This window comes from Xyrauchen texanus, chromosome 29 (assembly GCF_025860055.1).
Source record: "Xyrauchen texanus isolate HMW12.3.18 chromosome 29, RBS_HiC_50CHRs, whole genome shotgun sequence".
NCBI lineage: Eukaryota > Metazoa > Chordata > Actinopteri > Cypriniformes > Catostomidae > Xyrauchen > Xyrauchen texanus.
In genome coordinates this window covers 30,337,282-30,403,885 of record NC_068304.1, presented here as the reverse complement: position 1 = coordinate 30,403,885, position 66,604 = coordinate 30,337,282, and the positions used below count along the sequence as shown (strand labels likewise).

Genomic DNA, 66,604 nt, shown 5'->3' with positions numbered 1-66,604 from the left:
GTGTAAGGTCTCAGAAAACAGCTGGCCATTACAAAATACTGCATTTAGCACCCCAAAATCAACAGTCATTACTCAAAGAAACTATACTTCATTCTGGAGTGGCCAGGTGGCCCTCCAGCTTTATCAAAACTGTGACAAATATTGTCATGGGGATGCGATGGGGAATTCAAACATGGTAAATATGGTTTGCGGTCTGATAAGGGAGGGAGAGAGAGAGAGAGCATGACGTGTAGGGGCTCTAGGGATGGGTGGGGTGAAGAGGTGCACAGAGGGAGTCAGTTCTCTACCCCAGAACAGTGAACACAGAGGGTCTTTATTTCCTCTCAATCAAGGGTTAGACAGGTTTAACCTTGTGTGATGGAAGACACACTCACAAACTCTCTCTAGCACACCCATATGACTGTGAGTGCACACACACACAGTAGGAATTTCTAAACTCACGTCAGGTTTAGATATATTAATGTCCTTTCTCTCTTTCTACTTGTGTTTGTTATTCTCTTGTTTGGAATTCTCTTTCACTTTATTATTATTAGCTAACTCTTGATCTTGATTTTGACAGTCACAGTGGTGGTTTCAAAGCTGATAGAGGACAGAAATTAGAAAAAGTAAAGAGGAACTCTGAAACTAAAACAAACATCTGAGGGGCTTCTGATTCATTTTTACATGAAAAAAGTTAAACTAAGACAACTGCTAGACATTTCACAAAAAAATATTTAAATTGATAAAACAATATATTGATATAAAAAATTTATTGGACATTTTCCGGTTGTCAAACTTAAGCAAACAGGCTCACACTTTACAGTTTTGGCCACAATTTTGTAGTTGGAGAACATTTTTGGGGATCATGTTCACCAACGGCCAATTGCCTTCATGATGAATCTTAGTGTTCTTAATACATCAAAGTTTTGTCAGTGTCAGAAATTCTGCGTCGCAGTCCTGCAGTTTGACGGCTCTTACGACAACCAGATGAGATAAACCACCCAATCAAAGCTGTCAATCGGGGCGACTGGGACCAAAGTCTTGGCTAAAATGCTTATCGCACAGTGTGACTAAATGTTGCATGGTGTGCCATGGCTTTTATCCAAGGTCTCACTGGGATCATATAAACAGTCTGACAAGAAAGAAACAATCAGTGTGCACCTAGTCTCGCATAGCCAGACCTTTGACTCAAACAGCAAAGGTCTGGGATCTACCGCAGCTAACATTGGCAAAGAACCGGTCACTTAGGAAGGAAAAGGCATCTAACTGATTTGGAAAGTGACCAGTCATTATTGTCATTATGTGCTGTTAGGGGTGGTGTTATCGGATATGGCTCATAACATTATATAAGACCATTTGGCAATTCTGTTGCCAAAACATGATTTCGATTACAACTAAGGGGTGTGTCGATAAACAAATACATCTGTTAGCTCTATGCTTTACAAACCAAACAGATTGTTCTTTTTAATGTTAAGTTACATCCGCTGTTGTTTGCCTAATATTTTATATTTGTTTATTTAACCTCATGTGGGGTTAAAAAAGTATTGTTAAAGTTTTGTTCCATCACAAGCACATGGGAAATCGACATGCAGCTTCTGAAAGTTCATATACCCTGAAATCAACCTCAATGCCAAATTACCAAAGTGCCATCACCCATGAGACATTTGTTCATAAATTCATATAAACTCAACAAAAAAATAAACATCCCCTTTTCAGGACACTGTAATTTAAAGAAAATTTTGTAAAAATCCAAATAACATTACAGATACTTATTGAAAAGGGTTTAAACAATGTCCATGCTTGTTCAATGAACCATAAACAATTAATAGACATGCATCTGTGGAACGGTCGTTAAGACACTAACAGCTTACAGATGGTAGGCAAATAAGGTCACAGGTGTGAATTTGCCTTAGGCATGCTGCATGGAGGTATGATGACTGCAGATGTGGCCAGGGCAATAAATTGCTATGTCCATACTGTGAGATGCCTAAGACAGCACTACAGGAGACATGAAGGGCAGATGATCATCCTCGCAGTGGCAGAACAGGTGTAACAACACCTGTACAGGATCGGTACATCCGAATATCACACCTTCGGGACAGGCACAGGATGGCAACAACAACTGCCCGAGTTACACCAGGAACACACAATCCCTCCATCAGTGCTCAAACTGTCCGCAACAAGCTGAGAGAGGCTGGACTGAGGACTTGTAGGCCTGTTGTAAGGCAGGTCCTTACCAGACATCACTGGCAACAATGTGGCCTATGGGCACAAACCCAGACAGGACTGGCAAAAATGTATCTTTACTGAAGAGTCGCGGTTTTGTCTAACCGGGGACTCACGTTTATTGTCAAAGGAATGAGCGTTACACCAAGGCCTGTACTCTGTAGCGGGATCAAATTGGAGGTGGAGGGTCCGTCATGGTCTGGTCTGTCACAGCGTCATCGGACTGAGCTTGTTGTCATTGCAGGCAATCTCAACTCTCTGATTTACAGGGAATACATACTCCTCCATCATGTGGTACCCTTACTGACATGACTCTCCAGCATGACAATGCCACTAGCCATACTGCTCATCTGTGTGTGATTTCCTGTAAGACAGAAATGTTGGTGTTCTGCCATGGCCAGCTAAGAGCCCAGATCTCAATCCCATTGAGCACGTCTGGGACATGTTGGATCAGAGGGTGAGGGCTAGGGCCATTTCCCCCAGAAATGTCTGGAAATTGCAAGTGCCTTGGTGGAAGAGTGGGGTAACATCTCACAGCAAAAACAGCAGTCCATGAGGAGAAGATGCACTGAAGTATTTAATGCAGCTGGTAGCCACATTAGATACTGACTTTTACCCCTTTGTTCTTGGTTGTTGAATCTGTGGGCAGCTGTTGCTCAGTTGGCAGAGCGGGTCAGCCACTAATCGCAGAATTGGTGGTTCGAATCCTGCCCCACATGACTCCACATGCCGAAGTGTCCTTGGGCAAGACACTGAACCCCAAGTTGCTCCCAATGGCAGGCTAGTGCATTGCATGATTGGTGTATGAATGTGTCACTTTGAAAAGGTGCTATATAAGTGCAGACCATTTACCAATCTTTTTATGTTCATACAAATATTTACACATGTTAAGTTTTTTGAAAATAAAAGCATTTGATAAAGATAGAGATTTGAATAGCACGAGTTTATGTTCACCTTTACATGTGGCACTACTGATGGCAGGTTGTGCGGGCGACCTCCAAAACAACGGTTCTGATCCAATGGAAACCAGGAAGTAATCAGGTACACATAAATAATGATGAGCACGATTCAGAGTTAATAAAATATGCATTCCTGTTTATTGTATTACATCATTTGCAAATAAAACAACAGCGTTCTCAACTCTTCCAGCTTCGGCCACTGGGGGCAGCAGTTTGAATTTCAGTAATCACAGAAGAACTTCAACAGTAGAACCTTTTAACTATTGTTGCTGACAGTGTGGATGACTTTTAAACCATATAATCAAGTTGATTTGTATTAGTAGTAGTAGTAGTATTATAACTACTTCTCATAAGATTAGGAAAATTATCCACTTGATATTTCAAAGTTAACAGGTCTATGTTTTTGTGAACTATTAAAAGGGCCTTGGATTTTTTTTTTTTTTACCAAATGAAAAAAGAGTTTAACTATGGCTATAATATTTGTTGAGCTTCATTTTTATATCCATGGACATTTGAATATTTGTCCTAGTCCTGGCTTAACATCCGAACACAAAGTCACTTCCTGTACCAGTTCAATTAATATTAAATTGCCTCACACCCTGGTAAAGATCCTACAAATTGTTGGCCATGATTGCACTCCTTGATTAAGTAGGTTGACACTGGAAACTGTCCATCGGTGCTAATGTGTGTCTTGATGTCATCAATGTTTTAGAGCCTATAGTGCCACATCAGCGCCTGCAGATTTAAAACCCTTGTCTCATCAGGACTAAGAAGGTACCGATTAAGAGCCTGTAAAATAAGCAAGTAAGCTTTCCCTTTCTACCTGTCCCTTTCCCAGTCATTTGTTCTAATTGTCTGAGAGTCTATAAACAAAGCATTTACCTGCTACAATTTTGCCCTCTCTCAGTGGCATCTCTGTAATGAGAATTTATTCCACCATTGTTCACTCTGTATGGCCTTTTGCATGCAACTGAAAACTGAGGAGGATCACAAGTGTGGAAAGCAGAGACTGCGAAAATGTTCTTCACCAAGGACACGGAGAACAGGACAGATGTCGCTCAAAGGGGACTCCCTACGATTAAAATATCAGGCAGTGCAGTATGAGAGTGCTGTGAGGCAGACTGCACAGACAACTCACCCTCTTTATTCCAACATATTCAGATCTAATGGCACATAGAAAAAAAGCGTGTTGAGGAGTTCATTAGTTCAGCTGAACGAGCTCTACGCTGCATGAGATACATTTGCAGCCAACCATCATTATTAAAGTAAACAAGCCGGCCGCTGAGGTTTGAAGTGAGATATAATCACACTTTTGTTTTTCACCACTAGTGATAGTTAAATTATTTACCACAGCGCTCCACAGTCTTCCCTCTTTCCGTCTCATGCTCTCTCTGTCTCGATCTCCTTCTTCACATCAGAACAGTTAAATAATATATCCCATTGAGTGCAAGTTGTTAATTATTTGATTTAATGGTGGAGAACGACACAAGTCGCTAGATAAATCATGGTGACATCAAGACCATAGTGTCGTGTTGCTGTGTCTCAGAGCAGAACAAGCATACTTATGTTGCTTTCACATCTCAGGTCTATTGCTTGCTGTCATATTTTCTCTTAAACTCCAAATCTCCCAATCCATCAACTGTTTTTAATGAGAAAATAAGCTCATCAACTATTTGTAATGGTCTTGGTTGAAATGTAGTATCCTTGTCAGCTTAGGTTGTTTCAGCTGATTTAACTGGTCTCCCAGCCAAGGCAAGCTGGTTTTCAGTAGGTCTAGCTTGCCTTTAAGCTTGGCCAGCTGGCAAATAACCAAAGCCCCTTTAAATTCAACAAACTAGACTACAGATTGCTTGAGCCAACATAATCACATTGGAAGTTAGCATGTTGTTTCCAAGAGTTCCGGTACCCTCTAATCAGCCACATTATGTCAACACACCAATAAGCTCCATCTCCTATTAGACATTTTTGCATCTGCTCCAGTGTATTTACCTTCAGTTGTGGCATGACTGGAAGTGCAATCCTTCAGCAGTGTGGGAGACCCAGGTTTTGATCCTGTGTTGAAACCAGGAAGAAGGGATGTGCCCGAAGCAGAATACCGTTTTCGGATAGCGAATTCATTTTAATAATATAAAACAATTATTAGTTTGACTACTTATCCATGATTTTGGAGCTTCAAAATTTTGGCACCCATTCACTTGCATTGTATGGAAATTATTATAAAAATTTTCATTTGAGTTCAGCAGATGAAAGAAAGTCACACATCTGGGATTGCATAAGGGTGAGTAAATGATGAGAGAATGTTCATTTTTGGGTGAAATATTCCTTTAACTATTATACTGCATCATATTAATTTTCCACTTCTTGAAATGATAATGTATCACACGATTCATGCATAATGATTCCCATGTATTCATTTATAAACCTCAAATGCTCCATAAAGGTTTAAATGCTTGAGTGTACATCTGTTCAGAATATTTCTGGTCATGTGATATTAAAAAACTGAAACATGCTGTTTTTGAAGATAAAAAAAATAAAAAAAAATATTTGAAGAGAGAAAAAAAAAGTTTTTTTTTTGAAGAGAGAGAAAAAAAATTTTTTGAAGAGAGAAAAATGTTTAAGACTTAGGCTCAGGAAGGAACTGAGACAATTTATTTATTTTTTTTCACCTTTATTTTTTTTTCCCACAATGCGGCTCAGGGATTCCGTAGTTTTTAAACTGTACTTAATTTGAAACTGTTAAGTGTACTTGAGCTCTAGAAAGACACTAGTTTAATATTTAAGAGAGGATACCCAAAGGAATGACGTTGAGCCATATGAAGAATGCGCTGTCTGTCTCGTTATTAAACCAATCAGGTAGGAGTAAACTGGTCAAGGAAACCTCATTTGATTGGTTACTAGAAGCTTTTACCTTCATAAAACTTTCCCTAAAATATGCAGGTGAGTGTGTGCTAACTTGTAAGAAATTTGTATATTTCTCAATTGTTTTAAATAATTTTAGATCTAGGGTCTTTAACATTTTAGGGCCAGGGACCCCTTGGTGTAGAGAGACAGAGTATTTTAAGTCTGCCCTGTAAAACATGCATATAATATAGTGCCATATAATGTATTACATACTTTGTTATAATGCTTTCTGCTCAAAGCCATTACATTTATTTGTACATTACATTTAACTTAATACATTGGTGGGAGAGACAATAAAAACACTTGCTGATCACAGAACGAGGTTTTCTGTTGCTCCAAATTACATAAAACGTATTGTAGGGTCACTTATTTTTCCATTTCTAATAATAATACAATGCATTACAAATATTCGGGCTTCACACATTCCATGTTTTTAATGCTTCAAGAGTCTGTTGTCTGTGCTTTCAGTTGGTTCCAAATTTCTGTGTAAACTTATTGACAAATTCATGATTTATTTGTGAAGACATTCACACACAGGTTTGATTCACAAATGCATGCATGCACTCAGTTAGTAAATGTGGCACTTTTTTATTTAGCGTATATTTTAACAAAAAGGACTATTTAACAATAAATGACATTTAAATAGCACTTCTACTAGAAATGTTGATATACACTTTAGTATTTATTCTGATTCAGTCTGGAGTACAAAAAACAACCAACAACAACAATGATAACAACAAAACAAAGAGTTGTGTGGTCTGATGTGTGCACCTGTCATGAACCACAAAACAAGATATTATCCAAACACAGATTTACTGTCTATATATTTTCAAACAATAATAACATTAATTATTTATACACGATATAAAGGGATACAATAAAACAGAAAGTCTGTTCTGCATTTAATCTGGATCTTGTTAATGGAAACCACTATATCTTATCTTCAAAAACCAGGTGGAGTGGATTACAGAATTGCTCACTAGAGTAAGGAATCAATTTAGCTTTGTTTGAAGAGCATCATGCAAAGACATAAAAAATACACATTCCATTCACATTGATTATCTCATGACAACAATAATATTACCCCACAGAACGCTTGTTAGAACACCTGCAGCTTGGTTTTCATATATAGTTTAACTTGTCATAGTTTATAGCAGATGATTCTAGACTCTAGCATTTCTAACATTTATTAGCATATAATGTGGATTTGCAGATGTTGTAAGTTTGTCATATAGGCCCCTACTGTAGTGTACTAGGGAATATTTATTTTTACAGCAAATGCTAATTTCTCTTTCCGAGGTAGGTATGGATGGTATTAAGATTGTCAGCAACATCAAGTTATGCAATGTTAGCTTTGCAACAGTAGTATCATCTAAGTTGTACCATGCCACAGCTTGGCTGTTTATCAAACATAGACATACATCTGGATTTCTGATAAAAAGAAATATGAATTCCTGGAATGTAACACAGCAAATATTTTCTCCCACACAGTACATATGAACAGACTATGAATAAAAACAGATCAAATAAATTCATTTCTTACCTAGCTATTGGCATGCATCATTGGGTTAACTGTATAATAAAGGAAATGGTGGCCGGTGGCATCTGACCAGTATTGTCAGTCTAAAGGAATAGTTCACACACAAAATATTAATAAATATAATAATAATAATAATAATAATAAACAAATTTGTCAGTCATGTCATTTATTTTTGTCTGTGGAACACAAAATGGGAATTTTGAAAAATCTTTACACAGCTCCATTCCATACAACTACAGATCATAGTAACCATAGACCGGTGAGCTGAAAAAATAAAACAAAAGGACACAAATTCCAAAAGTTTTTAAGTTCATCGACATCTTTGGAACTATATGATGGTGATTGGAAAATTACTGCATTTTCATTTTTGGGTGAACTATTCCTTTAAGAAATAATAATGTAGATTCCACATTCCACAGTACAAAACGCATCCAAAACAAAAAGGTTTACAAGCTTCAATCATCAGCTCTTAATTTAGGTCATCTCTAACTCAGCTTGGATTGTCAGTGGACTGACATAAAGGCAACATTACAACCAAATTAAAACTGCAGCAGGTTAAGTTAAAGACTATAAGTCTCCAAGATACAAAAAGTACACTATGATAAACTCAGTGCTGCTGTCAGCTTTTGGACACAAGGTTTTTTATGCAAAGTGCCCCTGTTGGCTCATCGGCAGGCGAGTGGAGAGATGCTATATGGCAAGGCGTTTTAACACTTAATTGAGAACCCCACAACATTTGCATTTAGTTACATAAAATAACAAAATATGGCCTGAAAACATTTGTGTCTCAAATTGGCCCCACCTAGAGGTTACGTTGTAGAAATGATTCAAATGAATAGACAAGTCATGTATCAAATGATAGCCCTCATTCTCATATATATATATATATTTTGTTGCCCTAGTTTTTCTGAAATTATTTGTGGGCCATACAATTGCTTGCAATTTCTGATTGTGGGTTAAAATGATTGTACGCTTCTCGCTACGTGCTGATGCACCAAGAAAAAACACTGAAAGGTCTGTCTATTATACATTATTTAGCATTTAATGCAATTCATTATAATCATTATTTTAATTGTATTTTTTATTTATTTTTGTTTTGTTACAGGCCATTTGTTTGCTTTTCAAATAATTTCTCAAATGGCCTCATGGGCCGGGTAAAGTTGTCTTGTGGGCCTTATATGACCCTGAGGCCTGACGTTCCCCACCCCTGGTTTACTTCTTGTTTTCCACAAGACCAGAACCTGTGTCTCGTTGTGAATGCTGTTACTTCCATGGGATCAGAAGCCTATCAGAAGCCTATCACTATCAGTAGCGCCATAGGGAAAGTTTAACATGTTTCAGTTAATGCAGAAATGTCTGATGGGCAAGGCACTTCTCAGTAATTCAGGAGATAGGGTAGTTTTTAGGGTACATGAACATTCAGAAGCAGTATACCAATTTCCTGTGTGATCTTGTTGCCGATTTCATGAGGTCTTAAATGATTTAGGCTTAATTGTGGAGAGAGTGCATGTGTGTTTTAATGAAAAAATGGGGATTAATGGGTTGGCTGCATTGAAAACATATGTGTGTGTGCGTATGCGTTTGTGTTTGTGTGTGTGTGTGTGTGTGTGTGTGTGTGTGTGTCAGTACAATTGCTCATTCCTCTTTGTACAAGCTGAACCCAGGTTCACAATGTGCTCACTAGACCAGAACAGCACATAAACAGGAACAAATATAAACACAATAAACATTCACAACAACAACACCAGGAATTCCATTCACATTGCAATGGAAATGCGCTCCACTGAAGATTCGACCACACTGAGCTGCCAAGACCTGGCAAATCATGACCTACAAAACAGGAAATACAGTGAACGAATGGAGTGAAAACTATGGCATTTCAAACCCATTGAAAAATACAATGCCAAATGTCAAGCATGTAGGCTAAGTTGCAATTATGGAGCATGATCTAATGAATATTAATACTATAAAATTATTTTATGTGGTTCCTTAAATGTATTGTGGCATTTCCGAGGTGAAATGTGCACTGAGAGGCACAAAAAGCAAGTAAAATATTCTCAGAAAAACAGAAGGTTAATGATTTGTAGAGTTTTAAAAAATCAAAACCTACCTCCCTACCCTAAACCTTAAACCTAAACCTACCCAATAGTGTCTTAAGAGCAAATGTGACATGAAAAACACAATGAAAAAAAAACATGTAATTTTATGGTGCTTCTATGACACTTTTAGTTCACGTGTGTTCTGCTGATCTCTTACCCCAGTCCTTTGCATCACTAGTGCATAGATCTGTGCTATTGATGACAAATGAACAAGCTTACTATTTGGTTATGTACTGCAAATGTTAAATTGTATTGCAATAGAAGTCATGCGCTTTTGTAAAGGTGTTTTGATGTCATAAGAAAGCATGGTGTGAGAAAATTACGAATTTATGAACTGATAATCTACTTTTACTCATGATTTGTGTAAATGGGGAAAAAAAGTCTGTTGTTTTAGTGCCTCTAGTGTTCATTTCAACACAATACTTCCACAATATGTACAATGAGCCATATAAAAATACATTTGCAAAAATGTAGGTATAGTAAAGAGGTTGAAACTTACTGGGAGATTTTGCAGTTTGTGGTTTTGACAAAGCGCCCTGTGTAGTGGATATTGCACCTGACTACATTGTTGGTGAAGTCCGATTCCAGCACCAAGTACTTGGGGTTAACCTGGAGCTAAAAATATAGAACAGGACAAGATACAGGTTTGAGACATCATGCTAAATAAACCTCAGTCAGTGTTATACAAAGTTTACACTTGCATGGCATGAGATTGCATCTCAATTTAGCCTTGGAGTAAAATGAAAGGGTGACCTCCTTTAACATTCTTGCATCAGCTATTGTAGCGTCTTTCTGCGCATTGTCAGAAAGTGAGAGCATAGAATCTGCATGTAGAGACATAGGGCATGTCTTAATCTGTATTATTTATGAGCCCTGAGCATACCGTACACAACAGTAGCATACCGAACACATTGTACCAGCCCCAGAGATATTATACACTATAAAGTCGGGTGCAGCTGCATGTGTTGTGTGCACCAAAAAGCTCCTTGTGCAAAACTCCTTGTGCAAGACATATCATATATTTAATTAGATGTTGTAGATACAGGATACTCTGTGAGGGAATCTATTTAAAGGTTAATGAAAAAAGTCTCAGCAAATGCTCATATACAAGTTTCAGTGTGAACAGAGTGTAAATGGTTTGGTCTTCTTTCATAGTGTTACCTTCAGTATATAGTTTCCCGGCTGAACATCAGTGATGTCAATCCATTGGCAATCAATATCTGCATTGTATGTGTCAAAACAACCTGGGCTGAGACCCTGGGACATAAATGAATGACAACACACGGAACAATAATAAATACACTAAAAATGTATGTTAGATACAGTAATTAATGGAAATTAATATTAATTAAACAATGTAAAAATAATACAATAGGATGTTTAAATGCATGACAAATGGAAATTAATATTAAATGAACAAACTAATATTCATACATAATAATTTATTTGCATACATAAAAACACAAATAAATACATAATCATGAAACTTACAAATAAAGAAATATTTATGAATTGACCTAATTATAAAAAAAAAAATATTCGCAATAGCGAAAAGGCCTCAAAACTTGTATTCGAGTACAGAAACAGTATTGCTCATGGCAGTGAGTATGGTACTGCACCTGGGTATGTGAAGTGCAAGCGTAACGTTTCAGGTGACCAAAGTCACAGGTAGTGTCCTCCAGACAGAAGCTTGCCTTGTGTCCCTCTGCCACCTTCCGGCCAGTGCTCACCTCTAACAGGTCATAGTGACTGAACTCATCCATACTGTGGTAATGTCTTAAACAGAAAGAGCACCAATCTTAGAACTAGAATGCTTAAGCCCATTAGACATATTAATCTGACATTTCATGCATCAAAGATGAGCACAGTTTTCTTTAAGGGACATTTCACTCATTTACTCACCCTCATGTCATCCCAGATATGTATGTCTTGCATTCTACTGCAGAACACAATCAAGTATTTTTAAAAGAATATCTCAGCTGTATAGATCCATTTGATGCAAGTGAATGGTGATCAGAACTCAGAAGGTCCAAAAAGGACATAAAGGCAGCATAACAGTAATCCTTATGACTCTAGTGGTTGAATCCATAACTCCTGAAGCAATATGATAGGTGAAGGTGAGAAACAGATCAATATAAGTAATTTTTTACAATACAGTAAATGTTCACATTGGACCAGTCCCAACCAGTAGGTGGCTGAATGTTGAAGTGAAGATTTACAGTACAAAATGACTTATATGTCAAATTAATGAATTAAGTTTCTCACCCACACCTTCAGAACGTATGGATTTAACTGAAATCTTTTGGACTACTTTTATGCTGTCTTTATATCCTTTTTGGACCTTCTGAGTTCTGGTCACCATTCATTTCCATTGTGACATACAGAGCAGAGAAATCCTTCATAAAATATTTGTCTATGTTCTGCAGAAGAAAGAAAGGCACACATTTGGGATGGCATGAGTGTGAGTAAATGATGAGAGCATTTTCATTTTTGGGTGGTCTTTCCCTGTGTTGACAATCAATCAATCAATCAATCAATCAGTCTTTCTTTCTTTCTTTCTTTCTTTCAAACTGCTTCCAGTATCAATTCATATTTTAGCAGATTAGGTAAGAGCTTTTTTATACAACTGATTTTGACTCTACATGTCACACCACCTTTTCCTACCATGTTTTTGGTCTTTTGGCACATGTTTGGGAATGTTGAGCTAATAACTGAAGGACAATGGCCAGAAAAACACAGGTACTTTCCACTGACAGGTGGAGAGTTCATATTTTTCCAGAGGGATTGTAGTAAATATTTCCCATAAGCTATGTCTGTTACTGCCGGTGCCAACCATATTAAACCTATTTGATGGAGGATGACAGATATTTCAGGGCCCTGTAGCCAATTCCCAGCAGTTTAAGCAACAATATTTTTAATGACGGAGCACACACAGATGAATGCTACCCAGAGAGACCAGTGACTACATGAAACTGGGCAGGCTAATCACTTACAGGAATAAATCACCCCAAAATATAGTATGTTGTGGCCATGAGATCATTTTATCATGGTAATAACATCCTTATATAAGATTTCAAGTTTATTGATATCCCGAATGAAATTAGTTTGCACGCAGAGAAAGAATATATAGAAAAAGATATGAAAATATAAAAACACATAAAACACACTATTAATACCCCATGAAAACACGATTTAAAAGTTCAATATTTCTGAATACACTTCATTTATAATTTCACAGTCCTCTCCAAACTTCTCTACTGTCTTTTCCTTATTGAGCTCAGAATTATAATTGCTGTGGGAACAAAAGTACTTTCTGCCCTCTTGGTCCTTAACTTCAGTGACCTAAAACGGTGACCAGAGGGCATGAGTTCAAACTCTCCAGGTTGAATGACAATGATATTCACCTTCCTGATAACCTGCTTCTTAAAAATGAGGTTTGTCTGAGTCACCCAAGCAATTTTACTAGCTATTTTAACCAGTTTCTTGAGTCTGAGTTGGTTGCAAAGTTTCAATTGACCAAACCATGCTGCCATACATAAGGATAAGACCGATTCAGTTATACTCTGCTAAACATAGGCATCAATTTTCTTCAAAAGTTAAAGGAGTTATTTTTTCTCCAATAAAAGAAATGCTGCTAGACCTTCTTACAAATAACATTTGTATTTTTTCAGGAATCAGTGATGGTACCCAAATATTTGTAGTTATCTACCAGATCAACTTTCCCTCAAATGGTGGTAAGCTTAGGTAATGGCTGATGTTTTTTTTTTTTAAATCAATCACCATGTCCTTGGTTTTAGAAACATTCAGTTCAAGATATTTTGTTCCACACCAGGACACAAAATCATCCAAGATAATGCCATGTTCATCTTCCTCTTCTCTTAACAGACTAACTATGACACAAACTATGACGTCTGCAAACCAAACAATGTGTCTATTGTCATAATGCTGCTGCAATCATTTGTATACAATATATACAAAAATAGGGACAGTAAACAGCATTGTGTTGAGCATGTGGAAGATACCAGTGACTCTGATAGAGTACCATTTACAATAACAGTTAAAAATCTACTATCCACCACACAATATTCTACGGAAGCTCTGAACCACAAGGTGAAAAAATCAAATAATTCCCACAACACAATGCACCACCTCGATCCCAATCACCTGAACTCTGATCAGCCTCACCTGCAACTCGTCACCACAGCTATCACTAGACCCTTTATAAGAGACTCCATCTGAAGTATATGCTCATTTCCCTAGTGTTTGACGTTACCAAGCCTTTTACTTTCTGTCTGACTCTCTGATATTATCCTCTGCCTGTTTATTGACCACGAGATTGTCTAAAGCCTGATTATCTCCTGGCCTTCTGCCTGTACTCTCTATTGGCTTCTGCCTGACGTCTGAAGTGTTTTGTTGCCTATCTTCATTAAAACTGCCATACTGCACTTGCATCCTACTCTCCCGGTGATTTTACCTGACAATTATTTTGTAGCTGTCTTTAAAGCCTCTTGAACTAAGAACATCCTTATATCAGAGATGCAGGGTAATTTAGTTGACTTGTAAATTTAAGTAGCTCCAACTTTTACCACCTTGGTAGATGTACAGATAAATCAAAGCAGTTGAAATCAAAGCAGTCAAAGCAGTCAAAGCACTAATTAACTTAATGATAATGACAATATTTCATAATATGAAAAGGACAATTAAATAATATTTCAGTTTAATATTTAAGAGAGGAGAGATACCCAGAGGAACAATGCTGAGCCATATGAAGGACAAGTGGTCTGTCATGTTATTAAACCAATCAGGTCAGAGTAAACTGGTCAAGGAAAACCTAATTTGATTGGTTACTAGTAGCAGGAAGACCCGCCTTCCCCCTCGCGCTTGCAAAACATTTTCTGTGAGAAATTTGTGCCAAAAGTGTGAGCATAACTAAAGGAAGACTGAACAGTTTATATTGGATTATTTCTGGAAAACATTTATGGCAAACACAAGTCATTTACACATTTGCAGTAGTTTATTTTACACATACAGACTGATTCTACATGGTCAATCCGTTTTGCTGTTCATCAAATCAAATAAAATCCCTTTATTGTCACTCAACCTTATACACAAGTGCAACAGTGGGTGAAAGTCTTTGGTGTGGTTCCAAGCAACACAGCAGTAATGACAATTACAATAAACATCTGATTTACACCTAACACAATTTACACATCTTGTTACACAACACAATATACAATACACACCTAACAATATACATTATACACAAAATAAGAAGTATATACTGTATACAATAAAAATAAATTGTTGTGTTGATATTCAGCTGTCGGTTGTTTGTCAGTTGCCAGTGTGTTATTAAGTGAAGTATAAAATGTGGGTTCAGTCTGAGGCTAATAAATTGCAGTGCTGATATATTTTTGAGCGACCAAGAGTTAAAAAGTCTGATTGTGTCTCCATGGTGGTGGTGTTATTTCGCTTGAAACGAGCATAAAAAGTATTGAGCTCATCTGGGAGAGAGGCAGCGATGTTCACAGTGGAGTTTCTACCACATGCTTCTAGAGTTGGTGATGTTGAACTGTCCTTCAATCTTGTCCCTGTACTGGCGTTTGGCTGCTCTGATAGTTTTGCGGAGGGCATAAATGGCTTGTTTATGCTCCTCTGCATTCCCGGAATTAAAAGCGGAGGTCCGTGCATTAAGTGCCACAAGAACATCGCCATTAATCCATGGTTTCTGGTTAGGGTAGATCCATATTATTTTGGTCGGCACTACATTATCTTTGCACTTCCTGATGAAACACATTATGGTATCAGCGGAGACCTTGATGTCGTCATCAGAGGCGGACCGGAACGTCTCCCAGTCCACGTGATTAAAACAGTCTTGCGGTGTAGAATCTGATTTGACCGACCAGCACTAGGTCGTTCTGAGGGCTGGTGCTTCCTGTTTCAGTTTCTGCCTGTAAGCGAGCACAAGCAGAACAAAAGAGTGGTCCAATTTGCCAAATTGTGGGAAGGGAGGGATTTGTAGACATCCCGGAAGGGAGAGAAGCAATGGTCCAAAACCCGGTCCCCTCATGGGTTGAAACTGTTTTGTTGGTAGTATTTCGGTGCTATTGACTTGAAGTTGGCTTTGTTAAAGTCCCCGGTCACGCCGGCTCTCCTCCCCCTTTTCTGGCTGCATTTTAGCGGCCAGGCTGCCCAGACAAAGGTCTCCGCTGTCATGTTTATAAACAGCGGGTCAGCATTGAGGTATTTAAAGTCTAAAAAATTTGGTTTATCGTAAACAATAAGGCAGACAACATCCAAGACAAAAAATATAAGAATTGTAGATAAACCAAACAAAAAACTGCAATATTGGGTCAGAGCTCGCAGCGCAGCAGCCATACTCGGTGCCATCTTTCACCTTTTCTTTGCTTGCATATCATGGATTTCAGGTATGCAATGTTTTTGGCCATGTTTAGATGCAAAACAGTGCCAAAAGTGAAAAAAAGGAAGTCAGAAGAATACACATCAAATTAACTTTGTGTTAATACGAAATTACAGATTCATAACACATGAATTACACTTATGCAAAGCATTAAAGTATTGCTAATATTTTTTTCTTATGCTTGCAACTTGATTTATACCTTTAAAATACGTTCTGTGTGCATGACATTTATTTTTATGCTTTCAATTTGATTTACGCTTTCACAAATCTGACTCTGTGCATGCAAATCATTTAGGCACTATTTTACCTTCATATTTTTCTCTCTTTATGTGACTGTGATGATAGTTTGCCTCCTTTCTGATTCAGTCTGCAAGTTTTCAATCCAGACTCAGAATTATATTGATTTGTAGCTTCAGATATGTGAGTCTGTGTAGCATCCTGAGCATTTCTCTTGAAAACTCATTTATTAAACTTGTACTTTGTCTGGTGCTACAATGGCGCTTTAATTCTGAACTATAATAGTTGGCTGGATTAGTCTCAGTTTGAAGGACATGTGCATTGACACTTGGGAGAATTTGTATGGAAATGCCATGGTTCTTTATGCATGGTATCTTTATTGCTGCTGCTGTATGAAAAAGTGAGGGTTTATCCAAACCCATTTACTATATGAACCACTGTTTCTCCATTATTAAACAGTCTTATTTTCAATAAACTGAATGTCAGAATTTGAATGGATAAGATTAGACTATGCCTTCACCCTCAGAGTCTTGCACATGGGTGGGTGAACTGCTAATATTTGATGTAAATGGTGGAAAATGTTTTACATTGTCATTTGTGGTGCAGGTCGGGAATAAATAGATACAGGCAAACTGCGGGTCAAATAGCCAAGGCCAGTGGCGCCTGCATCTGTACAGCCATACGCACTGTACATACATGACCACTCTGACTGACATGAGAAATATACTCTCCGAATATTTAATCAATCATGAAGTGTGCCCAGTTGTTGGTGAATGAATATTTCTTTTGAGCTGATTCTTTTCAGTGAATTGACCAAACGGGTTGGCAAAATTGTCTGAATCGATTCGTGATTGAGTACAATTCATTCAAAGCACTCTCTGAATCATTTGGAGCATTTTCTCACACAGTAAAACAGAATCGGGATATTTACAGAACACAGAACAAACAGTGTTGGATACATTGGAAATTTACTTACAATCATCTGAAACAAAAGGCTGTTTTTTTGAGAGGTAACTTTGAGAAACTTCAGTTAGTGCTGTGTCATGTGAACAAGGGGCTATTTAATCCAAACGTACTTTTGTGTTCACTCGCGCTGTTTTTCAATCGTATTCCATGTAAACATTCGCTAGATGGATGTCTTTTGACAACTGCACCACATTTCACTTTGATTTTAACATCTTTCATGGTAGCGCTGCTTTTTTAGAAACCAAGTCAAGTTAAAAATAACTTCTTCAATTGATAAAAATGTGTCTCGAGACACCTGTTTTCTCTTCTGTTTGTTGTGGTGAGTTTGGCTTATTAACATTTACATTTTACATTTATGCATTTGGCAGACACTTTTATCCAAAGCAACTTACAGAGCCCTTATTACAGGGACAATCCCCCCGGAGCAACCTGGAGTTAAGTGTCTTGCTCAAGGACACAATGGTGGTGGCTGTGGGGATTGAACCAGCGTCCTTCTGATTACCAGATTACCAGTTATGTGCTACACCACTATTTAGCATGAGCACATTTATTCTGAACAGTTACTGGAAGTGCTCTAGCCAATTGTTGCAAAGAATGCTTCTCTCAAAATCTCCAGAATTTATAAATGGTTGTATTAGGAAGATCTCTGTGCGTACCCACATTTTGCAGGTGCCCATGGTCAAGGCTGTTTTTTAAAATGTCAAATAATGTTCATCTTTCTCATAATTTTTCTGTTATTGTCACCACAATGTTAGGCTACGTGCCTGTTTTTCTTAAATGCTCCAACTTAGAGTGTCCAATGTTAATTTGATTGCTTGTGTGATGTGAGCAAATAAATAATTTTCGTCTACCTGGTGTAGTAGATTTATTTTAATGAAGGTGTGGTTCGGATCACAGTCTTTATGTTTTACGGGTCGGGTCAGGTACAGAATTAAATTAGTTCTGTTGTCGGATAATGGGTCCGGTGTTATGTAATGTTCTGCGGGTGCGGGGACTCTGTTCCCGTTTCAATTTGAGCATGCATACATTATAGTTAAAAGCCTTCAGCCTCTCATTTATAAAGCTGTTTTACTGTTCTCTGAGTGCTGCCTTGGTGTCAGCATGCTATCTTAGCTACAAGTGCAAAACCTGTGCATGTGATTTGGTGTGAAAAATGGCATCTGATGGAGAGTTGAAAGTGGTAAATTTGCTTATAAATGTCCAGTTTTTCTTACCAAATGATGACTCTATTTCCAGCATGTAATAAGCAATGTAGTTACAAAAATTTGCTTGGCTATGTCGAAAACTAATTATGATATGGTGCCTAGGAAGCTAAAACCAGTGACTTTAGATCTACCTTCACTATAAAACGCTGACTGTGATGTCATTGACTTTGATTTAGCTCATTTCATTATCTGGTCCTCAGACAACATTTTAGATTCTTTGCAAAATAATAGAAGGCATAGTAGCATTTTTTATGTGATGTATTGTTAGGTCACAATATAAACAGATAGAAGCAAAAAGTAGAAAGTAGTACAAAATGTAGATATAGCTAAAAGAGCTAAAGCGACCCCTGATCTTGAACTTACTGGTGACAGCTGTGCCACTCCCAGGTGTGTCGAGGTCGGTTGGGCATGAAATCAGCCGTCCCTTGGTTCTTCACTCTCTGAGGGAACCGCAGAAGAACCCTGACATTATTGCCTGTGGTGTCATCGCTGTAGGCCGAGCTGGAGAGAGAAAGAAAGTTTAACAAGATTCTGAAGCAAAGAGTAATGGAAAGTTTTGTATGAAATGAGCTCATAACAGCACCCTGGAATTTCTATGACGCACACCACCCATATTCTTACACTTAGGATTTGCTATTTTCTCCAGAAACAACTCTTTTCCTTCTTTTCGTTTGTGTACACTGATATTGGCTGGAGTGATGTAAGCAATTCTGAAAGTGTTGTGCAAAAAGTGAGTGCAATTTGATGTAACCTACTGCTGGCCAAACTTTATTTGGGCATTTAAAAAACAGAGGAATAGAGGACTTAGTGTTGACAATTCTCACCTGGCCAAACATTTCTCCTCTGCTGCACAGCGCAAGGAGTACATGTGGGCTCTTTGAATGTATGTAGAAGCTTGGACATAGTTTGGGTCAGGAACCAGGTCAGGCAAACCTACAGACAAAAAACAAAAACTGAACAAATGCTGAAGTGCACACACTGAAATTAATCTCAGGGGTGTACAAACTTTTCAAGACATGGTGCCCTTGGTGGATGGAGAGATGGAGCAGGGGTACCCTGTTGCAATTTAGGCATGTAATTACATGCTTATGGTATCATATTAATGTTTTTGAGTACTTTGTTGTGTTTGCCATTCAAATTATATTTTTTTATATATAGAGTTACATACTTGTACATTCAATTTGAATATTTCTTAATAGGATACATTTCAATGTGGGAGGGACAATTAAACATTTAGCTGAAATTTAGCTTGGTTGATGTTAACATCATTAATGCATATTTAAAAAATGTCTAGGACTGCAACAACTAATCGATAAAATCGTTAATTAGCAAAAATGGAAATCATCGACAATGAATTTCATTATGATTCGTTGGATATTTGTGGTAAGCATGAAGAAGCCCCGTCAGTGACGTCACTGAAAACAAAAACAATAGAGATAAACAAGCATACAGTTTAATGTGGAGTGGTTGCTGCATCACTTGTGCTGTTTGATGCGTGAGAGCTGTTTCTCTCCAGTGCAGCACTTACATTTTACTGCTATTTAATGTAAACATGAATTCAAAATCAGTCATGAATTTTGCTAAACTGTTTTTCTTACCACAAGCGAGTCTCAGTTAAACTCTAATGGGCAAGAGCATCTGTGTCAATCAAACCAATCACATTGGAGAAAGTGAGCGCAATCGTTTAGATTAAACCGCCCAGTGTCATACCATGATTTCAGTTTCAATGTAATCAGATGTGCAGCTTTCATGGATATCAGACTGAAGTCTCAGCAGTCAAGGTGTGCCGGTTTTTAAAGTGTACAGTTAGCACAGGGATGGGTCTTTTAAGTGCGAGAGTGAATTTCCAAAGGGTTTACAGATGATTGTACATTATTAAACTGTATGTAATGTTGAATATAATGTATAATAATGTTAAGGGTCCTGATATTTGAAAGTCCTCCTGATAATGCTATATGTAATGATTTCAATAGTAAACTTATACTATGGCAAACACTATTTTACTGGATAAACATACACCATTTTTTTTTAAAAGAATAGTTTAGAAATATGTAATCAGTGAAAATACTATTTTAAAAACTATAATATTAAAATACTTAAATGTATGTACTCAGTGACAGTGTACAGTATGTATCTAGCATAATGTATTTTTCAGCTGGGTGGAATTCTTAACATTTCTATTCTAGTTTCACTATTGCCCTCAGCTGGGCTGTTTGTTTTTGTCCCACTTCATGCCCTATGAACATTTTATTCTTTAATGATGAGCATGTTTTTGTTAAGTTAAAGTACAAGTAAAGTAACTATTTTGCAGATGTCCTACAAGTAATAATATTAATAAATTCAAACTTAACTTTTCATGATTCAGGCTTTGTTCAAAGTTTTGTGAGAGTATAGAATTGTGAATTCAGTAATGTAAAACAAAACAAAAACCTTTATCATTTCAGCTTTCTTTTAAATCATATTTTAATAAAATACAGGAAATAAAATGTCATTTTTAATTGTTAGTTGCAGCCTTTTTCCCAAGCAGGAGTTGGAGATCAAACAAAAAATGGTTGACCCCCTGCACTGCCATAGACCCCATGTTGAAGACCCCTCTCTCAGAAAACACTTTCCTGGGAATTTTTTAATTTGTTTTGATGTTCTGAAGTTTAATACTTTTAAAGAAAAAATATATGGAAATGGTTGTGTCCAAGTAAGCATGCCTTTGAAACTAGACACAAGAGAAGAAAAGGTTTTTGATGAGGTAACACTGAAGCCTCGGAGTATAATAGATCAAGTGTTTTTTCTTATCTTGTTTCAAGGTTATGCAAAATAAGTTTATTCTACCAGAGTAAAGAACAAAGTATGGCATATAGCTGCAAGCAGTAGATGAGGGACAGGTGACAGAAAAAAAAGAAAATGATCTCACTTCCCTGCTGGATCAAAATTGGGCCTATGACCAACTCTGTTAGAAAACAGAAAATAATTAAATATAAAAAACAGAGCTAGGTTTGACAGCTAATGTTCCTAAAACTTTCAGCCAAGCAGTATAAGACCAATGGAACAACTCATTGCCTTCAGTTACAGTTAAATAATGCAGCCTGGCTGTCAGAATCTTAATATAATTTATATAATAAAATTGTAGTCTAATCTAAGACTTCAAATGGCCTTATTTTGGCATTAACATTTATTCAAAGACAAGGCTACAGCATTCAGTTTTGTTTATGTGATTTCCTACTTTGCATGCACTGGCTTTCAGTAAGAAGAGAGTCTTTCATAACAACATTAAAGAGACCAGATTTAATCTCCATTATGCTGAAGGCATGCTTAGAATTTAGAACAATTTAGTCTTTAAATCATCATGGCTCTGGTCAGTCTCCTAGTTGCAGACATGCTAGCACCATTCCTCCACTCCACCGATATACTAGTTTCCAGTGAGTGCTTTTGCATCTCCATCTCTGTGTACACATCCGATTTGCCAGCTTTGTCCCAGACAGACTTAAATGGCTCACAAAGTTTCCTGGGTCAGCTTTTGTAAACAGTGTAAAGAGTGTGAAAGATTGTGGTTCTCCAGTGGTATGTTCATCAGAGAGTCAGCACTTTTCTCTACAAAATTGGCTGCCTGCATGACACCTAGATTACATATAAGCCAAACAAGAATGGATTTGCACATGCACATGATGCTGGAGATTAGTGTTTTTGCAAAAACAGTTCCAAGTCAGTACTGAAATTCCAACTTTTCATCTATTATACATTCCTTGTATGAAACATTTATCAAATTCAAATTGGAATTTATTCAAATCTGGCAGTGAGTTGTGTTAAGTAGACATTGATTAATTGTGTTTTTGGTCATTAACATTTGTAAGTTGAGGTGTTTATTTAAAAAAAATATTTGCTCTTGGTATTGAGTTTTAATATTATGTAAGTAGTCTCTGTGACAGCAAATATGGGAGACAAGACCATGTGTGTTAATTATAATTAACACTTCATGCTGTACAGTTTCACAATTAACAGTTCTAATGCATTTTTTAAGACTTTTTATTATGCCCTGGTTACTTTCGTAACCTCCGTTCCCTGATAGAGGGAACGAGATGATGTGTTGATGTAGTGACACTAGGGGTCGCCCTTGGGAGCCCCAAACACCTCTGATCTTTGAGAAAAGGCCAATGGGAATTGGCGAGTGGAATTTGCATGTCATTCCCATTGACACTGGTATAAAAAGAGTTGGCTTGCAACCACTCATTCAGGTTTTGTGCTGAGGAGCCGAGACAGGGTCCCGGCCATTTCAGCAGGCAGTTCAGTGTTGTGGCAGGAGTGACACGACATCTCATTCCCTCCATCGGGAACAGAGGTTACGAAAGAAACCAGGACGTTCCCTATCTGTCACTCACTCAACGTTGTGTTGATGTAGTGACACTAGGGGTCCCTATATGAAACGCCATAACTAGCTGAACTGTGCTACGTGGACTGGTGGTGCGAGACGGGCAAACCATTGCATGCCTCGTAGCCAGCGTGGGGGGGGGGCATTCCCAAGGGAAAAACACCGTGGGAGGTCCTACCCAGAGGGGATTGAGCTCTACAAACACGGTGACCGGTGGCAGGAAGACGCGGGTTTATCAACGGTGGAATCACACAGGGTTAAAAACAGGCAACCAGCGCATTTGGAGCACCTACCACAGTACAGGTAGGAGTGATAGTGTCTACTACCGTGGGCAGGGCGGAACCAGAGGTGCCACATTGGGGGGGCTCAAGCCCCGAGCTCGTGGCCATCCTGAGTCGGGAGACATCAAAGCACTTACCTGGCTCTGGGAACCCACCATAGGACTGGTCAGTGACAGGGGAGGAGGGGATCCGTCCTCGCAATCCATCACAACCACCCGGGCGTGGGTGTGTTTTTGCCATAACTGGGAGCGCAGCAGCAGGTGACCCCCCTCCGCAGCACCGAACCTGCTGTAAATGTGTGGTGTCTGGCGATCATGACAACGACCCAGGGATTGAGGAAACCGGTCATTTTCTTAGAATGGTACCACAGCCCCTCGAGCATGTGGCAAAATTAGAAGAAAAGATTCTCCTCCCAGCACTTAACCAGGGTATGGAGTGGACTTCTTATCAGCTCCAAGTCTGCAGCGGGTCTCCACGTCCCTTGTTCACCTGTCTCAGGGGCGCTTAGAAGCCTCCCTTGGGTTCTTGGCTGCGGGCCGTGAGATGGGGGTGTCGGCACAGGTGCACCCAACCACCTTATCCACAGGGGGATGCCCCTGGTGATGAGAAGACAGGGTGCAGGATCTTGATCCATGCTGGGGCAGGATATGTAGAATAGCCTCCATTTGCTTCTTAACCGCAGAGAACTGCTGGGCAAAGTCCTCGATGGTGTCGCTGAATAGGCTAACCTGGGAGATGGGGGAATACTGGAACTGTACCTTGTCAGCCTCCCTCATCTCGAACAAATTGAACCATAGGTGGCGCTCCTGGACCACCAGGGTGGACCTCACCTGCTCAAGAGTCTGCGTCGTGGCCTTCGTCAGTTGATCGGTTGCCAAGCGCAGCTCCTGCATCATTCCCGGGTCAGAACTACCCTTATGCAGTTCTCTTTGTGCCTTAGCTTGGTGCATCTGCAGGAAAGCCATGGCGTGCAGGGTGGAGGTGGCCTGTCCAGTGGCACTGTAAGCATTAGACACCAGTTATGACGTAAACCTTCAAGCCCTGGATGGGAGTCTCGGCACAGGTGCACCCAACCGTCTTATCCACCTGGAAAATCGTAGAGTACCCCCTGGCAGCCCCACCATCGAGGGTAGTGAGAGAGGAGGAGCTCAGAGATTGGGCCCGGGCTGTAATAGGTGCCCCCCCCATGACCTTGTGAGCTCGTCATGCAGCGCCCAAGCACGTGAGACAGTGATCGTGGTCATTAGAAGTGGAGAGGTATTGACTGCAACCAGGAATTACACATAGATGGAAAGGCATCTTTAAAAAGACACCGTCACTCTTTTAGAGAAAATATACTCTTTTATTTGCAAGAATTTATAATCTTTTAGACTTTTGAAGCGCCCAGGGGCGTTCTCTGCATTCAACCGGTGCACGAGTGGGAGAAACTGCTGTAATGCGGCGTAAATCCAACAGCATGCAGAGGTGAATGGACCGGCAGAGGAATTCAGCTTTCTGAAACACAACTTCTCGACCCACGAAGAAAAAAATCTGAATGAGTGGTTGTGAGCCAGCTCCTTTTATACCGGTATGTCCGGGGGAGTGGCATGCAAATTCCACTCGCCAACTCCCATTGGCCTTTTTTCAAAGATCAGAAGTATTTGGGGCTCCCAAGAGTGACCCCTAGTGTCACTACATCGATACAACATTGCGTAAGTGACAGATAGGGACTTTTGCTAACCAATGAGAGAGGATTGTTACCATGAAGTAATGAGTAATTAAAGGCTAAGCTAAAAAGACCACACTAAACAATCAGATACAGGTATTTCAAATATATCCTATTGAAAACATCCTCAAATCTGATTCTATGTTCAAAAAATATAGGACCACTCTGGGATTTAAGATTGGATTACACTACACAAATTTAACCACAATTTAAACCCTGATTATAATTTTGGCTGAGCCTGTGGTACTTGTCTGCGCTAGTCTGCTACATTCTGCAGATTTTGGGCTTGTCTAAGAAGACTCTGAGGTGTCTAAGAAAGTCACATGTTATATGATTGGTACAGTCTCTGATTTCTTTCCCTCTGACTATGATTCCGTCTATTCAGAGGATTTCAAACATGTTTGATACATATATTTTTGATCTGGCTGTCCACAATTACAATGGAAATCTCATAGTATAATATGCTCCACGTCAAATGTCTGAAATCATACAAATGTGCAGTAATGGAAATAGAGTGCCTCCACTCATGTGGAGCTTAACTTTGAACACCATCCACCTCCAACTTGTCCCCAAGTCTCTAGAGACCATACTGGCCTTCTCTTCCCACCCAAGACCACAACCAAATGTACTTGTCCTGTGTCTTTTGCGACTCTGAGCACAGAGTAGCATCACCAACAACAGCAGCAGCTCGTATACATATCCATACAGTACATCTGTCATGTGGCTCCTAGAATGGGGGGTGCATGATTCCACTTGAGTTTGTGATTGTATAGGAGTATCGAATAGTGTGTGATCCCCAGTCATTTGGTGTGTGATGCACAATTTTTCACTGTAGCAATTTTCAAAGTCTACATTTGTGATGCCTAGAATCGTAAAATCTGTTCAGATTTTAAAAGTGATGTAGTGCAATCCATTCTTTAAATTGATGTCATTTTTAGATTGCTATTTTGAGACTTAATCTCACGAATGCATGTTTCCACAGGCTAGAGATCAGATTTAAACTCTTTCATGTTGGTAAATGCATAACTTCTTTGAGTCTTTTATTGCTTAATGTACATTTTTTGTGTAGATTATGTGTAACTTCCATTGAATTGAGTTTACACCCCTCTGCCTTATGATTGTATTTTGTGAACCAAAGTGGTGAGTCATGCTTGAAGCTAGAGACAAATATCATTTCACATTGCAAAATGAGCCTGCACACTTGGCAATGACCAGCAATGTCTCAGAGACTCTGATGCTCTCACTTTATATCCACCCACAGACTGCCTCACACCCATCCGCACATATGCACACTTTTATTTAGGACTGTTTTCTGAGGCAGTGGACCCCATGTGTGTTGGGACTTTCCATTTCCCCACTTCACAAACTTATGATGGAGTAACTCCCCCCCCACACCTTTTATAGCAAATACTGTGATCATTCACCCCTTAGCCCCTGCAGTGCACTCATCACCAAAATCAGAACCAAATCTCCAAACAATGACAGCTCTTTGTGCAGAATCAGTATCACCAAAACCAGAACCAAATCTCCAAACAATGACAGCTCTTTGTGCAGAATCAGTATCACCAAAACCAGAAACAAATCTCCAAACAATGACAGCTCTTTGTGCAGAATCAGTACCCATAGGCACTACACACATGCCAACTACAACATGCTCATACACCCACGCACACATTTCACAACACCTGGTTTCAATAACCCAGGCTCTGAGAAGATGAACTTGCAACTCTGTTGATTGTAAATTAAAACACAATGGAAAGGGGGATGGAAATCATTGATTCTGGGGTGAACTGATGTTAGACCATATCTATTTTTACAGACTGCCTATGATTTCAATGAAATACACCAAAAATCTGCTTCAAAGTAATGCCCATTATCAACTGCATAATAAAATAGCTTTCTAATAATTTTTGTTTAGTTTGAGTCCCGAGAGTTTCACGTTTGTCATACCCAAAGGGGTTGTAGCTGCCAGGAAACACAAAAAGATGGCAGGATAACAAATTTTTTTAGATGTCTCTCTTTTTTCCTCACTTCCGCTCCTTTAGAGAAAGAGAATTTGAAATGAGCTCCACAAGTGCACCCATTTCCCAAAATCTCCAGCTGTGCAAGAGCTCAAGTACCTACAAAGTAAACCATAAGGTAACTGAGACATATTTAAAATTAGCAAACACTGAATCATCGACTTCTGGGACTTAGGGCATGAGAAATAATCAAAAACAATCCGCAAAGAAAGCTCTCTGGTGTGAGTCTTACCCAATGTGCAAACCATATTGGGTGGGGGGTGGGGATCAGAATAAATGATTTGTTGTGTTTTGAATGGTGCATTGAATACAGATTTCTCGATTTGATTTGGTTATGATTCACAAGCTCTCAATTCAATTCTGATTAATTTGGATATACTTCTGATACAATGTCCATTTTGCTTACACATGAAAGATATTCTTTATCAGCTAATGCTACCATCTTAGTAATACAGGGAATCTAACTTGGTACAGTACAAAAATTAAAATTTTATAAATGAACAGCATGGCCCAAACTATGCAGATAAACTGCAGTATATTAAACAGATGTAATAATCAACACAAACAAAACTGAAGTAAACATTTAACTGAAGGTAAAAGGTCTATATTGGGATTTTGGAATCAATATCAGGATCGTTCATATAAAGATCACGATTAATTAAAAAAATCTATATATTTACCCAGCCCTATCAGCCAGCATTACCAGAGGAAAACTATATTGGTTGACCAGCTTCAAATTGTGTTTGTGAACAGCATGGCTATGTTGGTCCACCTGCTAGACCAGCATGAAACCAGGACTTACCAGTTTAACCCAACCTAGACCAGCATGTGAATTGCATGTGGGACAAGCTGCTTTTTTCTGCAGGGTAATTTGACATCTACAAAGAGATTTTAAATCCTTTAGTACAATATGTTTTACAAGTAGGTGTGACATGGAAATGCACCATACCTCTTTGCTGCGGACGATAAACACTCCCTACGTTGATGCTGGGGCTCTCTGCATTGTTGGAGACAAGGGGGTTTCGCGGAGGTGGTTGCATGAATGGAGGCTGTGGCTGGGGTCTTCCAAAGGGTGGAAACTGCTCATACTGGGGGCTTTGCACTGCAGGCTGGTATGCTGCTAACCCCAAGTTGGTCGATGCACCATTAGAGACAGGTACTGCAGCATCACCAGCATCTCGAGAGTCCTCGCTGTACAGATTGTGTGTGTATCTGTGGTCCAGTCCATCTGTGAATGGTGGCTGTGCAGGTTGGGCTGGACTGGCTGGGTATTGCTGAGCATAAGGGGGATAGTAGCGATACCTCTCATCAGGTGCTGGACCCCCTCCATTAGAGCTTCCTCCTCCAATACTGCCAGTAGAGTAACCACCCCTCCCATACCCTCCTCCATTGAAGCCACCACCAGTGCCTGTGGAATACCCCATTCCACGGAAGGGAGGTTCATATGACCTGTCCAAACCGGAGTCATGGGGAGAACCATAAGAAGGCTGTTGAGGTAGTGGGTACTGTGGATAAGACTGGATGTTGAAGGATGAAGAAGAGGATGATGATGAGGAGGATGAGCCAGAGGATGGTCTAAAACGAGAGCTGGGAATTGACTGGAAGCGACTTGTTTCACCTGTCCCTGCAGTACCTTGACGCCAGTTGTCCGGCACCTGACCGAATCCAAAAGGATGTCTGGCTTGGCCTCTGACAGTTTCGGAGCTTCCTCTAGAAGGTGCTTGCCTGCGTACATTCCCGCCCTGTGATCTACGGTTGGGAGCATCAGCTAGAAACACTCTGTGGTTCCTGTCTCGTTCCTGAGCCCGAGCAGGGAGGTATTCAGTCCCACTGTTAAGAAGACTGTATACACGGCCATTATTCTCCCATTGGATCATCTGTCTCCAGGGGTTTGAGTCCTCAGTCTGGGTTTGTTGCTGAGACTGGGACTGACCGCCTACAATTCCAAGAATGACCCCAACCCACCATGTGATGAAAACAACTGGCAACATCTTGACAAGGCTTGCATGGAAAACTCCTATTCAAGAATTCCCAGTGACTTCTGCAAGTTAAAAAGGATAGGGAAGTGATGAAACATACAACTTTGTCCTTGATTCCAGCAGGTAAAATATGGAATACAGATAAACTACAGTGTCCATGTGTGAATCAGACTACATGCAGTAAAGAAACTTTGTCCATGGTTTAGATTGTTGTCCAGGCATAGCTGTGAGGAAGCTAGATTATTTCTAGAGGCCCCAGAGCAGGCAGCAGTATGAAAAATCTCCCTTTTTCTTACAATCCAAATGTTGAGTTGTTGTCAGTGGACTGAGCACTGCTTTCACGCTCTCTCCAGAGATGACTGCCTGTTGCTCTCCTCTGCACTTTTCTGTTTGCCTCTCTTCACTGCTTACAATGGTCTCTGAAAAAAGAAAAATGGTTCGCCCTCCCTCTCTTTCTCTCTCTCTCACACACACTCAATCTAACATGCTCTTTTTTTCAAAGTGAGATCCCACATGGTCCAAGTGCTAGAGCTGTTTCCTAAACTACAGCAAAGCCTGGTATTTGCTCAGGCTTTCAGTGTCAACATCACCATCTATGAAGGCACTTGAATATCTATCATGCCTGTGTTGACTTCCTTTGATTAATCTGAACAAGCAGGGATGTCTGGTGCATGACACGGGTTCACCCACCCTGGTGCTCTGAGAGTTGTGCCTTTGTCTCATGTTTTTCCAAACACAATTTTTTGCACGCATCATCATTACACTGTGCAGATGAGAGGATATTTATACAGCAGGATGATTGGAATTTCAAGTTATGCTTATGATAGGGTGGTCGAAAAAAAGTCTGCAGTGTATGGAACAAGCAGTTTCATTTAAAAGCAAAATACTTTCCAGAAAACAAAAGAACGCAGGCAAATTTTAATCAGATTGCAAACAATTTAAATAATAATACAGCTTTATTTCAATGTGCAGAGGGTAGATATCTCTGCCTGGCTCTTTCTACAGGGTCTGAACACTTTTTTACATTTCAGGAACAGAATCTCTATTGGCTTCTAGCCACAGCAGTTCCTGTTGAAGAGGCCAATTTAGCCAATTTTTGCGGTGGCAGCCCCTAGACTTTGGAATGAGCTTCCATTGGTCATAAAATCATCTCCGTCTCTATTCTCTTTCCAGGGTGCCTTAAAAACGTATTTATTTTCCCTAGCTTTTAATTAATTGCATTATAATTTGTACTAGGTTGATTTGATCTTATTCTTGTTTTATAGGTTTTAAATGTTTTTTGCATTCTTAAGCTGTATTAATGTGATTTTATTTATTTTTTATTACTCCATGTACAGCACTTTGGTACCCAGTGTGGTTTTTGAAAGTGCTTTATAAATAAAATTGAGTTGAGTTGAGCCAGTATTATTATCCACACTGGTCCAGGCTGTTTTATTGCTAATTCAGCTAGTGAGCCAGAATGGCCATACTGTTCACCAGAGGCATGTTGCATGAAGCCAGTTTCCATTACTACCAAGGTAAGTTTAAGTTTAGTTTGAGCAAACTCAGATTTTTCGGCTCAAGATGGTGGGTCGGTTTTTACCGGTGTTCAGCGCCATAGCAACTTATGCTACTCGGCTAACCTGTTCCGCAACAGGTTTTATTCTGGGATCGCAAACTGATACTGAACAAATTAGCTGTGAGTTAAGTGACATCTCATGGGGCGGCTGTGGCTCAGGTGGTAGAGCGGGTCGGCTGCTAATCGCAGGGTTGGCTTTTTGATTCCCGGCCCACACGACTCCACATGCCGAAGTGTCCTTGGGCAAGACAGTGAACCCCAAGTTGCTCACAATGGCAGGCTAGCACCTTGCATGGCAGCTCTGCCACCATTGGTGTTTGAGTGTGTGTGTGAATGGGTGATTGGGACACAGTGTAAAGCGCTTTGGTAACCTCTAAGGTTAAAAAAAGTGCTATATAAGTGCAGACCATTTACCATCCCTTATGCAATTAAGTCATCCCCCACCTTGGATCTCTCGTGTCGACTCTCTCCAAGCTTCACCCATTGGCTCACCATTGAACTAAGGATCAAACTCTTGAGTTGACAAAGAAAGTTTGTACCAAGCATTTTGAGATTGCTGAACCCGATATAAAACAGTTTGACTCCATCTCCTTTTGTCAACTGGAAACTTACTCTGAAACTCTAATTTTATTCAACTAGCTTCGCACAACAGGCCACAGGACACTTCGATTTTTAGGCTTGTTTATAAGCATGCTTTTTCTGTTGAAGCCAGTGACCTTGCTAATTAAGAAGCCCCTTGAGAGAATTTTTCATTGAGACTGATGTGCAAATTAATATTAATCAAAGCTTGCTCTCCTTACCATGTCAAAATAAAAGATTGTTGTAGGTTTCCCTTCTTTTTGTCTGATAATTATACTCATGTGAACAGATGACTTCTCACTGATAGCTTAAAATATCCTTGATAATTATGATGCATTTATATTGAATACTTTATTATGAAATATGGTATACAGATAAACTACAGTGTCCATGTGTGAATCAGACTACATGCAGTGTAGAAACTTTGTCCATGGTTTAGTTTGTGGTCCAGGCATAGCTGTGAGGAAGGTAGATCATTTCTGAGGCCCAGGGGGAAGGCCGCAGTATGAAAAAGCTCCCTCTTCCATACAATCCGGATGTTGATGTCAGTAGACTGAGCATTGCTTTCTCTCAAATATTCCCTGTTGTCTTTTGTTTTTGTGCTTTTATGTTGAAGTGCTTGTTTAGTTCCTGTTTCCTGTTAGGTTTTTGTAGTTCTTTGTAGTTTCATTTTATGATTGGTTATCCCCTGATTGTTTCTCATTCCCTGATTGTTTCCCCAGGTGTTCGTTCCTTGTTTTCCCTTGTGTATTTAAGCCCGTGTTTCCCCCACTTAATTTGTCAGTTCTTGCATGTTTGTTATGCTTGGTTCCCTGCATTTTGATTTTATTCTGAGCTTTTGTGTTGATTTGAATAAAGCTGCATATAGATCCTCATTCCTCGCCTGCCTCGTCACACTTTCAGGCTCTCACCAGAGATGACTGCCTGTTGCGCTCCTCTGCACTTTTCTGTTTGCCTCTCTTGACTGCTTACAATGGTCTCTGAAAAAAGAAAATGTGTTCTCCCTCCCTCTCTTTCACACACACACTCAATCTAACATGCTTTTTATTTATTTATTTTTTTAAAGTGAGATCCCACATGGTCCAAGTGTTAGAGCTGTTTCCTAAACTACAGCAAAGCCTTGTATATGCTCAGGCTTTCAGAGTCAACATCACCATCTGTGAAGGCATTTGAATATCTATCGTGCCATGCACTTCCTTTGATCATTCTAAACAAGCAGGGATGTCTGGTGCATGGCCTGGGTTCACCTGCCCTGTTGCTCTGAGAGTTGTGCCTTTGTCTCATGTTTTTCCAAACACAATTTTTTGCACCCATCATCATTACACTGTGCAGATGAGAGGACATTAATACAGCAGGATGTTTGGAATTTAAGTTATGCTTATAAGTTGGTGGAAAAAAGCCTGCTGTGTATGGAACAAGCAGTTTCATTTAAAAGCAAAATACTTTCCAGAAAACAAAGAAGAACGCAGGCAAAAATTAAACAGATTGAATAAAATCGAAATAATACTATTGCTTTATTTCACTGTACAGAGAGTAGGGGTCTGCAACCCGTCAGGTTGGTACCAGGTCAGGTTTTGGGCTGGGTTTGGGTCAATTTTTACATGTAGGGATTTGGGTTTGTAATGAATTAAAACAGGCCTTCTGAACTTGTTTGGAATGCCGAACGAATGTCTTGAATTGTTGTGCTGTGTCTCACAGTTTATCCAGCATTTTTTGCAGGACCGGCACTATTTAAACACCTTGTCAAGTTAAATAGAACTTCAGATTTTCAAAAACTCATGTCGAGACACCTGAGCTCTATTGAATTTTTTGCATTGTATCTAGATTGTTTTTAGTGCAGGTCTCACAAAGATTTAACATTCTGGAAAACATTTCCGGCTCCTCAGAAAAATCCTGAATGAACTCCCGTATTCGCCCCGCTTAAATACCCGTATGTCCGGGGGCGGGATATGCAAATACCATCTGCCAACTTCTCATTGGCCTTTTTTCATAGAACAGAGGTATATATCGGTGCTCAAGAGAGAACCCTAGTGTCGCTTCTCTGACACAACTGATTTTATTCAACTAGCATCGGGGAACGGAGGTTACATACGTAACCTAGATGTTTTATTTAACTAGCTTTGTGCAACAGGCCACAGGACATTTAGCTGTTTATGCTTGTATGTAAGCATGGTTTTTCTGTTGAAGCCAGTGACCTTGCTAATTAAGAAGCCCCTTGAGAGAATTTCTCATTGAGACTAATGTGTAAATTCATATTAATCAAAGTCTGCTCTCCTTACCATGTCAAAATAAAAGATTGTTGTAGGTTTCCCTTCTTTTTGTCTGATAATTATACTCATGTGCACAGATTACTTCTCACTGATAGCTTAAAATAGCCTTGATAATTACGATGCATTTACAGTATAGTGAATACTTTATTATCAATAATTTACAGCACACCAAAATAAACACTTTTAAGAACAGATGAGCTAAAATTGTATGTGCTTTGTGGCAACCTCCCTAATAAGGTAGAGGAGAGGATCAGATTACTAAATTACATTGGAATGAATTAGGGGAAAGTGAGTTCAAATATTTCCACATATCAGATTTTGCCTACTCTTGTTATCAAAGTCAACAGCTGCCAAGCTGTTTGAGTTGGCTCTATCTGTAATGGGCATCGTCCAGAATATACCAAAGAACAAGGTATGACAACATTCCTTATAGGATTATGTTTGAACTAACGAGCTGCAAGCAAGCATTTTGAGTCAGCACATTGGAAACGGCATCTACTGAAACATGTAGATGGATAACTGACTGGTTTAGATGCACATTTCTGACATATGCAAGGCAACGTGATTTAAAGTGGAGCTTTATATTGATGTTCTTGAGATGAAAGAAAGAGAAAGTGGTGAGGGGGTGGCTCTGGAGATTACACTGGCCACACACTTCCAGAAAAGGGCATCAGTATGTTGAGAATGTTTATTGTTAGATCTAGTGATAATGAATACGCCACTAGCTGGTATCAAATCAGTTCCAGGTGGTTCCAGATTTGGCAGATTTGAGTCTTGAAAAAATTACATTTGGAAAAGGAAGCTTAGGCGAGACAAAAGTAGGCACAATGAATAATTATGATACCACACTTGGGGATTGTAAAATATGGCTTAGGCATTCATCAGCAATCTAACAGGCTGAAAAAGTTTTACTGAACTCGGAAAGTAAGAAATGCTATGAATGTGCCACAGATTCCATTCGGTTTTTAAATGTCTTGACATCTTATTATCTTGATGACATTTGTACAATTCTCAGTCAGCAATGTTCACTTCTACATTTCCCAGGTCAGGAAAATAAGATAACCCTCAACAGATCAACAAAACATATAGGGGTGCTTTCAATGCACAGATAGATGGGGCTTTAACCTTCACAGCACGACTTCCTTATTCACGTTTTCCAGAATTTCCTGTCCCAAAAACATGTTTGAGTAATTATCCAGACTTCTCTCTCCAGATCATTGTTGTCAATGCAAAGCTCATTATTTTCCAAGTGGCCCTGGCATGCCATGTTAAAATGCCAGCAACCTTTCATTCACTTGCGCAACCTATTACAAGTCCTAAGCCATTACCCTCAAATTTGCTTGTGTTAGTTAGCAGCTAGGCCATGGCTGGAGTAGAAAAAATTGTTCATTTATAGTAGCTGCAAGTGCTCTGTTTTATGTATGCTCTTAAAAAAAAGCCAGTTCTTATTCCTCTTTAAGTCATCTATTGTCTTGAATAAGAAAGGTGTGAACTTGAGGTACAATCTATCAAGTGCTCAGAGGCTATTCCCTCAGAATGTTTACAACAGTATAAGTGCTTACAACAGTAGGCTATAAGTAACATGTAACACTCGAGGTTAGCGCAGAAACTTGACCATGCTGTATGTTTAAAGGAAATGTTTGCCCAACAATCATAATTATCTCATCATTTAATTGCCCTTATGTCATCCCAAACTTGAATGACTTTCTTTTTCAAAAGACAAACTACATTTTGAAGGGACAAATCACATTAAATATCCTTAAAAAATATCTTTGTGTTACACAGAAGATATTAATATGGTAAAAGAAAAAACTAAATAGGCACAAAAAATATGGACATTCTTGTACAATGACGTTATACAAAAGTGTATGCCACATTAATATATAAGTAAAAACAAAAGCCTAGTTGAAGGTCTACAATGCACTTGCTGAACCCTTTAGGACCTATGAAGGCCAATTAACCTATTCAACCTAATTACACACATGCACACACATTCCCTCAGGAGATTCCTTCACAGAGAAACAAAATCACTTGTATGTACAAGAGACAAAGAATATGCAAGTCAACACAATTTGTGAGACTTAATGTCTCCCAAAGTTGTCTTCTTTATATTAGCAAAGCTTAGTATCACAGTGTGCAGAATTCCAACCAAGACACATGTGTGACTCTTCACTGTGAGATTAAACGATTTTGAAAACCTCAAAATCAATGTGTAATGAAAGGAAGGTTATGCATGGTTGTTCACAAACAGAATCCTGTTTTTAAAGACACAATCACATGTGTTTCAGGCAGGTGTTGAAAGTGGTGGCTCATCTTGAAATTGAATAGAAGTGGTCTGTCTCTGCTAATTAGTCTCTGATTTGACAAGCAGGAAATGTTCATGGAACAATGACGTCACTTGACGTGACCAATGAATTGTCATTGAAATGATCTATAAGAAAAGTGAAGTATGGGACTGCAAAAGAAAAAAGAAAAAAGAAAACATAAAATATCATAAAAGTGCTCCATATGACTTGTACGCTATATATCAAATCTTCTGAAGCCACACGATAGCAACTGTGTGAGGAACAGATCGAAAAAGTTGTTATTCACTAACAATCTTGACATCCACATTAGATCTCCTTGCCACGTACATGAGAGTTAATTAATAAGAGAAGTAGCGAAATCCGATACATGAAGTACTTACTCTTCTGAGATGGATCTTTTCAATTAATTGTTTAATCCAGTTCTAAAAATTGGTCTGCAAGTTGTATGGCCCACTTTTATGGTAACATTTTGTAATTTTTGAACCTTAAAATAGCTTTTAAAGTCCTGTGTGGATTCTTATTTCAGTGTAGTTACAGTTTTCAGTGTCAAAAGAATTTAGATCATTAGTTCTGTACAGCAGAATGCAGTGTCTCTAAATGCAGAGTACGTAGCCTTCGTAGAGCACCAACCCTGGTTGCGGAACCCTCGATGTGCCTGAAACTGCCCCTATCCACAATATAGTGCACTATTTCGGGTGTCCGCCATTTTATAGGAGTGTCCCAAATCTGAGTTTGCCACTCCTTCCCTACATTGTACGAGTGTACATTCGATGACAGTTATTTGCCCATAATCCACAAAGATTTACGAGCAGGGAGTTTACTGCTTCGTTCACTCCTGCAGTGTTTAAATCATTACTTAATTAACATGACATATAGAGAGGCAAAACATACATTTTAAAATGTACTCTTTATTTATATTTATACAGAATTGTGCCATTAAGTCAAAGAATTCTTTATTTATTAAATTCTGTTTATGATTAAATAGTAGGTTATAACATGTATGTTATGATAATTTGGTCAGATGAGATCTTGTATTGGAGTTTAAAGATACTTAAGTATAACAAATAAATACAATAATGTGTTTACTCTTTATATTAACATATATATTATAAATGACAAACAGAATGTTGATTTATTGCATATTATTTAATAAGAATAACAAGTAAGGCCCAAGTATTTTAAAAGTTCATATGTGACTTTGTTTCTGTGACAGCTCCAGAGCTCCAACGCTCTGTGTATACATTAGTGTATGAATTTAAAGACACTAATGTATACACTCACTCAATTCGTTCACTCACTGTTGAGATATAGTGCACTATATAGGTAATAGTGAATGAGCGAATGATTTCGGACACAGCCACTCACTTCGCCATATGATCGTCTTGCACCCGCACATCTCTCACGCGCACTCCTCGCACCCCTCACTATGCACACGCAGAAATGCTTCCTGTTCACACTCCAGCTGTCAATCACTGGAACGGCAGAGCAAAAGGTATTTACACTTAATTTGGATGTATGCATGGATTTATACAGTTAATAAGCCCGAAGTAGCTGCGATAGTTTCCAGTAAATGTGTAAAAACTGCTCATGACACACCGGACATAGCGCACTGATATATTGCTGCACTGATTTAAAAATGTACTCTTAAAAACTGATGTCATAATAGCCCAGTTAAAGAATCACCCTGAAAATGACCATCACATTACACAGAAAAGTGCTGCCTTAAATTGAAGCTGTGAATTTAATCTTAAAATATCATGAAGGTATTGCATGACAAAACTATAATTTTTTTCACTGTGCAGAGCAAAGAAAGTGTTTCACTTTGAAGAGCTTGATGCTGCAACAGTGATAGACTCAGCTTGAGTGACATTCTGTGACAGTGCACGCAGCTGTGAACTTCCGCTGTTGTAAAAGTCCCATTCAATAATTTCTCAATACTGAAAACCAGTAATGTAACGACAGGAATGTCGCCCATTGTAAAGAAGTAAAAGTACTTGTTTTTCCATTAGAAATGTACTTGAATAAGATTAAAAATTACCCACTTTTAAAACTACTCTAAAAGTAAATGTTATTCCCAAAATGTACTCAAGTAAATGTAACTTGAGTAAAAGTAGCACATTACAAAAACTATATATATATATATATATATATATATATTTCACCAGTAGAGGTTTAATGTGGAATAAGGTTTGGTGTTATTCACACGATATGAAGTTGGAAAGACGTGTGCTGACGGGTTATGTTTCCATATAGCCAGATTTTTCTTTCCATGCTCTCGCTTCAATTTAGAACACTTGATTATCTCATCAAAACAACAAAATTGTATTGAAGTGACAAGTGAGGATAAAAGTATGAATGAGCATTGTCAACAATGAAAGATTTAGATAAAGCAAATTACCACAAGATTTCAGTGATTGTTTTTAGTTAACCTCTAAACGCCACTTTTATCATGTAGAACCAAGCCGTTTTAGAATCCATCAACACCGATTAATCTGTAAAACCAATAGATTGGTCTACTTCTACTTTACAGCCCCAGTCTTCATTCACTTTCATTATATTTAAAAGAGTGTCCAGAACAGTCTTCAAAAAGTAATGGGGGTTTGGAACTACATGAGGGTGACATCATTTATGTTTCAGAATCAATGGAGTTTCTCTTCAGTTGCCTGGCTTACATGTTCATTCAGTGATGTATCCATTCATTCATCCATCAACACGATCATTACAATGTTTCTGATGTAATCTAGAAGGCATTTTTAACAGCACTCAAAAATAGGTTTCCTTCTGAATTGGTTTCCAACTGCCTCTTTAAAACTAAATATTGAAAGTGTTTCTCCTTTTCTTTATCTCATGTTGCCCAAAAATATTTTGTATTTTATGAGAGTGTTTTATGTTTGTGCATGCAAAAATGTCCTATTCTTGAACTCTGTGAGGGTATTCCATGCACCCTTTACAGATGTATATCACACAGAAGGCCTTACTCTTAGATTGTGTAGTTAACCACTTACACTTGGACTTCAGTCAAAATGTTACTTTGTGAGATACATCAGTTTCCTACTCTCTAAGGGAAAACTGGAATAGTAACACCCACAGTAAACAGCATGGTTTCTCAACACAAACCACATGCATACATTTGTACTGTTGCGGACACTTGGGCAAGCCCATTGCAAAAACACCTTAATTCACATGCACTCTCAGCTATCTTTTTCAGATATAGATGACCCTTATGAGAACTGTGGTGGTATCATGTTACAATAATGGTATCTGATGGTAAATGGATTATATATATATATATATATATATATATATATATATATATATATATATATATATATATATATATTTTATACATTTATATTTAAGCAACATCACACATTTAAAGGTGTATTATACCTATAGATGTCTTTTCTGTCATCTGTCCTTAATAATATATTAAAGTGTTTCTTCAAGCGTGTGTCTGTGTGTTTTCTGGAAAATTATTTGTAATATTAATTTGATTATAATAGCCTAATAATAATAATAATAATAATTTAATACATGGAAAATGAGACAAATATCTTCTTGACATCATCAAAGGCATCAGCTATTGGTGATCACTATGATCATCATCGATTTCCAAGATCATCCTCTGTTGGCACAATCCTAATGTGCATTTCTATCCAAAATTAACAAAATGTTAAGACAGTCTCCTTAATACCATAAACGTGCGACTAGTCAACTAATGGCTTAAATTAACTCCTACTAGTCAACTAGTAAAATCTTTGGTCGGGGGCAGCCCTAATTCCATCATAACTGTCATTTTGATATATCGATGCGCTATTGTTTTATAATAATAGATTGTAAATATTTTCTGTAAAACCAAGTTACGTTACACTAATGAACGGGTCTTTTTGCATTATCTTGAACATTGTTTAGCATTCATTTCATGTGTTATTGTAGTTTAGCTAAAATACCACAGATCAATCCTTCAGGCACTATATTTCACATGCTTTGCAGTTATGCAAGCTTAACTGTCCAATAATAAGAACGCCAATTCAAGGTCATTTTAATCCCCAGAACCGAACGAAGTTCCCTCCAGGAGTCAAATGCCCTGCTGATGTTCACTCTAGTTTTCGCTCGACCATGATCGCATTTCCGTTTAGCCAGCTTATATATATATATATATATATATATATGTATATAACATAAAAATGCCTAATACAGGAGCCATCTTTAAACATGAGGTCACATGATTGCATAAGTCACGTTATAAAACCAAAATCACATGATCACAAGACAAACCAATCCAAAATATAAAGTGAATAATGAAGTAACAATTAAGCATTACATAAACATCAGTATACAAATACTTGAATAAAACAAATACCACTTAAATGCGAAAATAGAGATTATCAAATACAAAACCATACAAAGAAAGAATCAAATCAAAATAGTGTCCCATGGTCATATGCAGCATTTGTAAAAAACGAATGTCATCATTGTTCGTACATATTATTTTAATCTTGAGAAATTGACTGTAGGGGAAACCTTTCATAAGGAGAATATGATGAAAACTCTTGGCATAAAAGGTTGCTGTTCCGATCTGTCGATTTTCTGTTGAGGATTGTATATAAATTACTTCCAATAACACAAACATACTTGTCCAAAAAGTTTATTTTGTTAAAGCTTGCTTCCAAGTTGAACTTTATTGTTGGAACAAAACCATTCAAATAAGTTGACAAAATTATCAAGGTCATTGTCCTCTCCTATCCAAATCAAAAAGATGTCATCTATGTATCGTTTAAAAAAAACAAGGTTGGATAAAAAATAATTGTTATTAAAAACATGTTCTTGTTCCAAAAAAGACATGAAGCAGCATGCATAATCAGGGGAAAAAGCCGCTCCCATTGCTGTACCCTCTTTACGTAAGAAAAAAAGCTTAGTGTAAATAAAGTAGTTCTTGGTCAGTACAAGTTCTGCCATATCAACAAGAAATTGTGTATGAGGTGTGGGATCAAGTAGATTCAAGAAATATCTCATTGCTGAGAGGCCATCCGAATGTAGGATGTTACAGTATATAAACTGACCTCATCCAAGGTCACTAATTTGATTTTACCATCCACCTTCACTGATTTTAGTTGGTCAATGAAATCACTTGTGTTTCTCAAGTATGATGGCTGTTCTGTAACTATAGATATGAGATGAAGGTCAATGAAAATTGATAGGGGGTTCTGTACGTGATCCAATGCAATTGTCTTTTGAACTTTTGATAACAAATGCAAAACTGGCCTAATTGGATGTTAGAAACTGTAATTCCTTTTCCGAAATAATCTGGTTGTCAAGGGCCGACTTGAGAAACATGTCAATATCCCTTTTTTAAGGGATGAGTAGGGTCCCCTTTCAATCTCACATAAAAATCATCATTGTTGAGCTTCCTCGTAATAGGCCTCCCTGGGTAATAAAACAATTCCACTGCATTTATCTGCAGGTTTAACATTAACATTACTGTTTTTCTGCAAGGAGTTAAGGGCTCATAATTCATCTCGAGTACAATTGGATGGTGAAGATATTTTTTGACAAAGTAGGACTTTTACATCTTTCTCAACAAGTTTCACAAAGGTGTCAAAAGAAGCACTCCACGTTGGAGGACAAAAAGTACTTTTAGTTCTAAAAGACGTATAAATCCTGTGTGTTGTGGGGGCTGTAGGTTTCTTGTCAAAAAACTATTGCAATTTCAAAGATCGAAAAAACTTTAAGTTTAAAGGGGTTGGTCTGTGTCGTAGTAACAAATGATAACCCCTTATTCAAGAACTTTTCCTCTGTCTCATGATTTGTCAAATTGAAAACTAAAGCCTCCTCTGACCCTGTTTGAGGATGTTTTTCCTCATGCTTCTGGCTCCCTGCTTGCCTCTGTGTGTTTTCTTCTCCTTAATGAGCATTTATGTTGGCGGACATTCAATAAAAAAATCTGCCTCCGAATCTGCAGGGTATTCTGAGGATGTTAGTGCTTTCGATGATCTTCCAGAGGTTGAAAGAATGTCCCTAAACTGTACTGATTTACATATGAGTCTAGGGACATCTGAAGTTGAATTACGCCAAGGGTACTTTATCATCACGGTAATCGAGATCATCTCTTTTATATTTCTTTAATTTTCTGCTGTTCGTTTTTGTACTTCTCAATTGAGGAGTGAAGTTCATTCTCCAGAGAATTCAGATGTTCCGTATTGTAAAGACTTTGTATATTTCCCTTGAGTTCAGTAATCTGTTTAGGAGTCATGTTTAATTCCTTGCTAACAAAGTCTATGACCAAAACAGTGAGATCTATTGTTCACATCATTTGTTACAGAATTCATCATTGTTTAGTCCAATTGTAGGTTCCTTTTGTATTCTCAATCCTTGTGGAATTCTCTTTACTCTAACGTATTCACTTAATGTGCTGCCATTAAGTGAATACGTTAGCGGCATAGTATCTGTTTGAAATAATACTTTGAGACCACGATCAAAGATTGTTGCATTCACAGAAGCTTCACTAAGACCATGCATATTGGGAAACAATATATCCTCAATCTCTTGTTCAGTAAAAGCATTAGTGGCAGCTTTTGTTTGAGTAAGGCAATTAATCTCGCTGATAGAGGACATGGTCTACCTTTACTACAAAGGTGGCAGCTGATGAGATGAACAAAGTAAGTTGAAAAAAATAACCAAAAACTCCCCATGCCTTAAGAGATATTAAAACATTCTTTTTGGCAAGGTGCGTAGGCCACGGAAATCCAAATAGCAAAAAAAATACAAAAACACAGTACACTACAATAATGACACAAAACAAGAACACTCAATGTGAGATAAAACCACAGATTTACAAGTGACCTTCCTCAATGCCTAATAACAATGCCTAATACAGAAGCCGTCTTTAAACAAGAGGTCACAAGATTGCATAGGTCACATGATAACCAAAATCACATGATCAAAAGACAAACCACTCCAAAATACAAAGTGAATAATGAAGTAGTACATAAACAAACATCAGCATATAAATACTAGAAGAAGAAAAATACCAAGTATCTAAACCAAATACCCCATAAAAAAAGCAAAAATACACAGTATCAAATACAAACTGTACAAATAAAGAATGCAATCAAAATAGTGTTCCATGGTCGTATGCAGCATATGGAAAATACTAAGTAACAAAGTTACAACTTACCACAATATACACAAGAGTCACACCATGCTGCGTGAAAACAATCACTACAACATTTGAAAAAATCCAAATACATAATACAAAAAAATCTAAATACTTCAAATAACCATGTTATAATACTATCAAGTTTTGCTTGTGGTATTGTAATGGAACCATGAAAAAAAGAGTAATGGTTGTTGAGTAATGGTCCTGCTTTTTGATACTTTTTTATACATTTATTTTTTGCTAGTTTTTATGTTCTGCCACCTAGTGTAAGCTGATTTAATAGCACATATTATTAAGGAGCATGACTCTTTGCAACACAAATGCTGATAAATCAATCATTTAATAGTTTTTCATTTCAACAACTTTTGAATTTCTAGTCCACTGCTTCTTGTAAATAGGAGTATCTAAGTTGAAAGTGTCAAGTTAGTTTCACCTGTCTAAAAATAAAAGTACAGATGATAGAAACAGAGCAGCTCGGGGGTGTTTTAAATGCCGGCATGTTAATTTTCTCTTGTGACTCTCTAAGGAGCAAAGCATTACCTCATCTCTCCCTTTCTCTCTCTTTCTTTGGACAACTTACTATCAAAGTGCTACCCTGCAGTTGATGTGCTAGTTCATTTATTAAAGGGATAGTTGAATTTTTCTTTTGTACAAATTCTCTCATTATTTACCCTCATGATATGTGTATGACCTTCTTTATTCACCAGAACACATTTAATGAAAAATAGAACATTTTGTGAATGGCAATTTCTCTTTTGAAGGTCCAAAAATCACAGACAGTCAGCATAAACGTCATCCATTCAACACCAGCTGTTAAATTAATATTTTCTAAATTGACATGATCACTTATGGTGCGAAAAAGATACATATTTAAGTACTACTTTTAACTCTAAGTCATGCTTCTGGTCAGCAGCGGTACATGTGTGAGATTTTAAACACGCAAGAACTGACGCATGTGTGTCACAGACGGAAGAGCAGCACTGTTTACAAGTGAGAAGGAGGAATGCTGTACAGTAGTTTGTTTGGTTTTGGTTTCATATCTGTATTTATCTGTTTCTGTAGTCCCAATGGTGCATTTGTGTGCTTATCTTGAATGTCTCAACCGAGTGGAGAACGTGCGATTACCTCGGAATTTATAGCAACATGAATATGTCACACGATAGACTGCTTGGACTCCACCCTCTGCTGAAGTGTTGGATTATAGTTAGCAAGTACTTAAATATTTATATTTTTTGCACCTAAAGCAATTGTATCACTTTAGAAGACAGTAATTTACCAGCTGGAGTCCTATCGATGACGTATGCTGACTGTCTGAGATTTTTGGACCTTTAAAAGAGAAATCACTATTCACTTGCATTTTAAGGACCTACTGAGTTATGAAATGTTTCTATATTCTTCAATTGTGGTCTGGTGAAGAAAAAAAGATATACACACCTAGGATATCATGAGGGTGAGTAAATAATGAGAGAATTTTCAATTTTGGGTGAACTATCCATTTAAGCCCATATGTCCCTCTCACCTCATAATGTATTTCTCCTGACATTTGCTGTGCTGAGACAATATATCATCTACATCTTGGAAATACTGACAGCAATGTTAAGTCAACATGTTTATTTTTATTATATGTCCTATACCAGATGCATGTGGCACTTACCACATATTTTTGAACACAGTTCGGTGTGCATGAGTATTTACCAAAAATTAAATAAATAAAATACATTTAAAAAAATCCTATAATTATTTACTCACTCAACTACTTTCTTTTAAAAACAATAGGTAATATAATCAATGAATTTCAGTCTAAATTCAATTGTTGTATTGTATGTGTGGAAAAGTGTTTGTGGGGTGTAGATAATAGCATACTTTCAATCACAAGATGGAGACAGAACATTTATATGGGTGTGTGTGCTTGCATGTTGAACATGTCCTTTGACAAAGGTGCGAACAGTATTCTTCTCCTGTATTTTGAGGTCTTTATTATTGTGTAATGCACATCACTACTCATTTGCCCCGCTTTCAGACCCACCCATTGCATCGCCAGGCTCTGTACCTGACACCTCATAGTTCACACAACACACACACACACACACACACACACACACACACACAAACTTGGTTTTATATAATTATGGGGACTCTCCATAGACTTCCTTTAAAGTAACGTCCTTATTCAATGCCGAAGTAGACCACTCAGAATTCAACACTCGTCCATACTGAGTGAAAATTGAAGCGGGAGGGAGGGTGAGGTATAAGGAAGGTGAACTAAAAGAGAGATCAAGGATGAAGCACGCTGGCTCCGCGGCACAGCAAAAATGTCACTATGAGCTCCATTATAAATCACTGACCGCTGTGATGTGTTTACTCATTACACTGAGGTGCAGCTCTGTCATCCAGACTCTCATTTAGCCCTCCAGAACTCAAACCAGAGGTCGCCACAGCCTGAACGCTGATCTTATCCTTCCAGCGGCTAGGCTGAGATAAAAGGAGCCACGCTTAGCTCAGCGGTTAAACATTTGTCTAATACTTTAACTGAATTGTGTGCTAAGTATATGTACTGGTCAGTAGTATAGGGTTGTTTTTGTTGTTGTGTGGATGCAGACTGTTCATATATACACTCACTTCTTATGATTAGAGGCATTGTAGAAGAATTCAGCTCTATAAAAAATTATAATAAAAAATAAAAACAGTTGCAATGAGACTGAATGGTGACTGAGGCTGTCAGATTAACTGTTGTATCACAATGTAGACATGCTCCTTTTAAAAAATATGACTGTTATACAATATAGTAATGTTTCTGTTTGTTTGTTATTTTTTCAATTTGACCCAACTAAAAACAAGCTAAAGACAAATGCAGTACTGCAAATTGAATTATCTGTACACCAAATACAGAATGTTAGCTAGTGAAAATTATTTGTGTGTTGTCATGTTTATTTATTTATTTATTTTCAACCTGGTATCTCTTTATAAGACCCCAAATATTATTGTAAAAATTTGTCATGAAAGTAATTTTGAAAGATGCATGCTTTCAAATTTGGTAACATATTATGTTTTTGATCAATTCTTAAAAGGATGTTCTGCGTTCAATACAAGTTAAGTTCAATCAAGTCTTTCTAGCAATTCAGTCCACTGTCGAACATATTTAGAACACTCTCGGGAGGCTATTTCCAGTTATGCCAGTGCAGCTCTTATCTACTTTAATAGCGAAAGATTGAAATCTTAAAAAAACGGTTGGTCAAGTTTACGATCAAAGAACATATTTCAAAACAGCGATACAATTTGACAATACTGGAATCATAAATTGTGTTTCTTTACTTCATATTACGCAATTCCGGCATTCTGACATTCTTGTCTCTTCAATCGAGAAAAGTCCACGGTCCATGGTCCACATATCATTTAAAGAAGCATTTATAGGTAAGACTCACAGGATAGCTAAAATTTGTTATAAGTGTTCCCTAATCCCTGATCCGACCATCTGTCAGTTGTTTTCACGGGAGCAGGAATAGAAGTGGAGAAACGACCACACCGCCCGGCTAACGGTCAGTATTCCGGTACACGGGACGCCTAGTTGAAACTTTAGTGTGACTTCTAATTTCCATCTTAACTTTAGTTGAAATTGACTTTTTTTCTTTGTTAAAAAAAATCCAGATTGTACACATGAATACCAAATGAAGTTATTATTGGAAAAGTGCTATGGATAAATTATCTGACTTTGATACTGTTTTTCATGTTTTTTTTTCCTTATATATAATAATAGCTACTTTACTCATAACATTATTAAAACACGGTTTGTTTGCATTCAAAAGTATGATTAAAAGTCATTGACAATATATTGCTTTTCTCATGAATTTATTCACAAATCTTGAGGTAATCAAAAGTAATCTGATCACATTACTTTCTTATCAAGGTAACTTGATTATGTTACTGATTACATTTTTTACTAAGTAATCAGTATGTGTAATGGATTACGTTGAAAAGGGAACCCTCCCAACCCTGGGCACTATGGAAGCGAATGGGTCCAATCCGTAAACGTTACAGTACTTCCCAAAAGTATTACCACAGGACTTAAACAATATGTTTGTTAACTTGATTTTAATGTGATGAATTCACTTACCTGTCATGTGCATTTTGTTGGTTCATGCTTTTCATGTCTTTTATTTAGAAATGTCTAGTTCCCTTGTCATGTGATTTCATGTTTCCCTCCATGTTCATGGGTCTTGTTTTCACTGGTTGATTGTCTTGTTATCTTGTTTAGAGTTCTTTGTGTTTATTGGTTATCTTTGTCATGTGTTTTCCCATGTCATGTATTTAACCCTCACGTTTTCCATGGTCCACAGTCAGGTATTGATGATTGTTGAATGTAGTTCAGTTCATTGTTTGTAGTTAGGGTTTTGGGAATCATGAGTTGGAATACATTTGCACTTGGGTTCTTTACTTCATCGTCATCATCTTTGTCATTTCCAGCACCAGCACCGGCGTTACATTACCAACCTTTTCTCTGAAAAGTTATATCCAACTTCCTTGCCATGACACAACACTGTAAACCCTAAAATGTCTGTAAAAATTATTATTTAAACAACTTTACAGTTCAAATAATGTTATAACAGAAGAATTAAGGTTAGTCCTTTTATAAAAATGATAGGCTTTATATTTCTGCCTTTAAACCCTCAAAACAACTGGCCCCATTCACTTCCCTTTTAAGTGGACAGGTACTTCAATATTTGCTTTATTAAAAAAAAGGAGGGACAAGTTTAAATAATTTTCTGTGGTAACCAACATTTTGCCACAAATGCTGTCGTCTGATATTGACTTGTATTAAACTGTGAATATTCTTTTCAACAATTAGAAAAGGTCATGCGGTATCAATCATAAATTAAGATTCTTAAATGTTAGGTGTTTCTTGAGCTATGACGCATAAGATATTTAAAGACAAATAGCAACAGAGCAAAACAAACAAGTATTCTTGAAGCAATGAGTAATTGTTTACAGTTACACAATCTAGATGCACTTAACAAATAACACAAGGGCACTTATGCCTAAACATTATTCATATCACCTTCACAACATAAAAGACTTCAGACACATTCATTGGATTGATTTATTTATTTTTCTCCACCCTTCAATCTACCGCTGACAGAGATAAAGTAACAATCTATTTCTGTTGCTCCTGAAACATGAACACAGTTGTTTTAATATTTCAGAAAGACTGATACTGCAGTGCAACCTTAATATAAGATGTCAAGCAATCAGGCCCTGATTTAAATCTGACTGAAGGCATATAGCCCTGAGGTAAAAGAGGAGGGCATGTCAGCTGCAGAAGAAATTAATGTAATCCATCTTTGGGGCAGGGGTGAGATACAGGTCCACATCTCTGACACACACATAGCGGTCTGAGAGCAACCCTCTAAATGTCTAGAGGCAAGTTGGAAATAGTGAGCTTAATAGTGGGAATTTACTGTCTGCAGTCAGGTTTCTTTTAAATGACTGCCAAGAAAGTTCATAAAGTCACTTATATTCTCTTTATGTGCTGTATACAGTGAGCTTGCTGTTCACTGTGTGGAAAATTATTTACAGTGGTGGAGCGTATTTACATATTTTACAATGGTTAAAGGGTTAGTTAACCAAAAAATGAAAATTCTCTCATGATTTACTTACCTGAAAGCCATCCCAGATGTGTACAACTTCCTTCTTCAGCAGAACCGAAATGAATAATTTTATAAGCCCATTTCAGCTCTGTTTGCTAGAAAAGTGAATAGTGAAAAAGTGAATAGTGAAAAGTGAATAGTGAAAAGTGAATAGGTACCATTAGGCTACTGGCTGTTTGACTTTCCAAAAAACATATTTAAGCAGCATAAAAGTAATCCACATGACTCCAGTCAATCAATTAATGTCTTCTGAACTGAACTGATACATTTGTGTTAAAATAAATCGATAATTAAAACTTTTTGAACTTTATTAAATCGTTTCCAGTAGTTGACACATCACATACCGTTGCGTGACGTAACGTTCACGTGAAAAGTCGGAAGCGTGTGCTTTGTATACAACAGACGAACGAACGTCACGAAAGAGGTCATTTCAAACAGCAATCCAGCGCTGGCCAGAAGCAACAAATTTAAAAATCGTTTAATTATCAATTTGTTTCTTACACAAACCTATCGATTTGCTTCAGAAGACATTAACTGATTGACTGTAGTCATGTGGATTACTTGTATGCTGCCCAAATATGCCTTTTGGACCGTCAAACAGCCAGCAGCCAAATTGCACCCGTTTAATTGCATTTTATGGACAAACAAAGCTGAAATGGGCTTATAAAATTCTTCATTTCAGATCTGCTGAAGAAGGAAAGTCATACACATCTGGGATGGCTTAAAGGCAAGTAAAGAGAGAATTTTCATTTTTGGGTTAACTAATCCTTTAAGGGTGTTTTAGGACACACCTTATAGCCTATGAAATCAGCATAACACATAGCTGGATCTGCTATGAAAGGTAGCATTTAAAATAAAAATATTTATTACTTTTTTCTGTCTGCATTGCCAGTATTACCAGAGATTAGTCATACTGTAATGTCACTACAACAATAAATAAATAAATAAATAAAAATCACACAGAATGATGCATATCTTATCAAATAAACACCCACAAATAACTGAATACAGAAACGTTCATAGTTATTCTTCTCACAGACTAAGGTTACACTGAGGGAAAGATAATTATAATTACTTTCCCTTCAGACAGTTTCTGTCAATGTTTTGCCAAAATGTAGCTTCTATTGATTTCTCTGAGGTTATTTAGGTTTTTCTGCCTACGTTAGTGAGTGTGTTTCTTTTTGCCATGACTATGCCAGTATGAGTCCATAACACATTAATAATCACTGTATTTGTGCCATTAGAACCAGAGAAGAGCAAAAGTACTTTCACTGCCCTCAAAACAACATTCTAACAAGGCCAACCACCCTCTTCAGATACAATTTTATTGGGGTCTTAAAAATGCCTGCAAAAAACATTAGAGACCTGTTGAAAAAGTATATAGGTCTTTAAAGCAACAGACCCCAACATTTAGCCCTAAATGAAAGCAAAAAAAAAATATGGTACCTCAAAAACTTTGCATCGAAGATGAAACTTCTCAAGCAGTGCTGAAACTTCGCAAAAATTACATTCCTGATTCATTAAATCCATTTGTTCTCAACTGATGAGTAGCAACAGCATGAATAAAACCAGCCTGGTGTCATGAACATTATGTGACCGTGGCAACAAATTATGTGCATTGTTACACATTTGGCTTAAATTTGCCAGTCAAATATCCAGCGGGGGGAGCCAAAAGCAAGTGAAATGGTGTCAAAATCAGACAAGGTTTTTAAGGTGAATATTAGATGGAGGTTTTAATGAGTAAAACATACCTCACTAACCTAAAACTAATATAAACCTAACCAATAGTGGAAAAAATCAAATGAGAGGAAGACACAAAACAGACATCCTTACACTTAACGAATGCTGTAACCTAACCGATAGTGTCCAGAAATAAAATGTGAAATGTGCACATTTTCTAAAGCAACCACGTCATCTTATGTCGCTTCTATGGAACTCTCATCTTACATGTCCGCTTGCGTGTTAAACTGGTCCCGAACTGCGATCTTCAGAATCTAAAGTCCAACACTCTATCAGGTGACCTACCGCAGAAATTAATAGCATTTGAAAAAGTTTTTCCAATTATGCATTTTAGTGAGTGTTTCATTAACATTACATACCAGTGTTTGGATAAAACAGCGAAAAAGTCATAATCAGCCATTAAACATTAACAGTGCATCTGGTGTTCATTTATTACAAAACGGCAAATTTGGCAGGTAAGACTCAGTTGGCAAAAATATAGTTATATTAATGTTCATTGTATGAGACTAGGTTGTATAAAACAGCAAGCCATATAATTGAGCATTAAGAGGACAACAAATAAATAGGCATATCAACTTTTAAAAGTGAGGTGAAAACACTGCTTATATCTTTTGTTAAATCTTTTATTCATATCACATGGTAGAAGCACATCAAATTAGGCAGAGTTTATGGAGAAACAAATGAACAAATGTACTGTATGTATAGTTAATTTAATATATTACATTTGTTTTAGGTCTTTATAAGCAAATCTGGTCAAATAAAATGTGGGAAGTCCTGAAGCAAAATCATTCGAGAACCACTGAATTTATCTGCCCAGAATTTTTAATTATAATTAGAAGAGGGTCATCTCTGGCTTCTTTACATCTCTGTCAGCATGAAAAGCTGTTGGGGCGTCAAGCTATCCTCCTTCTTAATCTTTAGAGTTCCATTTGTAACATTTGTTGCTCCAATTAATCAGCACGATCCTGATAATGCACACCTCAGGTAATACATATGTTTGGGAGACTGAGTGTCCACAGGAGAAAAATTGGAACTGTCTGATGATTAGTCATGTTTGGATGGAAAGAGAGGGAGAAAGAGAGAGAGAGATGTCACATCTCTGGGAGGAAAGACTCTAGGCATGAGTGACTCTCAGTGGGTCGAAGCTGATTAATTGGCAACCTGTTGAATAGAGGGAAAAAGGACTGCCCAAGTAACACATCATAAAGCACAAAGCAAAGACCTGAATGAATTGGCCAAAGTAGACATCAGCATAGATCTTCCCTTTAAAATCTCTCCCTCTCTCTTTTCCCCTTGGGTAAAATGATCCCATGGGACTGATTACCATTTGTCTATCCCACCTTGAGGTGGATGCACAACAATCATTCAATAATGACCCTCAAGCTAAAAATTTAATGAGATACAGGTCAGGTTAGGGGGTAAAGGTCAGAGACGGAAGATTTGCATACTTTGTGATCAAAATTTATGTCAGCCCCAAAAACAAAATCAGGAATATGAAGCTCTTTGCATGTATCTAGTTTACTTGTTCAATGTTTGTGATAGATCTGTGTTTGTGGGAAACAAAGGAGACAGGAGACAGCGAACAGTAGAGGTGGGTATTTATTTTCTCCTTCACACACACACAAGGGTAAATAAAACAGGCTCTCAGTAGCCAACTCAAATCAAGGGCATCCAGTATTCCAAAGAACTAAACAAATACGGTCCCTTGAAAATGACGTGGCCAGACAATCAGACACCACTTCCTTCTGCCACTCTCTCTCCCACTCTGACGTTCTGGCGTGCCTTATCAGGTCTCCCGCCGCTATTACTATAATGAGAGACAGGTGTTAGAATAGGTACAACCCAGGTGACTTACTGCTTTCCCTCTCCTGCAGACAGACACATGACCATGCCCCCCCATGCCACAAATGTGCCTCACAGCAGACTCTGAATGTCTTTCAATGATTTGATGTCACCTTGCCAACTTTAGGTACTAGTTTTTCTTCTGAAGTGCTTATTGTGTCAACCTGGTAATTTTTGTGTCCACCAGATGGTCAGTGAATGGAGATGTGAGTGACCCACGGGTGTGCAATATGAGGTTGAGACTAAGGATATGTGATAGATTGCTTTGGATCCATCCTGGATCCTTTGTGAACATTTGGTCACTCTGGTAAGATATTTTGTGGTATTTCATGCATGTATTTAAATGGATGCATTTAGAAATGATTGTTTACCTGAACTAAGGATCATTACCTTCTATTATGAACAAGTTCTTTGTGGATTCAGAGACATCATAATAGATGATGATGATGTTTACAGTGATGAGGATGGCATTGCTTCATCAAACCACCACTTCGAGGAGAGTGTGTTGTGTAGTCAGTGAACGTGCTCCAAATATCAAGACACTTAACTCGCCAAAGCGAGAACCACTTGAGTGGATACAATTAAAGCAAAGCAACATTCATTTTTCATTTTGCTCATGCCTTTCAAATTGATCACTTTTTTTCTCCCAAGTGCAGAAAGCCATTTGCCGTAGAAAACAGATGGTCACTGTATGTATGAGTATGAGTTTAACTTATGGCTTCCTACTGAGATGGCTGGAGATGGCTTCTGCTGGAAAGTGATGGGAGGAGATACCTACCTGAAGGCACCTGGACATTACTACTACTTCTGGGCAAGGTTAATTAGTTAGTTCATCCAAAAATGAAAATGTTGTCATATTTTTGACAGCCTCAGTCACCATTCACTTTCATCTTATTTTTCCACAATTAAAATAAATGGTGACTAAGGCTATCATTCTACCTTGGGATGTCCTGATACCATTTCTTTGAGAATGAGCACGAGTACCAATACTTAATTTAAAGTACTCGCCAATTCAGAGTCCGATACCTGCTTTTTTTCCCCGTATAAACAGTTTATTTAAATTTTATCATCAAAATGATTTTTAAATAAATCAATTAATTAAAACAAATGAAAATATAACAATTAATTTTCAACATAAAATGTTATTATTTTTTACCAAATTAAGTGCTTATATTACAGAACCTCACAGCACAATCCAAAATAGGCCTACTACATTGGAGTTATATTTTGTGAAATACAGATCATCACAGATGTTAGATATTGCTTAAGTGTAATACAATTACTACTGATTTATTATTATTATTATTAGTAGTAGTAGTAGTAGTAGTAGTAGTATTACAGTGAATTTACATATCTTTACAGTAGTGATATATTTCTGTCATACTTTTGTCCTATAAATGTACCTTTATTTTGACTGAGCTTTTATTTTGAGTGATTATTAGACAGCAAAATGCTGCCATTTAATAAATAAGTATGTACTCTGTATGTGCCTCATGCTCCAACTTGGATTTGCACTCTGTTTACTATCATCTGCCACAAACAGAGCTCATGGCTGAGCAGCTTTAAAATGTTTGAGAAGCAGGCGTCAGCACAACACCATCTCCACACATTCACGAGCACTCACATTTGAATTAAATGTAACCTATATATTTATCGAATTCAATCACAGCTTTTGCGGTTAAATAATCTCACTAGGTCCTAACATTATTTTAATTTGGTTGAATGTTTCGTACATCAGATGGTATCGGTTTTTGTTATTGGAGCATTTTTACGAGTACCAGAGTGTGGTATCGGACCAGATACCGATACCAGTATTAGTATCTGGACATCCCGAATTCTATCCAATACCTCATTATGTGTTCCAAGAATTAAAGAAAGTCATACAGGTTTGACACATCATGAGGGCAAGGAAATTATGACAGAATTACATTTTGGGTGAACTATCACTAGTTGTATTGCTGAATGAATGTCCCTCAAATACACAAGCTTACTGCATAAGTAATAACAAAAGATCTATAGAGGATGCCATAATGTTTGAGGCATTCCTTCTGGAGTTCCATCTGTTCCAGTCATTATAAATAGCACATCCAGAACAGTAGATGGCAGAGATAGACTAGATTTTAACAAGTCCAAAGATGGCCATGCTTTTCCTCTCCTCTCCTCTCCCTCTCCTCTCCTCTCCTCTCCTCTCCAACACATTTTAACGGATTCTCTGTATTATATAAGAATGCAGTGTCTCTTCTGCTAATCTTATCTGCAAGAAATGACGTTGTACTTCCCCATTATTTCTCTTCCCTGTCCTGTGGCGTAGATTACGGGGGGATGTAACCCCCCAATAATCAAAACAAACAAGTACACCCCCCACACACACATTTATGATCAATGGAAACATGTAAATGCTTCATGCTGCAAACCCCCTCATGTTCAAGCCAAATCTATGCCCTTGTCCCTGCCCCCATTTTTTATCTCTCGAAAATTGCCAAACTCAGTCAGAAAAACGCTCAAGTTGCACTTATTTCTCTGCAGTGATAAAGCGATCTGGCTTTGATCATTGACCTAATTAATGAAGCAATTGATAAATGTAAATATCAGAATAGTTATGCAAATTATTGCACAGAAAAGCATGCCCTCATTTGGACTTAAGTAATTTATGCATTTAAAGCCAATAGGAAATGCTGTTACAACGCGTTTTACTTCCATACAATAATTCAGAGTGAAATAGAATATTCATTGAGAAAAGAAAAAATGTAGGACAGGACCTCAGTATTTAATGGGATTGTGAAATGTTGGCATTACATGCCAGAATGGAGCAAAATGGTTGGAGTTGAAAAAGTAAGAGACATTTGAGATTTTGGCCAAAAATTTAAGTGGTTTATTTTGTTTTAATTAAAGATAACAAAGACGTGTCTTTTTAAATAAAATCAATATTTTGCACAGTATGTCCAGGAAAGTTATGAAATATATTTTCATCTAAAAAATAAATAAAAAAGTAAATGTAGTCCATTCTGATTTCCTATTAACTTTAAAAAAGTCCCAAAAACAAAACTATAAAGCTTATCTTAGAAGGCAAGGAGTGTGATCTTTTGAGAATAGCATATCAAAACATGCAGGGTCTGTTGGAGGAGGATGGGGTGGACGATGGACTCCAGCCCCCAATGTGGTCAGAAAATAATGGAAAAAGCAGAGAAGCTTAAAAAAGTAATCTTTCTAAAATGACTTGATTTTTTACAGCAAGCCTGTGCCCTACACTAATAGCGATTGGTGGCAGGCCGTGCCCTGCTGCTGCCCCTTTCTGCACTGGAGAGTACAGGGATTAGGCAGAGAGAGGAAGCCCAACTGGACATAGAGTCACTGGGCCATATACAGAGGAAAAAGTGGGGTGGGGTGAAAAGTCAAAAGTGAAACGCATCAAATATTTTCTTAGATTTCACATTCGTAGAAAGTTTTAGGGGGACAATCTGTCCTGAACTGACATTTATGAAAGACAATCTTTGTAATTAGACCATTCAACTTTTCAGTTAAAATCTAGATTAGTAATTTTGTTGACCTTGTAACCTGTGGTTTTATTGTGTTTGTGATTGCCCAAGAGCTATTACAACAATATCATTATTTTAGTTTATAGGACATAACTTGCAAGGATTATTCTAATTTAATAAAATTAGTGTTTGAAACCAATATGCAAAACCACCTTTGGAAAAACAAGCATTTGTGCATTTGGACTTTTGACTCAAAACCTTTTACTTACTGAGATATAGCCCTTGTGACAACTTCCACATGTGACAACTAGAATATACCAGATTATATAATCTCCTCTCACTTTCAACTGCATTTATTTTCAGCAAACTTAACATGTGTAAATATTTGTATGACCATAAAAAGATTCAACAACTAAGACATAAACTGAATAAGTTCCACAGACATGTGACTAACAGAAATTGAATAATGTGTCCCTGAACAAAGGGGTAACAGTCAGTATCTGTTGTGGCCACCAGCTGCATTAAGTACTTCAGTGCATCTCCTCCTCATGGACTGCACCAGATTTGCCAGTTCTTGCTGTGAGATGTTACCCCACTTTTCCACCAAGGCACTTGCAAGTTCCCGGACATTTCTGAGGGGAATGGCACTAGCCCTCACCCTCTGATTCAACAGGTCCCAGACGTGCTAAATGGGATTGAGATCCGGGCTCTTTGCTGGCCATGACAGAACACTGACATTCCTGTCTTGCAGGAAATCATGCACAGAACAAGCAGAATGGCCAGTGGCATTGTCATGCTGGTGGGTCATATCAGGATGAGCCTGCGGGAAGGGTACCACATGAGGGAAGAGTATGTATTCCCTGTAATGCACAAAGTTGAGATTGCTTGCAATAACAACAAGCTCAGTCCGATGATGCTGTGACTCACCGCCCCCAGGACCCTCCACCTCCAAATCGATCACGCCCCAGAGTACAGGCCTTGGTTTAACGCTCATTCCTTCGACGATAACAAAAGTCTGACCATCACCCCTGGTATGAGAAAACCGTGACTCATCCGTGAAGAGCACTTTTGCCAGTCCTGTCTGGTCCAGCGAAGGTGGGTTTGTGCCCATAGGACTTAGTTGCTTGCAAGCCTACAAGCCCTCTGTCCAGCCTCTCTCAGCCTATTACAGACAGTTTGAGGACTGATGGAGGAATTGTGCATTCCTGGTCTAACTCAGGCAGTTGTTGTTCCCAGCCTGTATCTGTCCCACAGGTGTGACAGGTGTTGTTACTGTCACAGTTGTCTCCACCGTGTTCAAGGACTCTTATTTTGAAGTTTTCTCCTGCACTACATTTCCCAGAATACACTGCCCTAATCATTTCATCTGTTCAACATTCCACCTGTATGCCATTCCCTCATTAGATTCCATGTGTATATAAACCCTCTAGTTTTGTTCATGATTTGTCAGTCCTTGAAGTGTTATGTTTGAAGTGTTGCGCTAAGTTTAGATTTAGTGTTTGTTCCAGCGTTTGGTCCACTCCATCAATTACTATTGGTGAGCCTTTTGTTTGTACCACTCCAGCGTATATTCCACTCCAGTTTATGTAATTAAAGGATTTTAAGATTCTACTCCTGCATCTCCTCTCTTCCTCTTCCACTCCAAGCCACCAAACGTTACAGTTACATGTGGTCTGCCACTGCAAGGACGATCAGCTACTCGTCCTGTCTCTCTGTAGCGCTGTCTTAGGCATCTCACAGTATGGACATAGCAATTTATTGCCCTGGCCACATTTGCAGTCCTCATGCCTCCATGCAGCATGCCTAAGGCACACACACACACGCAGATGAGCAGGGACCCTGGGCATATTTATTTTGGTGTTTTTCAGAGTCAGTAGAAAGGTCCCTTTAGTGTCCTAAGTTTTTATAACTGGGACCTTAATTGCCTACCATCTGTAAGCTGTTAGTGTCTTAATGACTGTTCCATAGGTGCATGTTCATTAATTGTTTATGGTTCTTTGAACAAGCATGGAAAACATTGTTTAAACTCTTTACAATAAAGATCTGTAAAGTTATATATAAAATTACACAAAAATATATTTAAAATACAGTGTCCTGTTTCTTTTTTGCTGAGTTTACATTTAAGAACTGTCAACCAATTAAAACATCCATTATGCTTTTTTTTATTTTTTTTATAAATATTAAAGGGAGGGTACCCCCAAAAATGAAAATTCACTCATTATTTACTTATTATTATGACTTTCTTTCTTCACCAGAACACATTTGAAGAAAAACATAAAAAATCTTAGCTCTGTAGGTTTTTAACCTGGTAGTAGTACTAGGCATAAACACAGAGACACATGCGCACACACCTTTAACATACACAAACTCTGAAAGTGCTAGAAAGAAATTTCAAATGACCTTTACTGACTCTACAGCCTGTGCAAATGATACAGTATCTGTTGGGTGGCATAATTCTTCTACATCTCAAGCGACGAACCACATTTAACGATTCCTCTGTTCATTCTTCTTAAATCACAATCAAACACGGTTCCATTTGCCTTTTAAATCATTTATACACAGTTACATCCATTACAGCCACAGGTTACTTAACAGCTGACATGTAAGAAAATCAGGGCTCCTTATCAAACCGGCATAGATTCCTGACATCACTTATAAATCATATACTGTACCTACATGTCCAAGTAAAATGAACCCTAGAGGAGCTAAAGATGACTTTCATTTCCTTCCACACATATCACAAATTAAATTGCAGATTACATCTTTATAAACACTTACTTTTACCCTGTTCCTCACAATGACATCTTATGACAGCTGAACACTTTTACTATAGTGCAGGGGTCGGCAACCTTTTAGACATGGAGTGCCATTTTATATTTTCCTGGTGGTCAATGGCTGTGCTGACAACGCCCCACCCCAATTGTATGTATGTGCATTTGAGTGATTTTTCGAAGTTTGAGTCCACTTGAGAACATTTTTGCATTGCATTTTCTAGTTTAATCATTTATTTATCATTACAAATTATATTGTCAGAATATAGTTTGAGTGAGAAATGTGTGCAAAACCTAATCATTATGATATAATCATGATCCTGCATGTGATTTTCACAAGGCATCTTATGAAAGTGTTTTTTATATTTTGTCATACATTTTTCAAAATCAGCAGAGGGGTAATCACTAGCATGCAAGCAACAGTGAGAGAGGAGCAGGCTATTTTATTTAATACGTTTTTCGCACCTGCATTCCGATCTACATCTTAATGTAATCATTCATGATCGTACAGCGTGTTTTCATCAGCTGAATGGGAGATTAAACACTATTAAAGTGTGATGATTTTAAATGTTTGCATTACATAACCAACTACGATCAAATTACGCTGTAGCTCGTCTGATAGAGCACTGCACTTGCAAAGCAATGGAACTGGGATACAAGTCCTGATGATCTTGAGGTTCGTCACCTTTTGCTTTTTATATCACTATTAGGTTAAGGTTAGGGTAGGGAGGTCGGTTTTGTTGATTTAAAACTCAACAGAGCATTACCTTTAGCTCATCTTTTTGAAGAAAAATTAAAACTCTCTTTTAGTGCCACTCAGTGGACATTTCACCTATGAACTGCTGTAATATGTGTAAGGAACAACGTAAACCACGTAATAGCCACAGTCGGGCAACTTTCATGAGATCAGGCTGCACCGTTTAGTTCCCATGCATGGCAGTAAATATTATTTTGTTGCATTTTTTTTCAATTATGATAACAATAACAACAATCAATATTTTTTTTTAAATTAGACCCTTCAGTATTTTAGATACAGTCCTCTACCAAACGGTTGAGACGTCTGTTCATAATAAAAGAACAACATTCAGAACAAGTAATATTAAGTGCAATTTCTTGCAGTAAGGTCTTTTTTGTCAAGTTTTAAAGACTATTTAAACAAATACAACAAATATTTTTGGTAGTCATGCAACAGCACAAATTGGTTTTGGTGGTCATGCAACAGCACAAATGGGTTTTGACCTGTTGTGCAACTGCACTAATGGTTTTGGTCAGGGGTGCAACAGCAGCGGTGCAACAGCACTTATTTTGCCTTTGGCCATTCATTTCATTGGCCATTTCATTTGTTGGCAATATACTGGCGGAGAGAGCCAGCCCTTGTGCCTTTATATGCCACCATGACCTCATCCACACTGTGCTGGTAAGTGGATGAGATCAGAAGACACTGCTGACGAAGCATGTCAAAAAGGGGGCGGATTTTGTAGAACCTGTCTGGACTGCCATTGCACTGCTGATTATCATTAAAATGAAGGTACCGGCGTAACAGCTTGAATCTTCTCCTTGGCATAATATCGGCTATCACACTGAATCGTGACTCAATGCACCAGTAGTCATCGATGGCTGGGAAACTGAAAACACCCATGAAGAGAAGCATTGCCAGGAATTTTTCAATCTTTTCAGGACTGGTGCTGATTGGATCTCCCAGCTCCTGGGCAGTGTAGAGATTGGTTTGCTCAGAGATATGTGTAATCATCTCATCTGTGAAGAGCATTTTAAAATACTGAAAGGGTGTTGTCTTTACAGCATCAGGGAGGTTAAAACTTGAGTCTGGAACCTGGAATGTCTCAATGTCTTCATGCCTCCACAATCTTCTTCTGCCTTCCTTTCCATCTGGGGGTGATGGTTCAGGTGTGTCCTGTAGCTCTGCCAAAGAAACAGTTTTCAGGGAGTTTTTCCCCATTATCCTCTTCTTTTTGGACGGTGGTTTAGAGGATGAACTTGTTGAGGCAACCTCCTCCTCATCCAATGAATCAAAAGAAGTGTCCCCACTCTCTTCTGCTGGTGTGGGCAGATAATCTGGATCATCTACGGGTCATCATCACTCAGATCCGCATCTGAGTCCTCAGGATTTTCTGGCACAAGGGCCAGAAAAGTGCGTGGTCTTGAACCGTAAAATGATTTAACATCCATCTATTATGTCTAAAACATAAAGAAAACAATTTGTATTGCAATCCATGTACTCTTACAATGCTAGTCATATAGTAATACACAAACAGAGTCCATTTTAAATTATGAAATTAATAGTAACACCAGAATTGGTATTAATTCTTCAAATTTATTCCTGATATTTACCATATACAGTACAGAAATGGTGAAAAAATTATATTGATCAAATATTTTTCAACAAATATGTAATTGAATAATATTAAATTAATCATTTTAACAACACTAACCCTTTTGTTCATTGTAAATAGCTATTTTTACCAACATTAGCTAACTTCTCTACCATAAAATGACAACTCAACCGTTTGGTTGAACATGTTTTGAAAAAATTATTTGACCCTTATAAGACTTATTTTTGTTTAATTAAGTTACATAATTCTGTTTAACAACTCCTCCGAAACGATAATATGTCAACAAAATAGTCTTACCTTTAAAAGTCCCGCCGATATGCGTCATCAAAGGATGAGTACATTTTCGCCGCGTCATGTGCTGTTTGAAGGAACACTGAAAAGGCATGCTGCTCATAGACACAGTGTCATCTAGTGGATTTTTTTAGCATTGCACAACTACACCAAACGGTAGAGATGGCTCATTCAGGTTGAGTTAAGCTTGATGCATTTTTCAATTAAATATAGTGACTTAAAGTGTGGTCTACCAAATGGTTGAGTAGTACCTTAAAGGGTTAAAAGCTACAACTGCATTGTGCAAGACAATAACATAAAGATCTGAGACAGTAATGGTTCATTATCCATCTTAAATGTGGCCACATTTGACTGGGTTGAAAACAGTAATCTCTTTCTGTGGCAGTTCTTGAGATGAAGGACATTGCACATGATTGCACCACAAGACAATGGAACCTACTCGTCCCTTAATTAAAACAAGCCACCAGCTGTTCTCCCAACAAATAAATATAAGAGGTATGAAGGTGTGGTGTTTAAAGAGAGTTTGGGCGGCATCACTGTATTTACAGATGATTTAGCAAGCAGCTGTTGCCTTTTTGAGGCTTGATGTAAGTTAGTTCCAGTCGGCCAGATCAGTCTGCAATTTTTTCCTATAATTTGGAAGCTTCAGCTTCTCACTACTACCGAGCTTCACTGCCTGTGTGCAGATCCACTGGCTGTGTTGGGAACTTGTTTCCTCTGAGGCTCCAGCCCATTGCTCATCTCCTCTGCCTTTTTCCCAAACATCAATTTAAAGACATTCTACTAGGTTGAAGATGTAGCTAAATGATTGCAACTTGGCACATGGACAACTTTTGTAGGGGGATCCCTTTCACTGTAGATTTATGGGCTTGAATTAGGGAGCGGTACAAAGGAATGGTGGCAGATGGTAGAGGAAATAAGCTTTTGCGAGGTGCCACTCCCTCCACAGGGAGACATTCTGAGTTTATAGTGATAAAGCCCTGTAGATCATGTATGCATGTATAAAGGATTGCACTGACTAGTCAATTAGTTATACCACTTGTTCTACTGTATTGAATCCACGCCTGCAAGCTTATTTTTTTTAGGTGTTAGGTGTTAAGAAAGAAAGAAAGAAAGAAAGAAAGAAAAAAACTCCAGCGAGGCGGAGAGTAAGACGAAGCAGTAGGATTGACAGAAGTGAGACACCATGATTTGCCTCAGTGTGTTTCACAGCTCGGCTGACTGACATTAATGAAAACACACACAGGAAACTTAGGGAATAAACAAGGTCACTCAGAGGAGTGTGTCATCTAAAGTCCCATCATTTCCTCACAGAATGTTCCCACTTCAATCTATTTCTATGACTGTTTGCGTGTGTGTGTGCGGGCGGGCGGGAATGGGTAGTTTACAAGGGATTTTTTTTAGGTTACAAACTGGTAATTACAAGTGTATTATGCTGTAAATGTGGTTTATGAGGACATTTCTAGTGTCACCATAATTCAAATTAATTTTTTATAATTTTAATAATTCATATTTTTTTTAAATATTTTATTTTATTTAAAAATGCTTTTTTGATTTTTGATGTGAGGGTTAGGTTTAGTGTGTGTGTTTGTGTGAGCAGGATGCTTGTGGAGCATATATTCCAACAAGTTAAATATTATCAGATGCAAGATTTAATGCTCAGTCACCTTGTGTACAAGTTTTTATCCAAACAGGTATGACTAAAGTCACCAAATATCAAAAGGAACACTTGTTAAGAACTTCCAAAAGATAGGACATTTTTAGAGTTGCTCAAAAAACATAATGAAATGAAATACACTAGTCAAAAGTTTGGACACACTTGACTGAAATGTTTCTAATCTCTATTTCTCTTTTGTGGAACTCAAGCTACATATGATAGCTATGGGACACTATCTGAGTTTCACGTGGTCTGAAGCCCTTATACAATCATGCCAATTTATTAGCTGATGGTGCTCCCCTAGGGAGCTAGGTCACAGGCTTCATAAAGGTGTTGCTTTTGTGCCATCGAGTCAGATTTTCTGTTCTTTTGCAGACAAATTGTCTAAGCCCATGTGTAACAAGGGTCAAAATGGGCAAGGAGGAGGCAGGAACCAGTTGAACAGTCAAAGTAATATTTTAATGAAAACTTAAACAAATAGACACAAAACATAAGCACACACAAACAGCAGCTATGTGTGGCTCTCTCTCTCCCAAACTGCTGCATCCGGCTGCATTTATTATTCTCCTCGGCTGATTAGCCCGATTGGGGGTAGTCACGACCAGGCTCCGCCCTCCTCCTCGTCACACCGTGTTTGTTTCTAGCCAGTCGCCCTCACCCTGAGCAAAAACGTGAATCTCTCATCGAACATGCTCAGAGGCCTAGCTTGGCGGTCATTTTTTGCATGTCATGAGCTGTCACCATTACAAAATGCAGTATTAGAGAAATCGATGGACAGTAAGGAAATAAAATGGGCCCCTCTGTCTCTATTGTCTTTTTCTGTGTCATTCTGGGAGAATGCACATGAATAAGGCAATGGAGGAGCGGCCTTGGCCACTCACTCCCCTCCTTGTTCGAAGCGCTGCTAGCGGAGGAGGGGATCATGCATGAACCGGTTAGCAGAAAGAGGGGGCTGGAATAAGAGAATATTCCTCCAATGAGTGATGGTAAACCAATGCACAAAGTGCTTCGTCTGTGGCATTTTTCTCTATAGATTCTATCAGGAGATGCAAGGTATTTTAGTTATTTAGTATCCAGCCCTTTTGTGGATAACGCTGGCATTCTGGAGAGAACTGCTACCTCACTGCTATCTCTGCTCGATTTTATTATGGTGCCATGGATGTTGCTCTTTTCTGACAGCACATGTTAGGTCTACACATGATGGTTTTGCAATCCAACCAAGCGCATCGTGTTAAGGAATGCCTTTGAGTTCACTGGCTCCATTTGGACTTCCCTTGTGTTCACTATCGAGTCAAGATCACCGTTCTTCACACCTCGAATGCTTAAAGTTGTGTCTGCAACAGAGGTGTTTTGGTGTCCAAGCAAAGACTGTCTCATTGGCTTATTGATGCAATGTTGAGTGGTTACAAAGCGCACGGTTTACCTTTGGCCTTCGGGTATTCGATCCCATTCTAGGAGGAGCATGGGATCCTCATGGGCTTTGGCTAGAGGTGCGTACTTTGGAGGACATTTGTATGGTGGCAGGGTGGTCCTCTCCACATACCAGGGCTCCAGACTAAAACAATTACCTAGGGGCCCATTGGCTCCTAAACTGAAACATTAAGGAGCCAAATGGCTGTTTCGAGTCATCAAATTCCAGAATTGCTCGATTTAGATTGCTGTTCAGAAACAAGATAGAAAGCCAGAGGAAAACTGCTGATAATAACCCATTAATCTGAGGTTTAATATACAGTATGTATAGTTGAGAAGATAAGTTTGGATTCCCCTTTTTCCTCATAAATGTTCACACCCCTTTCACAATTTATACAAATATAAGAGAGGTATTTTTATTTAGTACTGCCCTTCAGAATCTACATTACATATATTTACATAAAGTATAGAATTCATATAGCAGTGTGTTGCCTCCTTGAGCATCATGCAGGACTGTTAATTATAAAGAAGCCCGATTTACACATGGGACTCTTATTTTGAAATGTGTGCACTCCTAGTTGTGTACTCACTGACACACGGTTGATTTGCTGAGAAAGTGATTCTGATTCAGACTGCTAACCTGAGCTCCAGAGTTCACACCTTCAGCTCTTTTTGGGTGATTCATGAAAAAGACCTGGTTCAAAAGAGTCATTTGTTCATGACTCTCTTGTGCTGGGTTTGTTGTTGTGTTCGGTGAAGCGAGCTCATCATCACAACAGAACAGGTGAAGAGCAGCGCGAGACACACTGGTGGTGCGCACTCTAAAGACGTATTCAGTAACTCACAAGATAATATCTGACTAAACCGCATATGAATGCATACAACCTGACTGTCACCAATGATGACTGCATTTTAAATTATTGTCACAATCAATTACTTTTGGTCACATTTGCAACCATTTTAATCACAGTCTAGAGCCCTGCATTCATTTGTTAGGTTTTATAATCTGTACAAAGCTTTGACTCCTGCTTCTCTCTGTTAGAACAGGAGTAAATTCATAATAATTGTTATTCAGACCCTTTAGCTTGCGTGCCGCTATATGCTTGCCACACGGGCTTAGAGAGTTTGAAGCTACTGTTCGCATGCCGTGAATGTATTTTGTACCCATAGCGATCATAAGTAGCTCGAGTTCCATGAAAGGTTAAGTACGTAATATTGGTTCCCTGAGGGGAACGAGACGCTACGTAACTGGCCATACTCTCTAGCAGCTGCATAGGCTTGTGCCTTTTGCAGAAAATATGACTCAATGGCACAAAAGCAAGCACCTTTGTGGTGCTTGTGACATAGCTCCCTATGGGGTGTCGCTTAAACGCAATCAGCCAATAAATTAGCTTGGTTGTACAAGGGCTTCAGACCATGTGACACTTGGACATATTCTCATAGCGATCATATATAGTGTCTCATTCCCCTCAGGGAATCAAAGTTACGTACGTAACCAAGATGATCTTATATTCATTCCATATGCATGTTGAAAAAAACCCCATAAAATTTTATTTAAACAATATAACGGATAACAAAAAAGCTACTTGTCATTTTACTTAGCAATTATTTTCTTTGGTAAATTACTCATTATTTTGCCCAAGACACATTCCATCCCATTTCCAATTACTTCTGAATTACTGTAAGCATAATCTCTGGAAAAATATAAATTGTCTTTTAGGAGGTGTGTTTATAAAGGGATGGTAGTTTGAGGTTGACTTCAGAGACAGCATGGTCCCTTGAGCTCTGTGGGAGGAGATGGTCCATACATAATTGAAGTCCACAGAGGAACATTGAAGGAGAACTGCTGCGCAAGAGGGCTTCACACTAATCCTCAATCTTTTTTTTTTTTTTTTTTTTTGAGACAAAGATTTTGCTGAGATGGAGTTCCACTAATGGACAATTGAGTTAAACCAGAGGAGACACATTGGATACTCATGTATTCAGTGGATCACTTCACACTACTAAGGGAACAGGGAGACTGAATAGGTTCATTATAATGGTGTTCAAACAGAATTCATTAGGAACTGTATTTTATTATAAATGGCTCATTAACAAGTTTCAAGATGGGGTCTAACCTGAGTTTCTTTGACACACCTGTAGTGGCGAGATCAGAGCAGAGTTGATTTAAAGGAATATTCCAGGATCAATACAAGTTTAGCTCAATCGACAGAATTTGTGGCATCATGCTGATAACTAGAAACATTTATTTTGACTAGTTCCTCCTTTTATTTAAATAAGAAAAATATTGTGATTACAATGAGACACTTACAATGGAAGTGAATGGGGTAAATTTTTGAAGGGTGTAAACATTTTATAAAAGCACTTATAGAAATTATTCTGTCAAAACACATGTATTATTTGAGCTGTAAAGTTGTTTAAATTGTCACTTTTAAACTCGTTTATGGGTTTGTTGATTTAAGGGTTTCGTCATGTAACCACGTTGTATAATTGGCTATAACTTTACACAGAAAAAGTTAGTATGTGATTTTATCACACTAAAATCATGTTAACACATATTGTTTGTCTTTTGGCTATAATCTTGAAACAGAGAATATTTTAACGTTTATGTATTGGCCTCATTCACCTCCATTGTAAGTGCCATTTTATTAAGAAAAGGTCTTAATAAAAGGT

At 38.1% G+C, this 66,604-nt stretch overlaps 1 protein-coding gene across 1 annotated transcript; it reads right to left on the bottom strand.

The window, feature by feature from the left end:
* Positions 1-6,633: 6,633 nt before the first annotated feature.
* On the bottom strand, positions 6,634-29,293 carry loxl1 (lysyl oxidase-like 1). The gene is made up of 8 exons (XM_052097004.1): positions 29,176-29,293; positions 27,850-28,941; positions 19,358-19,466; positions 18,897-19,034; positions 11,324-11,480; positions 10,866-10,961; positions 10,204-10,319; positions 6,634-9,435 (listed from the first exon to the last, which is right to left on the bottom strand). The coding sequence occupies exons 2-8, from the start codon at positions 28,889-28,891 to the stop codon at positions 9,429-9,431; spliced, it is 1,665 nt and encodes a 554-aa protein (XP_051952964.1). The 5' UTR covers positions 28,892-28,941; positions 29,176-29,293; the 3' UTR covers positions 6,634-9,428.
* Positions 29,294-66,604: the final 37,311 nt, after the last annotated feature.

Bases quoted from the DNA above. Each gene is read 5' to 3' on its own strand.
- loxl1 (XM_052097004.1), bottom strand. From the start codon at position 28,891: ATGTTGCCAGTTGTTTTCATCACATGGTGGGTTGGGGTCATTCTTGGA. The intron at 19,467-27,849 runs GTATGGTGCATT...TTTTGTCTGTAG, and splicing joins TTATCGTCCGCAGCAAAGAG to GTTTGCCTGACCTGGTTCCT. The intron at 10,320-10,865 runs GTAACACTATGA...CTATATTTTTAG, and splicing joins CGGGAAACTATATACTGAAG to CTCCAGGTTAACCCCAAGTA.